Source organism: Manis javanica, chromosome 13 (genome assembly GCF_040802235.1).
Source record: "Manis javanica isolate MJ-LG chromosome 13, MJ_LKY, whole genome shotgun sequence".
Taxonomy (NCBI): domain Eukaryota; kingdom Metazoa; phylum Chordata; class Mammalia; order Pholidota; family Manidae; genus Manis; species Manis javanica.
In genome coordinates, this window is record NC_133168.1 from 93,466,783 (window position 1) to 93,527,730 (window position 60,948).

A 60,948-nucleotide genomic window follows, 5' to 3' on the forward strand; every position below is an offset into this window, starting at 1 on the left:
GCGGGGACTCATCACCTCCCCACCCCGGTGGCACAGGCCATGGTACCGTTCCTCGGACTGATCCTGTATGATGCCATTGACAAACGCCTGGAAAATGATGAGGACGTGAGTGAGCCCAGAGGGGCACAGGGGGGCAGGATGGTGAGCTTTAGGGAGGAGAGAGCCCTCAATGAGCCCGGACCTCTCAGCACCGGGCCACCCCCATTCCTGAGAGTCTCCCCTCCACCCCAGGACCTGGGCTTCTTGGAGAGGACTGCCAGAAGGACCCAACTAAGCCCCGGTCCTGGCCCCAGGGCAGGTGGGGCTGAGGGCTCCAGGGGGCAGCATCTGGGCAGGACTGGTCTCCCCCTCAGGCCCTGCCCACGGGGAGGGATGCTGCTAGGTCAGGGCACGAAGCACATCGGGGGGGCTGGCAGTACCTTCATGCCTGAGGCCTTGGCTCCCCGGTGCAGTCCCCGCTTCTCGGTAGCCCCGAGCCCGGGCCAGGTCTGGGTGCTGTTTCTGGGCAGGCCTGCCCCTTGGAGGGCCCTAGAGGTCCTCCACCTTGAGAAAGGCTGGGGACATTCCAGCCTCGTTCTGGGCTCAGGGGACTGTTTCTGATGCGCTTTGCTTGCCTTCCTGCCTTCCAGGGTGACAGGATGAGAGAGAGAGCGGTGAGTGCCCAGCCAGCAAAGGTGAGGGATGGAGTCTAGACCCCCTGGGCAGGACCCTGTCTGGCCCATCCCCTGCGTCAAACATGTCTTGACAGAGTTGAGACATGCGGAGCTGAGGACACTAAAGGCTTTGTCAGGTGGCAGGTGGGGGTGGCATCAAGGCCGCCTTCCTGGAGGAGGAGCTGGAGACCCAACAGTGGGAACACAGGCAGGGCTGGTTGGCATTGGAGGGAGGTGGGTTCCTATGTAAGCAAAGATCCAGGACAAGCCCAGTGCCCCACTCCTCACCCCCCTCCTTGTCTGCATCCTGTGCTTCCTCTGCCCCAGGTCTCGCGCATCCTACATCAGATCATGCTACACAGGAGCGTGGCGGCGCAGTATGACCTGGAGACCGATGAGTGCTTCAAGTCCTTTCTCCAGGCTGTGGAGCTCCTGGATGAGGAGCAGAGGTGAGGCCGGCCGGAGGTAGGCGTGGGCTGCAGCTGCCGGCAGGCTCTGGGAGAAGGGTCCGCTGGCATGTGGCCCCAGGGGCTCACAGGTGTCCCTCTGTCCTGCAGCTACACCCTCTCCTGTCAGCTGGAGCCCCCAGTGTTGCAGTTCTTCAGGTTCCACGTTTAAACTTCCTGGCCAGGGCCAGGTGAGTTTCTGGGCTGGGGCGATCGCCAGGGGGTGGGCTGCTCCTCAGCCTCAGGGAAGCTTCGGGCCATGCTGGTTGTTGGGGCGTCCTAAAGACCGGTGGGGCTGGGGTCCCAGCTCCATTGCTGACCAGTCCTGTCAGACTGAAGGGTGTTTCCCCTCCACCTCTGGGACCCAGCCTCCTCCTCTGTGAGTAGATGATGCTCAGGAGCCTTCCTGTGACAGGGACCCCCCCCTGGGTGCTGGTGATTGACAGGACCCTCCGCACAGGGCCCGGAGCCCAGAGGGCAGTGGGGACGGGGTGGAAGCAGGATAATGGGGGGAACCCGGGATAACCAGTCTCTTCTGCTCACCCGCGTGGCCCTGTAGCTGCTGTCATTGGGCCCTCGGCCCTGCTGGTGTCCTGGCTGCATGTGGAGGAGAGCTTCTTCCCCTTCGGGCAGGCGGCACCCGGCGCCCCAGGGCCCCAGTCTGCCTGCTGCTCCTCCTCCTCCGGCTGCTCATCCCGAGCCTCTGCCGGGGCAGCTGCTCTGGCACCTCCTCCTTTGGCAGACTCGGGCAGCTCCCCAGGCTGCCGCTGCATCCTCAAGGACCCGTGTGTAGCTGCGGCGCACCTGGCCACCTTCGTGCTGTGTCATCCCCTCTGCTCGTGGCCCGCTGGACAGAGAGGCGAGCTGCCTCACCACGTGGAGTGTGTCACCATTCGTGCATGAGGCCTCCCATGTTGTCAATGCCACCTGCTGCCTGGGTGCCATCAGCCTCTGAGTTGTAGCCACATGGTTCCAGGAAGAGGTGGGACTGTCCTCACCAGGCCCGGCCTTTCTGGGGATGGACATGGACACAGCACAGCGCTGCCTGGACCCACTGCCTCCTGGGTGCCCAGCGGAGGCATCTGAGGATTCTGGTGGCGGGCTACTGCAGGTTCCCAGGGCCTGCTCCCAGGGGAGCCCCCTGTGCACCTTCTACCCCTCAGCCCTGAGAAGTAGGCTCTCTAGGGATTAAAGATGGTGTGAGAGGTGAGACAGAGACCTCCTCCTGAATCCACATATAGTATGAAAATACAATTACTAGAACTCATCCTGAAAGAGTAACAGGAAAGAAGGCTGCACCAGACCGCATACACCTGGAGAAGAGAGCAGACCTCACAGAACAGGGTAAGGTACCAAAGGTCTGATGTGGTGGGACCCAAGACCTTCTTCAAGCACAGTGTGTTGGCAGCAGGAAGAGACACAGACCAGGCAGGGAGTGGAGGCCTAGGACGGCTGAACACCTAGCCCTGGAGATCTGTTCTGGGAGCACAAACCTACACTGCATGGTGCTCTGGTGATTATTGGGGGAGGAAAGCTAAGACAGGTGGAATACCTGGAGAGATGGAGATTCCAGCTGCTTGTGGAAAACAGAGATTCATATCCGGCTGATCTGCACGGGCAGTCTGAAAGACTTCCTAAAAGCACAAGAGTTTACTGCTCAGGACAAAGGACAGGTAGACAAAATTGTCTGGGTGCACTCTGCCCAGCAGGTTGGGAATTTAAATGATCTTCAGGTGCTCCATGCCCCTGGCTGGCTCCGCAGCTCCGCAGCCCCCCACTGTGATATGCAGCCGCTGTGTCTTCCTCCCAGCTAGCCCGCACCTGGCTCACAAATGGGCAGCACCTGTCCTGGTGGTCAGGCCAGCCAGAGGGAAGCCCTGCCTACAGCAGCAACAAACACGAAGCATAGAGGCTTACACCTGTGTGTTTGGCCACTGGTTCTGGCAGTTGAAACAGGCATAGCAGCCAGAAAACAGGAAACAGCCCTTTCCACCCCGCAGGCACCAGCACCACTGCCCTTTGATGCCCGACATCACTCCAGCAGCTGAGCAACTCCACAGAGGAGAGCTTCTGGGCACTAGAAGGCACCACATACAAATATGAAATGTCAAAGGAACCTGGTACAAAGCCCAATCTCAACACCAGAGAAAGGACTGAGTGAGACTGAATTAATAAATCTTCCTGAAAGAGATTTCAAAATAAAAATCATAAACACACTTATGGAGGTACAGAAAAATATTCAAGAACTCAGGAACGAATTTAGGACAGAGATCCAATTGTTGAAGAGCACAATAGAGGGTATTAAAAAACCACAAAAGACCCCAAAGAGCCAAAGCAATCCTGAGAAGGAAACATAAAGCAGCGGGGAATTACAGTCCCTGACTTCAAGCTCTACTACAAAGACATCCTAATCAAGACAATTTGGTACTGGCACAAGAACAGACCCATTGACCAATGGAACAGACTAGAGAGTCCAGATATAATTCCAAGCACATCTGGTGCATTAATATACGATAAAGGAGCCATGGACACACAATGGGGAAATGACAGCCTCTTCAACAGCTGGTGTTGGCAAAACTGAACAGCTACATGCAAGAGAATGAAACTGGATTATTGTCTATTCCCATACACAAAAGTAAACTCAAAATGGATCAAAGACCTGAATGTAAGTCATGAAACCATAAAACTCTTAGAAGATAACATAGGCAAAAATCTCCTGAATATAAACATGAGCAACTTGTTTCTGAATGCATCTCCGAGTAAGGGAAACAAAAGCAAAACTGAACACATGGGACTACATCAAACTTCAAAGCTTCTGTACAGCAAAGGACACCATCAACAGAAAAAAGGCATCCTACAATATGGGAGAATATACTTGTAAATGACATATCCGACAAGGGGTTAACATTTCATAATGTATAAAGAACTCACACTCCTCAACATCCAAAAAGCAAATAACTCAATTAAAAAACGGGCGGGGCATGTGAACAGATGATTCTCCAAAGAAGAAATTCAGATGGCCAACAGGCACATGAAAACATGCTCCACATCACTAATTATCATGGAAATGCAAATAAAAACCACGATGAGATATCACCTCACAACAGTTAGGATGGCCAGTATCGAAGAGACAAAGAACAACAAATGCTGGTGAGGATGCGGAGAAAGGGGAACCCTCCTACACTGCTGGGGGGAATGTAAATTAGTTCAACCACTGTGGAAAGCTATATGGAGGCTCCTCAAAAAACAAAAAAATAGAAATACCATTTGACCTGGGAATTCCACTCCTAGGAATTTACCCAAATCATATAACTTCTCAGATTCAAAAAGACATATGCACCCCTATGTTTATTGCAGCACTACTTGAGGTAGCTAAGATATGGAAGCAACCTAAGTGTCCATCAGTAGATGAGTGGATAAGGAAGAGGTGGTACATATACACAGTGGAATACTATTCAACCATAAGAAAGAAAGAAATTCTACAACACGGATGGAGGTGGAGGATATTAAGCCAGGCGGAAAAAGTCAAGTACCCAATGATTTCTCTCATTTGTGGAGTATAACAATGAAGCAAAACTGAAGGACCAAAACAGCAACAGACTCACAGACTCCAAGAAGGGACTAGTGGTTACCAGAGGGGAGGGGTGGGGGAGGGAGGAAGAAGGGGATTCGGGGGAATTATGATTGGCACACATGGGGTGGGGGGATCAGGGGGAAGACAGTGTAGCACAGAAAAGGCAACTGGTGACTGTGTGGCATCTTGCTACACTGATGCGTAGTGACTGCAATGGGGTATTGGGGGGACAAGATAATGGGTGAATGTAGTAAGCACCTTGTTTTTTCATGTAAAACCTTCATAAGAGTGTACATCAATAATGTCTTAATAAAAACAAAAGAAAAGAAATAGCCTCCCTGAGGGCAGTGTGATCTGGACATTGTCCCTGGGGTGGGGTCATCCTGTGTGGGTGGGATGCTGTCAGTGAGAGGAATGCCCCCACACTGCTCTTTCTTCTCAAAGCTCAGCTCTCTTGCAGACCTCATGTGCCTCCTGACCCACCCCGGCCCTCAAACTCTGACGCAGGGGTCCCTGACCTCCGCCAAGTTGCGCTCCATCCTCGGTCCTCCCCCATAGGGTGCTCAGGAAGAGCGGGGCGCTCTAAGGCCCACGCTGGCACACCTTGGCAGCACTGGGGAGGGCTGCTCAAAAAGAACCTGGGCCTTTCTTCCTGGCACCCATAAGTGATGATCAGACACCAAAATCTGTAAGCCCCAGGGTGTGTCTTCACGTCTGGAAGACCAATGCACACGTAACCCAAGTAGATCCCAGGGCTGCAGGACACCAGTCTAGCACTGTCCCATTTGATGAGACACAGCTGCCCCACACATTCCAGAAAATTCCTTTCCAAAACAAATTGAAGTTGGTCTCGCAAAGCACCTCCTTGAGTTGCATGCCTTCAATTGGGGGGCTTTGTCTGAGTCGACTTTCTCCACGCTTCACACCTCAGAGCACCCCCCAAAACATCCGAGTCCCCAGTCCCCCCCAATGGTGCCCCCTCAGCTGTCCAGCCCAAGGCCAGGCTGGTGTGAGGCCCCTGGTGATCCGCTCCTGGCTCCTGGCTGAGTGGCCTGACGTCTATGACAAAAGGTTGGGGAGGCTGAGCGGAGGCACTGGGCTCTGATTCTCCCCATATGCTCCCCCAGGGCTCTCAGGATGTGTCCAGCCTCCCAGGAGGGGAGTTCCAGGATCAGCACAAACACCCCCTTGGGGGCACCAGGCTGGAGACAGTCTCTAAGCCTTATGTGTAGACAACTGACACAGATTGGGGACTGGGGAAGCGGACGTGGGCCCTCCTGACAGCCTCAGGTGACCAGGTGACATGAGGTAAAATTGGGACACCCAGGCCACCCTCCTCCTCCTGGCCCTGCCCACAGCACCCTCAGAGCCATCTGCCTGCACGGTGGTCCCAGGGATGACCTCAGGCTCCCCGGCCACATAGGGAGGGAGGTTTGGGCAGAAGGAAGGCAGATGGGCCTCTGGCAGGGTGGTGGCCCAGGTCAGACCTGTCTTCCTGCACAGCCCACCAGCCTCAACCTTAGAGACATGAACTTCTGGGTCCAGAAACAAAGCAGCAGCCGTAGGCCTGCTGGGTGGTCACTGAGGTCAGCAGTCCGTCCTGCCCCGGTGTGTGCAGGTGCCCAGAGCATGCCAGGCCCTGGACTGCTGCTGCTGGGACCCCAGGCTCACACGGCTGCCTGGTCACCTTGACTGTGGTCTGCAATGCACCTGTCCCACCCGATGTGTGCTGGGGAGGTGGCAGGGCCCTCTGGCACCAGGTGCGCTGCTCTGGGGGGAGGCACGGGGCTCTGGGGACTCCCCGTCTTCGGGCTCCTCAGAGAAGCTAATGCTGGATTTCTTGTTCACGGAGTCGAATAACGAACTTAGGAAACACTAAAGGTAGGAGAGCAAGTGTGAGGCTTTTATTTAGAGATGAAGCAGGCAGGCAGAGTTCCTGGCTTGCACCTGCCCGGAGGGCTCAAGACAGCCCTGGGTTTCTGCGTCGTCTAGGGGATTTACAGGTGGTTGAGAGACAAAGGGTAGGGATGCAGACCGGCTAAATGGCCCCCAAATGCTTATTTTTGAAGAGACAGTTAATTTCTTATCAGACTTCCAGATTATTTTGCAGAGTTAACACAAGAAATTTACTGCTCTGATTCTTTCCCAGAACAGCAGCTTCTTGGTTTGCGAGCATATCAATCAAGACTGCCTGTCCTGCTCCCAAGGTAGCTGAGTCACTGCCGCCATGTTAAGAAACCCATTTTTTGACTTCTTGGGTTTTAATATGCAATTTTATCTTGAAGATGGAATCTTTCCTGATTTTACATTGTTGTTTGTGAGTGCGCTCACTTGCCAAGGATGTAAATCATTTGATTATGGCTAGAGGAAGAAAAGCAGCATCTGGGTAAAGTTAAAGAAAATAAGCCGGGCCTTTTAGCAGGCTAAAGCTATTTTTTACCAGCTCCTTAAGAATACTCCAGTTGCTCCACATCTTTCTCAACAGGTTTACATTCAGGTTTGTAATTTAGCCATTCTCATGTCCAGAATCTCATTATGTTTTCCACCTACATTTGTCTTTCACTTCCATTTCCCACATGACTCATGTTGCTCAGAAAAAGAAGTCTACTGTGACCTGCCCAGACCACACCTGATCGCAGGAAAGGCCAAGCGCACCAACAGGGACGGCCGTGGGGAGGGATGGAGGCCTCTCTCTACCACGACTCTGGCCTGCTCCTCCCCTGGAGTGTATTCAAATAAAACACTTGATGCCGGGCTTCTTGTTTGCAGAGTCGAAGAATGAACTTAGTAAACACCCAAGGTAGGGGAGCCACGGAGAGGCTTTCATTTAGAGATACGGTGAGAGGACAGAGCTCCTGGATCACGCAAGTAGGGGACAAGAGAGCCCATAGTGGTGGGTTGTCTAGGGGTTTTATAGGCAATTGAGAATTTCTAGCAACCTGAAAAAAGGCTTAGGGGTGTGGTCTTGTTAAGTGGCCCCTGAATATTTAGAATTAACTTAATACAAGGAACTTCCTGCTCTGATTTCTCCCAAAAATACTGGCTTCTTCATCTGGGAGGTTATCAAACAAGGCTGCCTGCACAGCCCCCAAGGTGGGCTGAGGGACTGTCTGTTTGCTAAAGAGTTAAGTAAAGAATCTTACTTCTTAACTTCCTGGGTATTAAAATGCAATCTTATGTTTAAGGTGGAATTCTTTCTGCCTTCTACTATGTTGTTTATGGCTGGGCTTACTTGCCATTGTTAACAAACTGCCCAGATTGCAAATCACCTCATCAGATCTGAAGGAGAAAAGACAGCCCATAGGCCTGGGCCTTTTAGCATGCTAAGGTGAATCTTACACATGATGACAGACGATTAGCATAACAAAAACACAGACTACTTTCCTTCACCCAGGGGCATATTAACTGATCTCACTGTGCATAATGCTTAACACAAGAGTTGTGATAGGGGCTTTCCTTGCAGGTAGTCACACTGCTCTGACTGTAATTACCCTGCCTTGCTTTTTCCAGAGGCCCCCACCCTATGGTGTCTAAGCCCAGGGTCCCTGTCTCAAGCTGAGCCTGGGCAGCGACACATCCATGGGAGGAGGAGACTTTGCTCGGAGATGGTGAAGATTCAGGCCTCTGCAGAGGCGGGGGTGGGGGGGTGAGGATCTGCGCCTCACCTCTGTTGGCCCCCAAGTTTTCTCCTGATGGCCCCTCTGCGACTGTGCCTGTCTTAGGTTGTTCCTCCCTTGAGGAATCTTACCCGTCTCTGGCTAGCCAGCCATCCTCCGGGGCCAATCAGGGCGAAGTGAGGCATGTGGGTGAGAGAGAGGCGGCGTCGGTTTTCTGTCTCCTTGGCTGCTTATGCCTCCGCGGCCTCCGTGCCCAGTACCTGCTTTAGGGATCCCTTGCCAGCCGGCACGGTCCCAGCTCAGGTAATATATTTCGAGGAACTCGGGCCATTTTTTATAACGTAAGATATTTGTTCCGAAACAGCACTGTAGAGAAGTTTCAGAAAAAATTTTGTTTGAGAAGGAAGGAGAAAGATCACAGAACCAGCAAACCGGAAGAAAGGTGAAAAGATTGGAAAATCCTTAGGGCAAAACACTGGGCATAGCTGGGAGCTCTCCCCTTTCTTTCATTAACTGAAGCTGTAGGTGATGTTGGGTGCTGAGGGAGGCAGACTTCTGAAGGGGGGTTTTCACCCTCATTTTGGGAGGTGACCGGTGTATGATGACGTTTGACCAGCTGTGTGGGGAGCCAGCGAGGACCTGTAACAGACACGACCTCGCCCCCAGATAAGCACCGCTGCTGGCATCTAGTTCTTTACCAGTTTAGGAGTAAATAATAAACTATGAATAACAAAAGACTTGCAATTTACAATGGTTAAAGAGCTGAGGAGAAGTGGATCCACAATAAGACAGTGGATATAAGGATATTTGGAAATATCTGTCATGTAAAATACTGAAAAAATTGTTTAGCATTATTCCTTTGACAGTGCTTTCCAGGTAATTACAGATGAGATAAATGTAAGCCAAATTAGCCAAATTTTCCCTAATGAGGAGAAAAAATTCCTCTGGCATGTTCCAGGGGGCCTCTGGAAAATAACAAGAGTTACTTAGAGGTAAGAGCTCCGTTCTGAATTTGGTGTTGGTGAGACAAGGGACCGTGGGTTTAGGCAGAGTAGGGTGAGGGCCTCCGGAGAAAAAGCAGAGCAAGATCATTACAGTCAGAACAATGTAACAATGTGCGAAGGAGTCCCTAGCGAAACTCTGTCATAAGCATTACGCAGTCAGTCACACTAACTCTCTAGGGTGAACATACCAGAGTAGGAATATAGACATTCTTCCGTGAAATCAGTTCAAGCTCAAAAGGCCAGGAGCGACTCGGCCTGGAATGTCTGCGTGTTCTGCAGATGAAGAGTCTCTCAGCATAACCTGGGACTTCTCTGTATCAGTTAGATCATGACACTGTAAAATTTACCTTAGCTTGCAAAAGGCCCAGCTTATTTGTAACTGTACCTATATGCTGTGTTTCCTTCTCTGATCCTAACCAAGTAATCCGCAACCTGAGCAAATGATTCATTTAGTAAACAAGCGCTATAAACATCTCAAAACGTTTAAGAAGTAAGATTCTTAACACTCTTTGGCAAACAGGCAACCACTCAGCCCACGTTGGGCGCAGGCCAGGTGGTCTTAATTGACATGCTCGCAGAGGGACCACTGCTATCCTTAGAAAGAATCACAGCAGCAAATTTCTTCTGTTACTCATCAAAAATGAGCATTCTGGGACCACTTAACAAGTCTGCACCCGTAGCCCTTTACCCCCAATTCCTGAAAATCCTCAACTGCGCGTACATCCCCTAGACAACGAGCCAACCACGACTCTCAGGTCCCCTGCTGGCGTGAGCTAGGAGCTCTGTCCTCTCACTTTGATTCTAAATTAAAGCCTCTAACCTTGCTCTCCTGCCTCGAGTGTCTGCAAAGTTCATTCTTTGGCTCGACGAACAAGAACCCCGGCACCAAAGGCACCACGAAAAGGCAGGGACTCATTCTCCCCACCCTGGTAGACTGGTCAAAAATTAGATACAGAGCAAAGAAAACTGAGTATGATCACAGCGCTTTCTCAGTATGCGGAACTAACGGCTGCAGGAGGCTCACACTTCCGCGAAAAGCCCGCCAACTGAATCACACCCAGTAAAATAATGAATACCCTCTGTGTGTTCCAGTTGTACTCTTCCTGTCTTCCTCCACCTCTAGTGGAAAGAGCCAAAGTGTGTATTCCCCTATCAGAGGAAGCAAAGCAGGGAATTCCACCTAAACTGAAGGATTCAAATCCCCAGGCACAGCCAAGCAGCATGTCAAAGGTCACACACCACATCTGGCCAAACAAAAATACTATTACTCTATTTGTAGCCCGAATGAGTAACTGTAAAATCCAACAGCTACCAGCTGATGGAAGGTGGAAGGGGCATAAAATCCCAGTGTTTAAGCCGACACAGGCACACGGTCCTAGTGCCATTCCAGTTCATCTGCACAATAAACATGCTCTAACACGTCACTACGCTCCTGTCAGTGGCCCGCAAGGCGATGTAACTGGGTCAGCTCAGCTGGCTGCAAACTCGCTTCAGGACAGAGTAACAGAATAGCAGCCCGTGGGAACAGGGACACCTCACCGGGAGAGGGGAGCCTCTGGGCAAAAGGCAGGTCGCAGATGGGAAAGTTTGCTTCATAAAATTCAATGTCATTTTTTAAAGTGAGTCCCTGAAAATCCCAGCAAGCCACCCAGAAACAAGCTTAGTCAGGGCCTGTGACCCAGGGGGTGGGCAGGGGGTGGTGGTGTCCCCATTTCCAATCCCAGGGTGCATTCACACAGTTAAGGGGCACAAAGAACTCAGAGAAGGAACCTGCAGGTGCACTTCCTTAGATTCTGAAATGCTGTCACACTTCATTTTCTCTCTCAGATTTCATTACTCCTCCTCCCACACCTCTCGGAATACTTACTTGAAACATAAATGGGGGCGGGCAGTGTGAACCAGGCCTAACTTGGGGCTCTGAGTGGCCGATTGCACAAGAATCCACCTCACCTATGGCTAGCCTAAGGACCAAAGCCATCAAGGGCTTGTCTTTGTGTAAAGTATCTCCATAATTTCATCACAAAAGATATAAGTAGGATTTTTGGATGAATACAGTCAGCATCTGACAGAACCCAAGAACTTGTCCACTATTCAGGGGAATCACATGGCACAATAACCATACGTCTCAGATTTTTTCCTTAGAACTACAACTTAGAAGGCACGCAAGCTAATGGCAATGAATTCTGAAGCTGACTGACTTCCAACAGGCACCCCTCCCGTGGTTTAAGCGGAAAAAAGCATTCAGCGTTAAGGCGGCGTCATCCGTATCAATGCAACATTCTCTCCATTTTACTTTCTATCTCCCTTATCCTCCACCGTTAGCTCAAAATAAACCAGTCACGCTAAGGAATGCACGGCACAAATTTTAATATTCATACTAATTAAGTAGCTTGAATCTCAACTAAGATGACCCGATGAAGACTATTTACTTCTGAGTTAGACGCCACTGTGAAAAATTCAGAACAGAAAGATCATGAGAGGGGGCAGTCTCTAAAATGGAGGTGACAGGTGGTGGGGGGACCAGAGCTCTAACAGGAGACACCCCCCAACAAACACTGCAGTGCGGGCACAGGAATTCTCACGGCTTGTGATAACCATGCTCTAAAGCTTTTGTTTTAATAATCCAAATTCTGCTTTCTTTTGATTTATTTTTTTAAACTATATTCTCAGTATAACTAATTATCAAAGGTATCAAAATGACATGCCCAGAAATACAAAGCACCTTAAAGGAACATCCCAGGAACACTGGAATGTCATCCACAAGACCACGACAAAGCAGTGTGGTCCCAGCTGGGGAGGGTCCACTCAGAGCCAAGGGAGGCTGTAAGTCACACCAAAACATGCCTAATTACTGGACTTTTTAACCCTAAAACATGTTCTCAGCATTAAGTTTTTTCATTGCCCCAAATACCTCACACAAGAACAAAAACAGCAATAAAAACCTTTGGTGACGTCTTCTACAACGTAAAGCCATGAAATACCGTATTTAAAATCAGCGCTATGCCATAACCTGAAAGCCTGCATGTCAACAAAAATACATATAATAAATATAAATTCAGGCCCCGCATCATTGATTGTTTCCTGAATTCTAAAGGATTCAAGAAACCATTTCAGGCACACAGATAACCCAGGAGAGGGAGAACACGGGACCCTTCACATTCAGATATGCAAATGTCACAATGGACACTGAAGAGAAACTTAGAATTCTAAAAGGTTGGAGGAGAGACCAACTCTGTCACACAGACTATATAAAACTCGCCCAGTAGGATGGCCCCCAGGAAGCTTTCACAGCCACTGCATGTGAGTGTCATGCCAGCAGGAACACCTACCCATCCAGAGAGCAGGTTTACATTCAGGTTGAGAGACAGGCAACTAGCTGGGTCCCAAACACAGAAACAGCCTCAGCTGATATTTACAAGTTCTGCAAGTTCCCCTCTGCTGCCTCCCCTCCCCGCTTCAGAGCTGGCCGTGCACAGGGAGGTCCACCGAGGCCGCCAGGTGAGGCAGCGCTTGCGCTCAGGTGCCTGGGCTTCTCCTACATTCAAACCGGTGTGGCGGGCTCAGACCTGACACTGAACCCTGACTGATGGGACAAACCGGTGATTCAGCAAGCGAGGCATCCAAGTCGGAAAGCGACGTCCTCTGATACGAAAGTACACTGTCCGAATGTGCCCATCTGGATGCAGCCCAACACTTAAGGGTATGGAAGAATAAGTGAAAAGGCTAGGGAGCGGAGCGAGCTAACATTACCAAGTCAGGGAGGCAAAATAGGGAGCTTCCCGGAGAGCAGGACTGGGTCTAAACACGGTGACCTTGAGGTGAAAGTGGGATCTTTATGGCTTTGAGATAAACGGAGACATAGGCCAATAGAGTCAGTTATCTAGGAAAGGGCCAGAGAAAAAGACCAACTAGTCCTGAGGTATCTTTACCACGGAGAAGGAGCTCAAATTACCTTAAACCAAAAGGGAATGGAAGCTAGAACGGGGTCATCAGGATAGTGCCACGTAACAGAGTCCGAGCTGAGAAAGGATTTCTGCCAAAGGAGAGGACAATGGAAATGGAGAAAGCGGAAGATTCAGACACCCCCTTGCCAGTGTCTGTGACTCAGTGACCACAAAGAGTGCCACTTCAGCAGCCATCAAACACCAGAAGTGGGGCTGCACCAGGCAGGCCCCATCTCATTTCATTTTTTTTCGGTAAAGAATACCGTAGCCTGAAAGAAGGGCACCTGGTGGATTTATGTCCTTATTTAAGTAATGCAATAAGGTTAAACTTCACTAAATAATAAACAGGAAAGTGGTTACATATATAGCTTTCTAATTTTATTGGCATTAATATCAAAACTAGTTTGCTTTTTTTAAGCTTATATCAACAAAGCTATATGAAGATAAATTGTTTCAAAAAAGAAAGAAACAAGGGGGTGGCCCAAATGTCCTCCAAGTGGCCCGAATGACTCCACCCCAGACCCAGTATGGGCAGCGCTCAGCCCACAGGTCAATGAAAAGGTAGACGGAGTGAAGTAACCTGGGATGCCAGTGGGAGAAAGGTCGAATCATACGAAATCACAGACGTACAAAAAGTCATTTTCATGTTTCACCTGTTCCTTAGACGATCACAAATAGCAAGCAGTCATTTTCTGCAAGACTTTCTGTGCCGCTCACTGACTTGAGCTCTGTTGGTCCACATCAGGAATCAGCAAACGGGGGGAATTCTCCCACATTCAGTACATATGCAATAGGCACACCCTCGGGGGTACAAGCCTTTGCCCCTTAAGACACCAAAACAAACACTTTTTAAAGTTCGTCTGGTCTACTGTTTCCCAGCCCAGGAACAACCACAGCAACTTTGGAATTTTTGTAGGAACCAAGAAAAACGTGGTTATCTGTCCCAAGGGAGGTCCCGGGGGGGCTGGGCAAGTCTCTGCAAGCCGTTACCATAAAGGCCAAGGAACTCTTCAGCTGCAGAGAGCTGAAACCTCTTCTGTGTTCACTCCGTGCTCCTCAGGACAACTACAAACTCCTGGCCTCTCTCCAATCACCCGAGGTTCATACTGCCTTTCCAAGAGGATTCCACAAAGACCCCAAATTACGACACACATAGGCAAAAAAACTGGCCGAGTAAATTCCCATTATGCCAGGGCACTCGGTAGTTTTCAAGGGCAGACCGTTCCCAGAAAAATGCAAATAATTCAGGCTCCCCAAAGAAATTCCAAGCAAATACTGACATTTGTTCTGTCAGAAAGCAATGCTGAATTGCACTTGAAGAACTTGGATGAAGACGTTAGAGCACAAAGACAGGAAGACGGCTTCTGGCCTATTAGGGATTCTAACTTACCATTCTGTGTTTTTCCCCTCATCCCTACTTTATATGTCCACTGAAAGATGCCCCGTACAGTGCATGATAGCTACCGATATTTGTGTCTACTGCCAACGAGATAGCCTTTCAGTAACTGAACTTTAATCTTTGTCAATATAAACATTTTAGATGTCTCCTTTCCAGTGTTCAGTTGTTTAGTTCTTTAAATGTCAGCTGTAAAATAAAAAGTATCATCCAAAAAACAGCATCCACCTGCATTGCTCCAGCTGACAAAGGCTTTGCCACAAAATCACACGTAAAAATAATGTTATGAGTTCCAATTAAGGCATCTATGTTGTAATTTCCAAACAAAACATCTCCTAAGACAGGGTCACATCAGTCCTACACGCCTTTCAGCCTTTACCAAGTAAGATACTACCCTTGGCTGCATAACCCCCTCACCCATCTTAATTCATTCCCTCTTCTCATGCTACCGCCCACAAACACAGACACTGAAATTTTCACTCAACTATGAAAAAGGTTTCAAGGTAACTTGAGTAACTAACCAGAAGTCAGGCTAACATTCTTTAAATCAAAAAGGACTGTGCAACAAGAGAGCAGTCACCATCCTTACCCTACCATGGAACGGATGGCGGGGTTCTTGTTGGAAGAGTCGAACAATGAACTTCGCAAACACCCAAGGTAGGAGAGCCAGGGAGAGGCTTTCACTGAGAGATACAGTGAGAGGACAGAGCTGCTGGCTCACGCCGGGAGGGGACAAGGGAGCCCAGAGTTGTGCGTTGTCTAGGGGTTTTATAGGCAATTGAGGGTTTTTTGGGAACCGGATACACGCTTCGGGGTGTGGACTTCTTAAGTGGTCCCTGAATATTTGAAATTAACTTCACAAAAGAAACTTACTGCTCTGATTTCTCCCTGATACACTGGCATCTTGGTCTGGGAGCATAACAAACAAGGCCGCCTGCCCAGAACTCAAGGTGGGCTGAGTTATTGTCCGTTGGCTAAAGGGTAAGTTAAGAATCTTACTTCTTAACTTCCTGGGGGTTAAAATGCAATCTTATCTTTAAGATGGGATCCTTCCTGCCTTTGACTATGTTCTCTGTGACTGGGATTACTTGCCATGTTCGTTGCCCAGGTTATACATTACTTGATTACGGGATGAAGGAGGAAAAGCAGCATCCGGGCAAAGTTAAAGATAAGCCGGGCCTTTTAGCTGCTAAAGTAAACTTTACAACAGCCTCATCTAATTGACACAATGAAGACAGGGGCTATGTGGAGGTATTTTCTGATCTGGGGGATATTCAAACATTCCAGGCCAAGTTACTCCTTGATTTTTAGTTTTAACTAATGTTCACTGAAGAATGCTTATATTCCTAGTTTGATATTTCAGAGAATTAATGTGACTCTGATGTTGCTTAATTGTTTAATACGGAGCTCTGGTACGGGGCTTTTTCCGGAGGCCCTCATCCTACTCTCACTACACCCATGGTCCCTGTCTCATTCCCCACCTCTACAGATAGAGACCCTAGCTGCTGCGAGGGAGGGGGGGCGATGACCGCTCTGCTGCTTCGTGCTGAGAAGGGGGTGCAGTAAAGGGTGCAGGTAGGTCTCCATCAGTGGTCAGTGAGAGGGCCTCAGAAGATGGGCACTTCTATTCCTGGGTGACAGTGGTCAATCACCTCCTCTGCCAGGCATACTGCATTTCACCACTCCTTACCACCACGGCCTGCACCTTGCCTTGATTTCCCTCTTGCCTTCCCACTAAGCAAGAGTCGCCTCAGAGCTCTGGATTTAGAGGGAGCTTGCCAGTGTGCCTCAACTTTATGCCTTTTGGGAGTTTCATGTAGATCCTAGTTGTCTCTGCACAAGCTTTAACATAGTACACTAGGGATCATTCTTTGAGAGGCCCCTGACCGTCCGATAGGTGTCGGAACTGTGTGACCTCTCGCTGCCAGAGCCTTGGTCAGAGTCACAAGCCTGTTTTGCTTCCCTGGGGCTACAGGTAGGGAAATGACAAAGCCCCGGGATGGCTGCCTCTAAGGAAGGGGGGTCAATACAATAGAACCATTTACATGTTGGACTCAGCTTTCAGCCTGACTACTGCACAGGACAAAACACCTGAAGCAGATGGATTCACCGCTGACTTTAATCAAACATTTAGTGAAGATCTAATACTCATCCTCCTTAAACTTTTCCAAACAGTAGAAGAGGAAGGAATACTTCCAAACACATTCTACGAGGCCAGCATCACCTTAATACCAAAACCAACAAAGACACCACAAAAAAGAAAATTACAGACCAATATCGCTGACAAACGTAGATGCAAAAATACTGAAACAAAATATTAGCACAAAAATTCAAAAATAAATCAAAAAGATCATTCATCATGATGAAGTAGGAGTTATTCCAGGGAAGCAAGGATGGTACAGTATAAGAAAATCTATCAACATCATCCACCACATCAGCAAACAGGAGGACAAAAACCACACGATCATCTCCACAGATGCCAAAAGACACATTCAACAAAATTCAATATCCACTCATGATAAAAACATTCAACAAAATGCGTATACAGAGCAAGTACCTCAACATAATAAAGGGCATATATGACAAGCCCACAGCCAACATCATACTTAGCAGCGAGAAGCTGAAAGCTTTTCCTCTCAGATCCGGAACAAGAGAGGGATGCCCACTCTCCCCACTGTGATTCAACACAGTACTGGAGGTCCTAGCCACGACAATCAGACAAAACAAAGAAATACAAGGAATCCAGATTGGTAAAGAACAAGTCAAACTGTCACTATTTGCAGATGACATGATATAGTACATAAAAAAACCTTAAGACTCCACTCCAAAACCATGACAAGTAATATCTGAATTCACCATAGTTGCAGGATACAAAATTAATACACAGAAACCTGTTGCTTTCCTATACACTAATGATGAACTAGCAGAAACAGAAATCAGGAAAACAATCCCATTCACAACTGCATCAACAAGAATAAAATACCTAGGAATAAACCTAACCAAGGAACTGAAAGACCTACCATACCCTGAAAACTGCAAGACACTCTTAACAGAAGTTAAGGAGGACTCTAGCAAATGGAAACTCATCCCATGCTCCAGGCTAGGAGGAATTAATATTATCAAAATGGCCATCCTGCCTAAACCAATCTACAGATTCAATGCAATCCCCATGAAAATACCAACAGCATTCTTCAAAGAACCAGACACATTTTTATGAGACAGAAAGTACAGCATTTCGTCAGGAATAGGAGTGAAGCATGGATCTCCTACCTTGCGGTGCTGAGCATCAGGGTCCGTGGCACTGACAAAGTTAGAGGCACACATCGAGCAAGTAAAGGAAGTAAACAGCACCCTTGCCTCACCCAGAGGCTGGGGCGGCCCGGAGAAGCAGGCTGGAAGTCACGCAGACAGAAAGAGAGACACTCCTCGTGGATACCCAGTCGGGCTGTCGGGGGCTGATTCCAGACACGCGGGCCTTTGAGAAGCCGCTGAAGAGCAGCCTCAGCCTAGACTCTCGCAGGTGCCCATGGCCTTCCTCAGTCCCTCGCATCCAGGGAGATGCCTCTGAAGGGAAATCCTGGCCTCCACTCAGGTGACTTTCCCGGCTCCCAAGGGAGACGGGGGATCCACTGAGGGAGACGCAGGGGAACCTGGCGCTCGAGACTTTGAGATCGGCAGCCGGGCTAGTCCCATTTAAGTGGCTGACGAGCGCCCGATGTTGTGCGCCATAGACGGCTTCCTCCTATAAGGACAGAACAGAAGGAAAAGGCAGGCTCGGATGCCTATACTCACCTCCGAAGTTATCCCGGACGAGCCCCCAAAATCGATGCACCTTCTCACACCACAAGGGTATGAAACTAGAAATGAATTACGCAAATAAAATGAAAAAGCCTACCACCGCATGGCGGATTCACCACATGCTCTTAAACAACCAACGGATCAATGACCAAATAGAAACAGAGATCAAGCAATATACGGAGACAAATGACAACAATAAAAATTGAACAACGCAAAATCTGTGGGACACAGACAAGGCGGTGCTAAGAGGGAAGTATATTGCAATACAGGCCTCCCTCAGGAGAGAAGATCAATCGCATATGAACAGTCTAAACTGAAAACTATCACAACAAGACAAAGAAGAAACAAATGGGGCCCATAGACAGCAGGTGGAGGAACACAATAAAGAGTGGAGCAGAAATAAATAAAACCGAGAAGAATGAAACAATACAAAGAATTGATGAAAGCAGGAGCTGATTCTTCGAGAAAATATACAAAATGGATAAACCCCTAGCCAGACTAATCAAGAAAAAAAGAGAGCCTGCACACACAAACAGAATCAGAAATGAGAAAGGAAAAATCACTACAGAAACACAAAGAATTAGGAGAGAATACCATGAAAAATTATATGCCAACACACTGGATAACCTACAAGAAATGGACAACTTTCTAGAAAAATGCAACCGTCCAAGGCTCACCCAGAAAGAACAGGAAATCTGAACAGACCAATGACTAGGAACAAAACTGAACTGGTTATCAAAAAACTACCTAAGAACAAAACACCTGAACCAGATGGCTGCACTGCTGACTTTAAACAAACATGTACCGAAGATCTAATAGTCATCGTCCTTAAACTTTTCCAAAAAGTAGAAGAACCAGCAATACTTCCAAACTCATTCTACGAGGCCAGCATCGCCTTAATACCAAAACCAGGCAAAGACACCACAAAAAAAGAAAGTTACAGACCAATATCGCTGACAAACATACATGCATAAATACTCAACAATCCACTTCTAGGATTTACCCAAAGAATGCAGCAGCCCAGTTTGAAAAAGACAGATGCACCATTAGGTTTATCACAGCACTATTTACAATAGCCAAGAAATGGAAGTAACCTAAGTGTCCATCAGTACATGAATGGCTAAACAACATGCGGTACATATACACAATGGAATATTATCCAGCCATAAGAAGAAAACAAATCCTGCCATTTGCAACAACATGGATGGAGCTAGAGGGTATTACGCTCAGTGAAATAAGCCAGTCAGAGAGAGACAAGCACCAAATTATTTCACTCATATGTGGAGTATAAGAACAAAAGAAAAACTGAGGGAACAAAACAGCAGCAGAATCAGAGAGACAAAGAATGGACCTAACAGTTACCAAAGGGAAAGGGACTGGGGAGGATGGTTGTGGGAAGGGAGGGATAAGCAGAAAAAAATGGGCATTGCTATTAGCAGACATAATGTGGGGGAGGGGGGGACTAGGTGGGCTGTACAACACAGACAAGACAAGTAGTGATTCTATAGCATGTTACTACACTGATGGACACTGATTATAAGCGGTATGTGGGCGTGACTTGTCGATCGAGGGAGTCTAGTAAACATAATGTTGCTCATGTAATTGTAGATTAATCATACAAAAAACTTATAACAACTGAATAAAAAATTAAAATAGAAACTATTATCATTTAAATTTTAAGGAGAGATTAAACAATTTCCAGATAAGCAAAAGCTGAGAGAATTTAGCTCGCACCACCCATCTCTACAGTGTATTTTGGAGGGACTGCTATAGATGGAAGTGTTCCTAAGGTTAAATAGCTGTCACCAGAGGTAATAAAAAGGGACAGACAAAGACTACAGAATACCATACCTAATACATAAAGAATGAGGAGGGAAAAAGAAAAACAACCTTCAGATTGTGTTTGTAATAGCATACTTAAGTGAGTTAAATTAGATGCTTAGGTAGTAAGGAAGGTACCCCTTTACCTTTTGGTAACCACGATCCTAAAGCCTGCAATGGCAATAAGTACATACCTATCGATAATCACCCTAAATGTAAATGGTCTGAATGTACCAATCAAAACACACAGAGTCACTGAATGGATAAAAAAACAAGACCCACGCATATACTCTCTACAAGAGACTCGCTTCAAACCCAAAGACAAACACCGACAAAGAGTGAAGGGATGGAAAAGGTACTTCATGCAACTAACAGGGAGAAAAAAGCACGTGTTGCAGTACTTGTATTTAACAAAATAGACTTTAAAAGAAAGAAAGTCACAAGCGACAAAGACGGACATTACATAATGATAAAGGGGTCAATCCAACAAGAGGATATAAGCATTATAAACATCTATGCAGCCAACACAGGAGCACCTGCATATGTGAAACAAATACTAACAGAATTGAAAGGGGAAATAGAATGCAATGCATTCATTTTAGGAGAGTTCAATACTCCACTCACTCCAAAGAACAGATCAACCAGACAGAAAGGACACAGAGGCAGTGAAGAACACATTACAGCAGATGGACCTTACACATCTACAGAACTCTCCACTCAAAAGCAGCAGGATACACATTCTTCTCAAGTGCACATGGAAGATTTTCAAGAATAGATCATATACTAGGCCACAAAAAGAGCCTCAGAAAATTCGAAAAGATTGAAATTGTACCAACCAGCTTCTCAGACCATAAGGGTATGAAACTAGAAATTAATTACACAAATACGACGAAATGGCCTACAATCACATGGAGGCTTAAAAACATGCTCCTAAATAACCAGTAGATCAATGACCAAATAAAAACAGAGATCAAGCAATATATGGAATCAAATAACAGCAATAATTCAAAAACGCAAAATCTGTGGGACTCAATGAAGGCGGTGGTAAGAAGGAAGCGTATTACACCAAAGGCCTACCTCAGGGAAGAACAACAATCCCATATGAACAGTCTAAACTCACATTTAACTAAATTAGAAAAAGAAGAACAAATTAGGCCCAAAGTCAGGAGAAGGAGGGACATAATAATGATTAGAGCAAAAATAAATAAAATTGAGAAGAAAAAAACAACAGAATCAATGAAAGCAGGAGCTGGTTCTTCGAGAAAATAAACAAAATAGATAAACTCCTAGCCATATTTATCAAGAAAAAAAGAGTCTACGGACATGAACAGAATCAGAAATGAGAAAGGAAAAATCACTACTGACACCACGGAAATATGAAGATTAGAGAATACTATGAAAAATTATTTGGTAACAAAAAGGACAACCTAGAAGAAATGCTGAACTTTCTAGGAAAATGCAACCTTCCCAGGGTGACCCAGGAAGAACCAGAAAACCTGAACAGACCAAATGACAGGGACGACAGGAGCCTCAGGACACAGCTGTTACTCCTGGAGGCGCTGCGTCCGGCGGCCTCTCCCCCGCCGCCCCGCCGCGGGTCCCACCCACCCTCGGCTCGCCCGGCCCTCGCCCCCGAGGCCGCCGACGGAAAACGGCGCACAGGGCAAGACGCCCGCCGGCCTCCCCGTCTGCGCGGACCGGCCCGGCACCTCCGCCTGCCGACCTGGACCGGGAGGTAGTGGCACGTCGGCGTCGCGGCTCCAGGCTGGGCCCCGGGAGTCCCCCACCCGCGTCGGCCGCCCCCGGCCCCGCTCGACCCGCCGAGCCCCTCGCACGGCCGCCCCCTCATCGGTCCGCCGCGCCGCAGGCGGAGGCAGGGGTCCACGCGCCCCGTCTGGGCCCCGCCGCCACGTACCTTGCGGCCCACAGAGCCGTCGCTGTCGCCTTCACCCCTGAAGCGGGGCCCGCTCTGGACGCTCCGCAGCAGGTCCGACGGTGCAAGGCTGGAGGAGGCAGCGCTGGACGAGCACAGGTGCGGCCGGGCGGCGTCTCAAACTCCGAGCCGATCGCCGGTGCCGCCGGTGCCTGCGCGCCGGGAGGAAGGCGCAGCCGAGCACAGCGCCGGTCCACCATCAGGGCTCCGCCGGGCTCGCTGCGCGGGCGGGACGCGGCACGGAGGCGCCCGGACATGGACAGCGGACCGGAGCACGGACTGAGCCGTGGGAGCCGCTCCTCCTGGCGGCGCTCGCGAACCTAATGACTCTTCAAAACGGCGGCTGCGTCGCCTGCAGCTGTTCCCCAGCCGCCGAAGATACAGGTTTCTGCGCGCGCGCCCAATGGGTACCTGCCCCGCGGAACCGCTCCCTCATTGGCCTGCAGTGCCGTCAGTCGGGGCCGGGACTATCATTTTGTTCCATGTACTTTCTAATTTTTCATGACATGTCCCACGTGTTATTTTAATTAATTAATTTATTTATTTATTGTGGTGTCGTTAAAACACAGTCACATGAGCAACAATGTGGTTACTAGATTCCCCCCATTATCAAGTCTCCCCACACACCCCATTACAGTCACTGTCCATCAGCGTAGTAAGATGCTAGAGTCATTACTTGTCTTCTCTGTATTTACTGCCTTTCTCGTGTCCCCCCGCTACCTTATGTGTGCTAATCGTAATGCCCCTTTTCCCCCTTATCCCTCCCTTCCCACCCACCTCCCCAGTCTCTCTCTCCGTTTGGTAACTGTCAGTCCATGCTTGGGTTCTTTGAGTCTGCTGCTGTTTTGTTCCTTTAGAAAGATATCTAGGAAATCTCCAGTCACTTGAAAATTAAGTAACTTAATAACACGTGAGTTATTTAAAATAGCCAAGAAATGGAAGCTACCTAAGTGTCCATCAGTAGATGAATGGATACGGAAGGAACAAAACACAACGGATTCACAGAACCCAAGAATGGACTGACAGTTACCAAAGGGAAAGGGATGGGGCAGTGTGGGTGGGGAGAGAGAAGGGGAATGAGCGGCATCGGGACCAGCACACATAATGAAGGGGCGCGGGGAGGGCGGTACAACACGGAGACGACCTGGAGTGACTCTACAAGTACCAAATGATTTCACTCATATATGGAGTATAAGAACAAAGAAAAACTGAAGGAACAAGAAAGCAGCAGAATCACAGAACCCAAAAATGGACTAACAGTTACGAAAGGAAAATGGACTGGGGAGGATGGGTGGGAATGGAGGGAAAAGGGGGAAAAAGAAGGGGGCATAATCATTAGCATGTATAGTGGGGGAGGTTTGGGGAGGGCTGTGCAGCACAGAGAAGACAAGTAGTGATTCTACAACATCTTACAACGCTGATGGACAGTGACTGTAATGGGGTTTGTCTGGCGGGGGGGGACTTGGTGAAGGGGGAGCCTAGTAAATATAATGTTCTTCATGTAATTGTAGAGGGAGGGAGGGAGGAACGAAAGGAAGGAAGAAGGGCATCAGAGTTAATACCATTACCTTTGTGGTAAGATACAGCTAAATTGAACATAGTGCTCCACTTACTGTTATAAGGCCACAGATTAACTGTTGAATAGCCTTAGTTTCTTCACTTCTAAAATAGGGAAGGATAACAGAGCCCACCTCATAGTATATAATTTAACATGACTAACAAAATTCCCATTGCACAGGAAATACACAATAAGTATTAGCATGTATCTATTATAAGTGCTTCCTATAAAGCATGAACTCATGAAGGTAAGTTTTCCATGGAGATTATAGGACCAACCTTAGATAGGCTGGTGAAGACCAGACTCTATTCAATACCCTGGAGATGTTACTTTTACAAAGGCAATGTGCTATAAACAATGTTTTCCCTTCTATTTATTTTTCCAGTCGGCTCACACAATACACTTCCTGTTACTGAGAGCACCAGTAGGGAAGCTCACTGTAATTAAAAGATTGATCTTCTGGAAACAATGCTTAATAACAGGCATAAAAATGTGTGAGTAATTCTGCATTTTAAAACACTGTCCTCAAGTTAATTTAACCTGAGCTGTTGGTGCACCACGTGGAAAATCTAGAATCAGTACGTACAGGCTGAAATCAGTGGACCACAGAGAAGAGGAGACAAAATCCAACTGGCCACTTCATTGAGATCAGGGGAGCCTTGTGAAAAAAAAAGCAGGGGAACAAACACACATCTTATATGCAACAGATGATAACAGTTCAGATTTGCAATGGCATTTTTTTTGTATTTTGCGTGTTCTCTAAAGGAAAAATCTATCTTTATGCATATATGTACATATATTAATGTGTGTGCAACAGGTATAGTGGGAAAAACAATTGGTACATTGAAAAGACAAAAATGAAAATGGTTGGGAGCAAAAAAAAAAAAAATACTCAACAAACTATTAGCACACCAAATTCAAAAATACATCAAGAGGATCATACACCATGACCACGTGGGATTCATCTCAGTGATGCAAGGATGGTAAAACATTCGATAATCCATCAACATCATCCAGCACATGAACAAAAAGGAGGACAAAAACCACATGATCATGTCCACAGATGCTGAAAAAACATTTGACAAAATTCAACATCCATTCATGGATAAAAACTCTCAGCAAAATGGGTATAGAGGGCAAGTACCTCAACATAATAAAGGCCATATATGACAAGCCCACAGCCAACATCATACTTAACAGCAAGAAGCTGAAAGCTTTTCCTCTGAGATCGGGAACAAGACAGGGATGCCCACTCTCCCCACTGTGATTCAACATAGTACTGGAGGTCCTAGCCACGGCAATCAGACAAAACAAAGAAATACAAGGCATCCAGATAGGTAAAAAACAAATCAAACTGTCACTATTTGCAGATGACATGAGATTTTACATAAAAAACCCTGAAGACCGCACACCAAATCCACTACAACTAATATCTGAATTCAGCATAGTTGCAGGATACAAAATTAATACACAGAAATCTGTTGTTTTCCTAGACACTAATGATGAACTAGCAGAAAGAGAAATCAGGAAAATAATTCCATCACAATTGTGTCAACAAGAATAAAATACCTAGGAATAAACCTAACTAAGGAAGTGAAAGACCTACTATACCCTGAAAACTACAAGACACTCAAGAGAAATTAAAGAGGGCACTGACAAATGGAAACTCATCATATGCTCTTGTCTAGGAAGAATTAATATTGTCAAAATGGCCATCATGCCTGAAGCAATCTATAGATTCAATGCAATCCCTATCAAAATACCAACAGCATTCTTCGGCGAACTGGAACAAATAGTTTAAAATTCATATGGAACCACAAGAGACCCCGAATAGCCAAAGCAATCCTGAGAAGGAAGAATAAAGCAGGAAGGATCTGGCTTCCCAACTTCAAGATCTACTACAAAGCCACCGTAATCAAGACAATTTGGTACTGGCAGAAAAACAGACCCACAGAGCAGTGGAACCCAATAGGTCCAGATATTAACCCAAACATACGTGGTCAACTAATATACCATAAAGGAGCTATGGACACACAACGGGGAAATGACAGCCTCTTCAACAGCTGGTGTTGGCAAAACTGGACAGCTACATGTAAGAGAATGAAATTGGATCATTGTCTAAACCCATACACAAAAGTAAATTTGAAATGGATAAAAGACCTGAATGTAAGCCATTAAACCATACAACTCTTAGAAAAAAACACTGGCAAAAAATTGGACATAAACATGAGTGACTTCTTCATGAACGTATCTCCCTGGGCAAGGGAAACAAAAGCAAAAATGAACAAGTGGGACTACATCAAACTGGAAAGCTTCTGTACAGCAAAGGACACCACCAATAGAACAAAAAGGCATCCTACAGTATGGGAGAATATACTCATAAATGACAGATCTGATAAAGGGTTGACATCCAAAATATATAAAGAACTCATGCACCTCACCAAAAAGCAAATAATCCAATCAAAAAATGGTCACAGGAACTGAACAGACAGTTCTCCAAAGAAGAAATTCAGATGGCTAACAGACACATGAAAAGATGCTCCACATTGCTAGTCATCAGAGAAATGCAAATTAAAACCACAATGAGATATCACCTCACACCAGTTAGGATGGCCACCATCCAAAAGACAAACAACAACAAATGTTGACGAGGGTGTGGAGAAAGGGGAACCCTCCTACACTGTTGGTGGGTAGGTAAATTAGTTCAACCATTGTGGAAAGCAGTATGGAGATTCCTCAAAAAACTTAAAATAGAAATACCTTTTGATCCAGGAATTCCACTCCTAGGAATTTACCCTAAGAATGCAGCAGCCCAGTTTGGAAAAGACATATGCACCCCTACGTTTATCGCAGCACTACTTATAATAGCCAAGAAATGGGAGCAACCTAAGTGTCCATAAGTAGATGAATGGATAAAGAAGATGTGGAACATATACACAATGGAATATTGTTCAGCCATAAGAAGAAAACAAATCCTACCATTTGCAACAACATGGATGGAGCTAGAGGGTACTATGCTCAGTGAAATAAGCCAGGTGGAGAAAGACAAGTATCAAATGATTTCACTCTTCTGTGCAGCATAAGAACAAAGAAATAACTGAAGGAGCAAAACAGCAGCAAACTCACAGAACCCAAGAATGGACTGACAGTTACCAAAGGGAAAGGGACTGGGGAAGATGGGTGGGAAGGGAAGGATAAGGAGAGGGGAAAAGAAAGGGGGCATTACGATTAGCATGCATCATGTGTGTGGGGGGGCACAGGGAGGGCTGTGCAACACAGAGAAGACAAGTAGTGATTCTACAGCATCTTACTATGCTGATAGACAGTGACTGCAATGGGGTATGTGTGAGGGGAACTTGGTGATGGCGGGAGTCTCGTAACCATAATGCTCCTCATGTAATTGTAGATTAATGATACCAAAAGAAAAAGTCTCAGGTGGGTAACGGTGGTCTTCGTAAGTTTCCACCATGGCGGACCGTGGCCATAGTCAAGAAGTGCAGAAGGTGATGGAGGAGCCCATCATCCTCAGATATTTGCAGAAGAGGCCTCAGTTTCAGACATGGCTTTTTGAGCAAGCGTATATGCAGATGGAGCGTTGTTTCATTGGCTTTGCTGAGCACAGGAACCTCAGATTAGATGGTGTTGAAGACGTTTGTTTTCAACAAAGTTTTAAGACAGCACCTGGCTTGGATCGCGCCAACAGAAATGTTACTACCCTGCTCCAAAGTGTCTCCAGGCAGAAATGATCAATGACATGAGAAACTGATGGAAGGCAACCCATTTGCTTTTTAAAAGGTGTACTTTGTTGGGAGTATAGTCCTAAAACATTTGTTCATACTGTTTTGATTACCCTTGTGTTATGATCAGATGGCATTATGTGTTGTGGGATTATTTTTATTAAAAAAATCTCAGATAGCTTCTTGGGCCTCATCCTAACACAGGCTTGAGGTACTAGCTGTGTTTTCTTTTGACACACATTTATGTAAGATATGTATATTCACTTAACATCTGAAGGCATCTTGCTTGCTAGTCATGCATGCGCCACATTATCTCACTTAACCCTTCTAACGTCCCTTTGCTCTTACTACCATTATTTTACATATGAGAAAATGGAAGCTCAGGGGTGAAATGATTTGTCCAAGTCTACATGGGAAGACAAAGCTTGCTTTGGAGAATGCTCTTCTGCAGCAGACAGAATTGTGACCTTGAAGCTATGCTATGTTTTCTAACTTCCTTTACAGTTCAGCCCTGTTGGTAGGTAAATTCTCACCGATGGGATGTGAATGCAAGTTATATGTGTGTCCCCTCTGGGCTGAAGCCTCTAAGACAGAAGACCCATCTCCCTCGTGCTCATTTTCCCCTCTCTGTTTGCAAGCTGGAATTTGGATGTGCCTGTGACCCAGTGTGCAAACAGCCCGAATGTCTGAGGGATTGATGGAAACCAGACCTAAAATGTCTGCACTGGAGCAGAGCTGCCTGCTGACCTGGAACCAGAGAGATAAGTAAATGTCTATCTTGTTTGAAATATTGCATTTTGGGATTCTCTCTTTTTTATTGGCACTTCAGACCTCTGTCCTAACAAATACAGTAATTGCTTCTAGAGGCGAGGTGCTACGCTAATGACAAGGTGGCATTAGCTTCGCGGCTGGGTGGTGAGGACACAGGTAGTTCAAGCTGGAAAGCTGGGTATCCTCCTTAGGTGAAGGCCAAGGTCAAACTATAATCATTGAGAACTTGAAAGATAGTCCAAGTGGCTTTTGAGCTTGCATGAAGTGATTCAAAGGAGCAAGAGTATCACTTATGGACTGGCTGCTTCTTGCACTATTTTTGCAAAGTATTAGAAGAAAAATATGGAGGCGGGGAACAAGAACTGGCCAGTAGAGAGAGAAATGTCTACAGCAGAGAGTCCTCAGAGCTGGAGAAGCCATATGATCCTGAGCTGTAAAACAGTGGTCAGTAAGGCCATTGCTTTCTGTAGCATAAGTGGCTGATTAGCTTTTGATTGCTGAGGCACCCGTTTCAAAACAGGGCCATTTTTTTTTCTGAATCCCAATAAAACTTTATTTACAAAATCAAGTGGTGGGCCAGATTTGGCCCACAGGCTGTTTGCTGACTCCTGGCCTAAATGATAGCTCAGATTGTTCTTCTCATTTTTTTTTTCTTAGAGTCAGGTGTAAAACATAACGATTCGATATCGGTCTGTATTGCCATATGACATAATAAGTCTAGTTAACATCCATCACCAGACAGTGTCACAGTTTTTCTCCTCTGAGGAGACCTTTTAAGATCTATTCTCTTAGCAACATTCAACAATACAGTATTGTTAACTATAGTCACTGTGCTGTATACATGATATCCCAGGACTTTTGTTTCATAACTGGAAGTTTGAACCTTTTGACCAGCTTCACCCATTTTCCCCACAACATGCCCTCTACCTCTGGTAACCATCAATCTGTTTTCTGTATCTATGAGTAATAATTCATCCATCTTGAGTACACATATCGCCAGCTATGTGACACAGCTACAAGCAATACAACCAGATAAGGAATTAGGCCACCCCCACCCGTGAAGTTCCACTTTTAGAAAGCCCTGGGGAACCACGATAACTGACCACATGAATGACCCCACTTTTCCCTTCCCGAAACATAATTCCCACTCTTATGCTTTAGATTCATCAATAAAGAGTGAACCACCGAAACCCAAACCTCACCCACAGACCCTACTAAAGGCAGAACCCGAGTTCTGTGCTGTCTCTCTCCTTCCCCTGCTGCGGGAACCGCGGGAACTATGGACAAGGAGTCGGGACACCGAGATGTTTGGGGAAAAGCGGCGTTTATCAGTGCCAGCACTGGCTTGGCGGATTCCTATCCACAGGGTGAACCCCCAGTGCAGCAGGGCCGTGCCTTTTATACACTCACTGCAAGGTTAGGGGGGAGTCAGCACCCAGAAACTGCTGCAGTGGGAGCTATGGGGTCACTATAGGTGTATTCAGGATGCTAGTTATATTTTAATCTATTTCAGTAAAGGTTACTTGGATACCCTATTATAAACTAATGGGATTCCATGACTATGATCAACAAGCTGTTCAGTCCCACTGAGTCCCACTGAGAGTGCGGGAATACACTGTTCCGTTGTTTCCGTCCCAAGCACCCAGCCAACCTGTGATTCCTCCACATTCCCGAAGCCTCAACAGAAGCTGTCTCCTTGGCTTCCTAACACACCCTCTCTCCCTCCTTCTCTCCCCCACCCTGCAACCTTGTCCTGTGGTCCCCGGGTGTGCCACGTACTCTCCAGGACTCCTGAGTAATAAACCTTCATTCGCAAAGTCTCCTGATGGTGGCTGCTGAGGTGCGTCCTGAAGTCATAGTAAGAACCAAAGGGCCGGTCCAGCCCCAGCATTGGCTGTGGTTGGGGAAATGTCTGCGGGGCTCCCACAGGTGGTACAGGCCCACATGAGCACCCCAGGTGTCCCTAGGCAGAGCATCACTATGGACAGGCCAAGACCAAAACACCTTCCCACCCAAGACCTTTGTGTCAAATGACCTCAGGTACCCACTGTGAGATGAGAGAGACCTGAATACAAGAAAGTGAAAAGTCTAGGAAAGAACTTCCGGTGTGGTTACTGACTCAAAGCAAATAGTGTTCTAGAGAATTATCTGGAAACAAAGAGCTGAGCCTGTGCCTGCTTGAGCCCTGAATACCCAGGCTCCCTCTCGATGCCAGCGACTCCATCAGTGATGGCTGCAGAGTTCCCAGAAGGGTGTCTTTCTCCATGTTCACTTCAAATGTAGCCACAGAGGATACACAGGCCGGAAGAACATCTCAGATGGCAAAACCAGAGACCACACAGACGAGCGAGTCTCCCACAGAACACCAAGGAACTTATTCCACTTCATGAGCAGGGAATGCTTAAATAAATCCTGCCCGTGAGATGGATCGTTATTGTGGAGTTGTGGCTGGCCTTGTATTGGACATTGGGTGAGGGGAGGGCCAGATCAATGGGCTTTTAATTTACAAACTACTGGACCAAGGGAGAAGCGTTCCACCCTGATGAAGAAGATTGTGTATCAGCCAGAGATTCAGGAATCTGAGCTTAATGGGACTCGATGGGACTTTGGGTTGGGGCAGGAAACAAGTGGATTCTATGGGCAGAAAGAAACATACATTCATGTCTTTGGTGGCCAGAGGAAGGAATGTGGACTGCCGGCTCTCCACAAAAATTTATCCTCTCTTGTGTGATAACAGAATCACAGCCTATCAACGTGGCAGACCACTACCACATTTCACTGCCTCTCTTGCAACTACATGTAACCAAATGTGTAATGTGAAAACCACATGGTACTTTAAGATATTGGGCTTGCTTCCCCTGTGTTCTCTGATCATTTATTTGTAATCTCGAGTTCACAGCTTCACTCTTATAGACAATAATAATGTCCTGGGCAAGAAATAAACCATACTGTACCTGAATCTCTGAATGTTTTAAAGCATCAGAGTCAGCCACCGACCTAGAACTCTGTTATATGAAGGAGATACAAACTTTTGTCTTATTTGAACCATATTCCTCTAGAGTCTTATTTTCTAAGCAAACGTTATGGGTCGAATTGTGTGCTCTCCCAAAATTCATATCTTGACGTCCTAACCCCCAGTATTTTGGCACATGAGCTTATTTGAGAATAGGATTGTTGCAGATGTAATAGTTAAAATAAGGTCATGCTGGAGTAGGGTGGGGCCATAATCCCAGATAACTGGTGTCTTTATAAAAGGGGAGATTTTGGAGATATACATTTAGGAACAGAAATGTATATAGTGTGTACACAGGGAGGATGCCATGTAAAGATAGGTCAGCAGCATACAAGGGACACTAACGATGGCGAGCAAACAAACAGAAGCTAGGGGAGAGGCATGGCACAGGTTCTCCCTCAGAACCTCCAGAAGGGACCCACCTGCCAACACCTGATTTTGGACTTCTGGTCTCCAGACTGAAAAATACTAAATTTCTATTATTTAAGCCACCTAGTTCGTGGTAATTTGTTGCAGAATCCCCAGAAAGCTAATACAGCAAGTAAGCTATTCTTCCTAATATGGAAATTAGTATTAGAAGTGGGGTGCTACTATCATAAAAACGAAAAGTTGGTCGCATTAGCTTAGTGGGCTGGCGGTAAGGGCACAAACATTGCAGGCTGGAAAGCTGGTCACCCTCGCCATGCCAAAGAATAACATTCAGTAATATCATCACCTGTGATAACCCAAAAGGGATATCGCATGTCCACTGAGCCTGTGTTTCTAGAAGTAACTGGAAGCATTAGCCTGTCCCTGCGGGTCAGCGGCCTCTGGCTGCAATAGCAAGGAATTGCAAGAAAGAGATGATCTTAGACAAGAACTGGCCATTTTTCAGTCAGAGATGTCACAAGATTGGAGCTAACAGCTTCCTGTCCCCAAAACTGTATAGATAGGGGTCTTGCCTCCTGCCCAAGTCAATTGTTTCAGAAGACCCGTAACAGAGAGTAACAAAGATGTAGGCAGTTCAAGGAAGCCAATACCTCAAATTAAATAGACACAAGAACTCTGGCTAGAAAAGAACAATGGGCGTGACACGTTCCTAGCAGTGGAACAAACTAGAAGTAAGTAGACTAGATGTTTCAAAGGAACTATGTTGTTACAGTCTCCAAAATCTTATGGAACTGTGCAGGGAAGTTCAGTTCAGATGGGCACTGTATTGGGTCCCTCAGGCATCCCATGCGGTGGTTGCAGAATAAAAACTGGCTTCCTGCTGATGAGGGCCCCCAGGGCACCCTTCATGTCCTTGTTGCTTAGGCTGTAGATGAAAGGGTTCAGCATTGGCGGGGGGCTGACATAAACCCCAATGAGACACCACAGAGATGAGAGCCACAGGTGGAGAAGGCCTTCCTCTGGCCTCTCGTGGATGGGATCCTCAGCACAGCAACAAAGATGTGCGCGTAGGAGACCAAGGCGGCCACAGAGCGGTGATGATGGGCAGGGCGCCCACAGCGTACACCATCATGTTGTTGAGAAAGGTGTCGGAGCAGGCCAGCTGCAAGAGGGGGCTGAGGTCACAGAAGAAATGGGGGACCTGGTTGTGGGCGCAGAATGACAGGCAGGTCTGTAACATGGTGTGTGGGTCGGGGCATTTCTGAAGGCTGTGGTCCAGGATGCCAGCACCACGAGGCCACAGAACTCCGGAGTAGACATGGCAGAATGCAGACGTTGACAGATGGCCACGGACTGGTCGTAGGCCACGGTGGTTAGCAGGAAGCTGTCGAGGCCTGCGAACCAGATAAAGAAGAGCATCTGGGTCAGCCATCCATCACAAGGGGTCCCTGTCCTGACACGTGGTGGGCCAACATCTTGGGGATGGTGGTAGAGGTGAAGCAAATGCCCACAGAGGCCAGGTTGGCCAAGAAGAAGCACATGGGCTTACGGAGCCGGGCATCAGTGGCGACGGCCAGGTTGAGAAGGTTCCCCAAGTCCTGTGACCGAGTACATACTCAGCAAGAGTATGGACAGCAGGTGCTGTTGTTCAGGCTCCTCTGAGAGGCCCAGGAGCAGGAGCTCAGAGACCCCAGTGCAATCTGCCCCCTCCACAGTCATCCCGGATCAATCAGAGGGGAAAACAGGGTTGCTGCCAGGGGCCCTCGCTAAACCATTGGCTGCCTCACTTCCATCAGTGAGCACACCACCGCCTCCCTACAGCCCACCTGCGGGGTGTCACCTGCAGCTTGGTGGACAGCTCCCAAGGGGACTACTTCTTACCTCCATCCCCCATATCCCTATGCCCCCAGGGCTTCCTCTGGCTGTAGGGGCAGGCTCGGCCTGCACCCTGGGTAACAGGAACTTGCTGGGAATTGTCACCCCCAGGATGACTTGTGGCCAGCGAGAGGCAGGGCTAGTTGGGTGAATCTCCCGGCCTCACGGCTGCTGAGTTGAGGCAGTTCTGGAGTGTGTTGTCTCAGGGATCCCTTGAAGGACCAAGCTCCCTCCTCAGCTGCCCAGAGCAGGAACCCGCTTATCCACACGACCCTTCCCCAAACGCTCACTGGGACTCTTTGGAAGCTCCCACATAAACTACGTGCATTCAAGTCCTTGACCCAGAACCTGCTTTGGGGAGAATCCAGAATAAGACTCAAGGATTTCAAAATTTCTTCCATCTTGGAAAGAATCCCTTCTTCATCCCAAATAATCCTGTCCCCCTTCTCTGCTCCTTGAACCTCAAACCTCCTCAGAAACGTTGCCTGTCCTTGCATGTTAAGAGCAACCAGCACCTTCTATTGTTAAATCAAGGCCATAATACAGCCAGTATGCACCAGCGGAGTTGTCTCATTGCTGAAATCTGGGAACATCTGGCACAGACTGGAAAATATCCTCACAGTACCTCCAAGGGGTAGGAAAATCAACTAACAATACAAATTATAATATCAACTCAACATTCGAAGTTAACTGTTGTTGAATGTCGCCACGAGCTGCGTGATAGATACATGGGCGACATCTGAGAAACACCTGCAAACGTTTTTGCCAGTTCCGCCTTTGCCACTGTGAGCAGCGTGGCTGTGTGCTTATGAAATGCTGTGTGTTACCAGAGAGGTGGCGACTTGTCATAGCCCTCAAGTTTTGAGGTTGGTTCCGTTTTTGAGTAGGTAAGATTTACTTTGGCTTTTGACTTTGTACGGTACTTTTTGCGTACGTCGTACGTGTGCAATACTTTGATAATTACAACACCAAGTTTATAATAAAACATTAAGAGAAAGTATCCAGGAGGAAAAGAGAGCAAAGCTTGGCTAAGATTTTCAGTGTTTCGAATAATTATCGCAAACACCTCCCTGCTGTATTTGTGGGAGAACAGGGCAGAAAGGGCGTTCAAAGTGAATGGTGGCCCTACCACAGTTGATAGTATTTGTAGAACTCAGAGTAGCCCGTGTAAGATTTACCATAAGATACAACAACCAATTTATATTTTTGGAATTGAAAAGCATTAAAAAAAATTAAACCACGGGTAGTTTATGGTGACAGGTGATAGAAATACTGGGAACAAATGCAGCTCAAAAGCTGTTTGCTGAAACCGGAAGTGCTAATACTTACTTATTTCATCTGAATGGCAGTCATGTTTTGTTCATTTTTTGGCTTCAGTCAAGAAAATGTGTACCCATCAATGCGGAAAAATTAAAAGAACATTATTATTCAGTGTCACACTAAGAAGCATTTGAATAATAGAAAGTTTCAAAGAAAAAAAATTGTTTTATGTTGAAGAATGATGGTAAAGCAGACAGAAAGCATTTAGAAAGTAATATAAGACTTTTAAAACACTCTAATGTATGGTTGAAAGTAACTGAGACTTTTCAAATATGAAGTTAGTAATATTTCAAAAAACATCATAATATTGAGTGGTCGTGATACTGCCATTTGAACTCATGGATCTGCAAAACCCATTTACTGAGAAGAGAAAATTGCTTTGCAGAAAATGACAAGTCAATAAAATTTCAACCATCATCCATGAAACGTCAATGGTGTCACTAGAACTGTTTCTTTAAATTGTTTAAAAAGTGAAATTCGAGGCTCTGAAGGTAGTTTAAGGTTGGTCACATGAGGTTGTGTGATTTACTTCAGAATGGCATTTGAAATAAAGTCTGAAAGAAGTAAAAAGTAGAGTTAAATGTATCGATTGGCATTCAGATTGTAAAACATGGTCCGATGATGTTTGAGATCCATTGGTGGTGTTTTAGAAATGTCATCTCAATGAAAAATATTTATGTGAAGACCCTTGTGGATTTTGCACAAATACAACATTACTCTGGAGTTTCTGGCAAAATTATTCAAGTTTTTTTCTTTGGTTATCTGGATGACTCAGAAAAGGTGTAACTCAAAACGAAACACTCTGAACATTTTTTATTGAGACCTTACATATGCCATCATCCATCCAATAAACATGGAGAGAATAAATCGTGTACCTAAAGAGCTGGGGATGAAATTGCTTTTATTAAAGGCATTCTGTCAGCTCAGCGTGAGAAAGATGGTGGGGCTAGTGAGTCAGAAAAAATGCTGGTGCTGGGCTCAAGGGAAGCTTGAAGAAGTCAAAAGACGGACACGAGTTTGCTGTATTCCAAGGCTCTGGGCAGCCAGAGAAGCCGGAACGAGGCCCTCGATCTGCGTGCTTTTTCTTCTCCCAGTGTACCTCTCCTCATCTAGAACCTTTCTTTCTCTTTGCCCTCCCTTCAGGGCAGCTCTGCGCCAGGGGGTGGAACAGAGTCTCTGGGTCTGGGTCTGTGAGTTCACTCTGACCTCTCTTTCGGACATCCCATTCAAGTCATACCTGTTGTTACAGAGCTGTAGCTGAAACATCACCGTACAAGAACACGAGTGCCACTATTCTTGAGTCTAGGTAGCCCCACAGACTAAAAATGGTATGGTCACCAGAGAGGATCCAGATGTAAATACTTTTTAAAACCAGAGTTTTGGAGATGTGATCAGAATGCAAATATCAAAAAGAGATAGGCTAATTAACCCAGAAAAAGAGAATAAACATTATGACTTGAAGTCATCAAAAAGAACAGTAAGACATTTAAAAGCAATTCAAAACTTTTTTCTACTCAGCCAAAACTTTTAACTTTTAACACTGAGACAAGGTACTAAGTGGTGTCAAACATCTCAATCCTTAGAAATTAGACATAAATATATATTTTTGATGGTTGAAGTACAGATTTGGAGGAATACACCAAATAGGTATGCAAAGTTCCTTTGAGCTCTAATTAAAATCTTGGACGCTTTCAAGGCTGTGCCTGATGAAACTTTACGATCAGTCAATTGTTTTTTCTGAAACATTTCTAATCTGAAGTTTATTTCCTACAGTCACCTGCAGACCAACTTCAAGTTCACCGTATAAAGTAGGGCAGTATTAGGACAGGAGAGCGGTTTACTCTGCATACGGCAAAAAAGTCTGCAAGAATATTCCAAACTTTTAAATAGCTCATTCCAGAAGCTCTGGATTAATGTCAAGCCAAACCTTTACCTCAAGTGCCTTTCTTTGCCAGCCTGATCCCTGGGGTAGGTAATGTCGGCTCAGAGATGCGTACGGTACGTACTTACTGAGCTTGCAGACGCAAACCACCTGGTGCACAAGCTCCTCTCTGGCAAGAGGACTAGCGACCTGACTGTACTGCACCGTATCGGGGTCGGGTACTAACAGGGGCTTCCACATTCGGCTCAAAACCCCTTGCCCAGAACTTTTCAGACCTTTTCACTTAATATGCACGATTTCATACAGGTGCTTTCTCCAGGCTGCACCCGCCAAACCTGAGGCCGAGAGACTCCCCAGAGCGCAGAGAGGTCCCTCTCGGGTGGCCGCGCTAAGGGCGTGTGCGCCAAGGGCAGAGCAGCGGCCGCCGAGCAGAGAGCGGGAGCGCACGGGGGTCCGGGGCACACGGCGGGCGGGGGGCCGGGGAGCACTGGTTTGAATGCGCCCCCAGACACATGCCAGCCGCCCGCCCAAATTTCTCGGGCCACTCTCCGCCTCCCTAGCCCATCCCGATTTAATGTAGAGATTTTATTTTTCTCTTCCCTTGCTGTCTCTGCGATTGTCCCTGCCGCAAGCTGTGACTGCCACGGCCAACACCGACTCACACTCCTCACCCTGCAAGCCTTCCCTTCCTGCAGGGTCTGCCTAGGCCGCTCCTCGCGATTCTGTTCACTCCTTGGAGATAAAACCCCTAATAGCATTTAAAAAGGAGAAGGCAGAGGACAGCCGTACCTGAAAACAAGACGACTGTTTTCAAGTCTCTTCAAACAGGAAACTCGTCATTTTTTAAAAATGTGAATACAGAATCCAAAACAAGAATTCCCTAACGTTGGGCCTGGCAAGCCTTGTTACAGAGAGCGATCCCCGCCCATGCCTAGACAAGGTGGTGGCTCGGAGGAGAGCTGGAAGCTACAGGGAGACTCAGAATAAACTGCCAGTGCAGCAGTTGTTTAAAGTGCTGTTTCTGTCCCTGGCAGGTTTGCAGGGATACAAGGAATGAGACCTCCTTGTCTTTTGTATGTTGACTCTATATTCTGAAAAGTCCCAAACATACACAGAAGTCTGGAGAGCACGAGGGTACCCCCCTCACGTGCTCACGGCCCTGCTTCAGCAGCCATCTGTGTACTGCTGTCACATCACCACCTCCTTTTTACGTCAGAGTATTTTCTAAAGTGGATCCCAGAGACTGCTACCTCATTTCCCGCTGCTCAAATACCTGGGTTTATGAAAGGAGGAGAAATTTCCTTACAAACCCTCAATGCCGTCATCACAGCTAACCAAACGAGCAGTACTGATAAGCAGTCCATACTGGCTCCGACATGCCTGAGACTCTGACAATGGCTCTGATATTTTAGCCCAAGGCCACACTGTTAATGAATGACAAGGACAAACCCGGGCAGTGCAACCTGCAAAGCCTACCCTCTTAACCAAGGCACCAAGAGAGGCAGTGAGGATGCCAGGCGGGTCAGAGATGTCTGGAAACCAGCCTTCTCTAAAAGTCCAGATGAGCTAGAACTTGAACTTCTGTCCTTCATTCTAAGTTCCTTCTGCAATTGTTTCCAGACCTTTAGGGAAGAGGTGAACCGGAGTGTGTACAGCCTGCTGAAGGGGTTAGGTGACAAAGGTGAACACAGGCCCCTATTGCCTCCTCTCCTCCCAAGGGTCAGTAGGGAGCAGCCAAGACCTGACTGTGGGCTGGCTGCCACCTGGAGCTGTAGGCTGTGGCAGTGGCACAGCACACCAGGCGCAGCAGGAAAGATCCCAGACGCTAGTGGAGCACCCCGGAGGGGACAGAGGCAAGATGGAGGGTAAGCTTAAACATGCCTAGAGGACCTTGTCCAGGTTCCCACTCAGAGCCGATACCCGGGCTCCTGGGCTGCGGAGGGAGCCCAAGGCCTGCCTGCAGGGTGGGGGACCTGCCGGCCTGCCCGCGGGTTGGCCCTGCCTCTGGGCGGGGCTGCCAGGCTGAAGGCCGGTGTGCCCAATCCCACCCCCAGCCCCAGCCCCAGCCCCTGGACGCGTGTCGGGGTGGGAGACGAGGCCCCGGCAGCCACAGGTGGTCTCGGTGGGGCCGGGAAGGGGCTGGGCGAGGGGGAGGCACCCGCGGTGAGCGGGCGGGGCAGGGGGCAGCGGACTCTCTTGTCCCTCCCCTCCTGCAAGCCCCAGGAGCTCTTTCCTACCACTTTCTCTCTAAATAAAAGCTTCCCTGGCTTTCTTTCCTACTTGGAGTGTTTGCGAAGTTCATTCTTTGACTCCGGGGAACAAGGACCCTGGTATCATTTTAGTCTGTCAAAATTCCCCATTCTGCCCCCTCATGGTTTCTGTGTGTCCCATCAAGTATTTTGTTTATCAGACGTTTTCTGTTTTATATTCCTGTGAATTACTTCCCTTTTCCTTTGAGGTCGCAGACCCTCACCCCTTCTCCTTGGTTCAGGATGACACACAGACCTCATTCTCCCTGCATAACTCCAGGGAGGGGAGATCCCAGGGCAAAACACCTTTGAAAGCGAAATCAGGCAAAGGGAGAAATAATGTTTAGAAGTCATTTATTGCCTACAAGGAGTCGCCCTGCGTCTCTCTCTCCTGCTGCAGTCGAAGAGAGCGAATACTCCCAGCAAGCTCCCTGGTCCAGATAAGCCCTCGCTCGCCCACGTAATGACCCACTGACGTGGAGACGGACTACTTCTCTCCAGCCCTTGGAAACACCTGTTGATAGGGAGAAGCACTCAAGTCAGGCCAAGAGATTCTGGAAATATTGCAATTTTACCCGCACCCTGTCTGTGGAACACATGTCTATGGCTTCCCTGTATGTACTTAATTAAATTTTGTTCCTTTTTCTCCTGTTAATCTGTCTCATGTCAATTTGTTTCTTAGACCAGCTAAGGGAACCTCGAGGGACGGAAGAAATTCTTCCTCCCACCACCAGTCAAGTAGCTATGTTTACTAAGGGCTGACCCAGGACCTCTCTCTTTTGGTTAAAAGGACCAGGATGGGGTGTGGAGAAAATGGAAGTTATAGCCAGGATCCTTGCCTGGGTGTCACCCATTGTAGACCTGAAGTGCCTGTTTGCATGTCTATGGGATGTTTACCGAGAGGCTGGTCAGTCTTGGGAGTGTTAGGCAGAAAAATAGATAGGAGCGGGATGAGAGAGAATTAAGGCCAGTAAAGTTCACTAAAATGGGGACTCAAAAAGCATCCTGTCCCAGGGGACTGAGGAGGAGCAGAAAAGAAAAACTAAAAGCTAGTGAATCAGCACAGGAATGTCTGCTTGGATCCTTGCAAGCTGCCGCTTCATGGGTCTGCACCCCAGCCCCTCTCCCACGATTTCCCCTCGAAAAGCCCTGACCGCTTGTGTGTCAGGAGGACGGTGGTTCTCTAAGGCAGGAGCCTGCCACTCCCTCATTTGCTATGAAATCAATAAACTATTCTTTCCTTTCCTCAAAACCTTGTCACTGTGTTTTGTGCTTTGACCTCAGGGACAAGGACTGGGTTCTGGTACCAGGAGCGGCCCCCCAGACCAAGTGCCCGCAGTGCCGCTCCCTCGGTGTCAGGGCGCAAGGCTGAGCTGTCCTGGAGGAAGGCAGAGCTCCTGCCTTCCTCCTCGCTAGCCACAGGGGACTGTGCCGGCAAGGAATTCGTGCTGTGCGGTAGCTCCAGCACAAGCCTCTAGGATTCCCTCTAAAGTACACATTGAAAGCAGTAACGCCTTCCAGGAGAGAGTACAGAAACCGGTGTCACCACCAAGGATTTGCAAGATGTCGGGGTGGTGATTTCCACATACCCTTGTGGAAGTCACTCACTTGGCCTACTCCGAAAAGAGATGAATCTTGGAGATGCCAGTGCATGATTGTCAACGTAATCACAGTGGCTCAGGTTGCCGTTACTGCTGCACATGGGGCTTCATCACTTGATCCCCAAGCTGCCAGTGTGTAAGTATTGGTCAGGAAAATGCTCTTTGTTCTCCTCCTGTGAGTAGAGACCAGCAGGGCAGTTAGCTTTCAGCCGGCAAGGAGAGAAAACTATCTCAGAGGTATATCAGACCTCCAGACTTAGGTTGTCATTTAGTCAGAAGGAACCTTCGTCTCCTTTTCCTTCCAGAAGACATCACGCTGGCCCATCACATTGATGGTACTATGCTGATTGGACGCAGTGATCAGGAAGTACAACTCCCGTGTCACCCGAGGACCCCCGAGGTAACACAGGGCAGCCCAGAGCGGGCCACTCCAGGGCCAGGCCACAAGTGTGATCCACCTGCACTGACCTATCAAGCATATTGATAAAACAGTCATGTGTCAGAAGGTGGGAAATAAATCCAACAAAAATTCAGGGGCCTTTCTTTTGTCTTAGAGAAGTTTCTACAAGTCTATCATGTGGGCATGCTAAGCTCTCCCTTGTAAGGTGATGAATAAGGTGCTGTATCTGGCCCCTCTTCCCGCCCACATACACATAATGCACAGCAGCCTGGTGGACCACCTCGGATTTCAGAGGCAGCATAGACCTCATTTCCAGTGGGCTACTCTGACCCATTTACTGATTGGTCTGAAAAGCACCTAGTTTGAGAGCAGCCTGGACCTTTGGAAGGTGGAAGGCAGTAGATGACAACACCCGGATCCCCTCTCATTGCCGCCCCTTCCAGGTGCACACCTGGAAACGGCCTAGCGTGAGACGGACTTGCCCAAGATCACAAGGCCCAGACCCCAGCCTCACTTGCATGGTGGTCCACGCTCCATGCCAAGCCTGCTTGGCATTCTTCCATCTCTGAGTCTGTGCATCAGACACAGGTGACACCAGCCCCCAGGAGCTGGAGGTGTCATCCATGTATCCCTGGGGATGTCCCTAGGGAGGAATGTCTGGCATGACCCTCCCTGTGCAGGTTGGGATGTTGGGCAGGTCCTGGGAGGTGCCGTGGCCTCAGCAGGACAGGGAACTGGTGAGAAAAAGAGGCCTGAGCTCAGCTCTTGTCTCCTCAAAGCTGGGACCCCGGTGACATTGCCAGAGAGCGTGGGGAAGACTCTGGTGTGTACTCAGGCATGGCAAGGGCCAGGAGGGTGGGCAGTCAGCAGCCCAGAGGGGCATGTGGGCGTGTCTGAATGCAGGGAGGGGCCCTTGAAGAAGTGATGTCTCTGATGACACGCCCAGTAGAACCTCAATTGTGACCCGGACGGAACCCAGCTCCTGGTCGCAGACCCCAGTCCTGCTCACTTGACCGGAGGCGCTCGACAGAGCAACATGCGGTCTTGTTGTGCGGAGCCTTCTGAAGGCGTGGGAGTCACGGAAGCCGAGAGGGAGAGTCCTCCTGCTCGCTGTGGGCGCTGGCTCAGTGACCTCCTCCACCGCCTCTGTCCGTGTCTCCTGGGGGAGTCCGAGGTAACACAGGGCAGCCCAGAGCGGGCCCCTCCAGGGCCAGGCCACTGTGTGACCCATCCCCGGCTGCCCTTCCCCCTCGCCCCTAATGTGTCTGCGGTGGGCGTGGGGCAGGGGTGGGACCTCAGGCTGGGGAGGAGGGGGGATGTTCTAGGGTGGGAGCTTGTTGTGAGGTGGTGGCCCCCTGGTGGGGCAGTCAGTGTCACAGCTCTGGTCTCATCATTCAGGACACGGAGGTGAGTGTTGGGACCAGGTACTTCCACCCACATGTTAGTCCTGAGCCCGGGGGGTGTCCTCTTCTTCCCTGAGGGACTGGATGTCTATGCAGATGGCCCTGTGCGCCTGATCTCCGTCAAGTTTGGGGCCCACATTGCCCCCTGTGGGGAGGTCCAGGCATCCCCGGGTGCCTCCTCCCCAGCTACCAGGTGCCGGCTTTGCAGAGCTCCACCCTGGGGAGCGTGGAGGAGCTGGGGGATGGATTCACCTACTCCATCTCCCTGGACCTGGGGCAGGCTGCCTACACCCCAGGACCCCGTTCCACACCCGGCAACCGGCCAAGGCCCTCCCAGGGCCCTCCCTCGAGAGTGGCCAACAGGACCACTCCAGAGGGCCTGGAACCTTGTTCCCGGGGGCACCCCGTGCCTCTCCTTGCTCGCACCCCAGGGGGCTGGGAGACCTCAGGTGAGCCACAAACCTCCCTCGTCCTGGTGGTTCCTGGATTTCCCACTGACTATATCCCTGCTGCCCCTCTCAGCGAGATGGTGAGCTAACTCTCTATCGGAGTGAGCTCAACATGAGCAGGGTTCCCCAGACGGGCGTGAGGAGGAGGCAGACAAGGCGCACAGCATGGGAGGAACGAGCTCCAAACACCAGCCGGAGCACTCCCGAGGACGCTGACCAGCCGACCACGGACCAGCGGCTCCCCCGGTGAGCACCCACCCCATCCTCGGCACAGTCGGGCCTCTGCCCACAGCCCGCAGTGTGTCTTGCGTGTCCCCACATGTGTCTGAGCCGCAGCGTGCTCCTCTGATGGGCAGGGTGGCTGGCGATCAGCCTGTTAGGGTGCCCATGGTAACACGGGAGGAGCCTTAGAGGGGCTCCCCTGGCGCCTGGCACTGTAAAGGACTGCCGGCCAAGCTGGGCCACTTCGGGGCTTACTTCTCTGTACCTGATGAAAAGCCTTAGGCCTCACCCATCAGTGGCCTGGAGCCTGGCTCATTTGGAAAAGCACATGGAAAGCAGCCTTTGGAACTGAGGCTCGCGATTCCCTGTGGCTGGGCCCGGTCCTTGTCCTCACCGTGGCCACATGAGGGACCTCTGGGGGCAGCAGAGGGGTACCTGGGAAGGTTCGGGAAGAACTTCCTTCAGCAACAATAGGTATTTGTGCACACCCTTTGGGGACACTTTGCATAATTGAGTGAAGGAAGCAGACACAATACTGGAACCCTGTCCTGGGCCGAGTCGGGTAGTCACTTCAGGCGTCATCCGCAGGTCACGGCCGGGGAGAGTCACGGGCAATGTCCTCAGGGCCTCCTTGAGTTACAAGGGGCCTTACAAGTGGCCAGAGGAACTGCAAATGTGAGCATTCACTGGGTCCAGTGGGGGCGCTGCCCGTCTCACAGAATGGGGGGAGGAGGAGTTTGGGGCTTGGGGCAGGAGGAGCCCAGCAGAGCCCAGCGGTCACCCATCGTCAGATTCCCATGGGCGAACTGATGACTAGGGACTTCCTATTCGGGAGGATGGGAGAGGATGGGGTCCCAGGACAGACACGCAGGGTCAGGAGGGGGAGGGGCAGGTGCCTGGATAGGCAGGGGAGTGCACAGCGGCCAGGCCCACACAAGGGTGGACCCGGAGGGCAGTGTGGCTGGAAAGACCAGGCTTCTCACTCTGCCACCCACCGGCCTTCCCGCAGCCCCAGGATGGGACGGGCTAGGCGCGTTGCCTGGGAGCCCGAGAGTGCGCCCAGGGTCCACCATGACAGCCAGCCTTCATCCACCCTGGAGGGCCAAGTCCTCCACCACTTGGTCCAGGAGGAGCACCTGGGACCCACGGTGGCAGAGCTGGAAGGTGAGGGGCTGCGGCCAGGGGACCGTCTAGGGTGAGCTTCCCAGACTGGGGTTCCCTTCAAGGCAGTGAGGGCTCTTCTCTCATTGTAAGTCAAGGGGAATCAGGCCCGGGGTGACCCTTTCTCTGTGTCCTGCTCCAGACCCATGGCAGAGGCAGCTGGCCCCAGTCCAGGAGCTCCCTGAGACTCCTGTGCTGGAGCGACGGGACGTGTCACCTGCCTCAGCCCCTGCAGAGCTGGAGGATGTCCCAGCAGTGGCCTCAGCCTCAGAGCCAGCCCACGAGCTGGAGCCCCATGAGCCCACAGCAGGGCCCAGAAGGTCACTCATCTTCAGATTCCCATTGGCAGGATAATGACTGGGGACTTCCTATTCGGGAGGATGGGAGTGGATGGGGTCCCAGGACAGACACGCAGGGTCAGGAGGGGGAGGGGCAGGTGCCTGGACAGGCAGGGGAGTGCACAGCGGCCAGGCCCACAAAGGGGTGGACCCGGAGGGCAGTGTGGCTGGAAAGACCAGGCTTCTCACTCTGCCACCCCCCGGCCTTCCCCCAGGCCCAGGATGGGACGGGATAGGCGCCCTGCCTGGGAGCCCGAGCATGTGCCCTGCACCATCAATGCCAGCCAGCCTTCATCCACCCTGGAGGGCCAAGTCCTCCACCACTTGGTCCAGGAGGAGCACCTGGGGCCCACGGTGGTAGAGCTGGAAGGTGAGGGGCTGTGGCCAGGGGACCGTCTAGGGTGGGCTTCCCGGACTGGGGTTCCCTTCAAGGCAGTGAGGGCTCTTCTGTCATTGTAAGGTGCGGGGAATCAGCCCCGGGGTGACCCTTTCTCTGTGTCCTGCTCCAGACCCACGGCAGATGCAGGTGGCTCCAGAGACACGGGGAGGGCCGGCTTCGTGCCTAGAGCCCGTCCAGGAGCTCCCTGAGACCCCTGTGCTGGAGCGACGGGAGGTGTCACCTGCCTCAGCCTCAGCAGAGCTGGAGGATGTCCCAGCAGTGGCCTCGGCCATGGAGCTTGTCCCGGAGCTGGAGCCCCATGAGCCGTCGGGCTTGGGGCCCATGGCACCTGCAGCAATGGCACCGGGCCTAGTAGAGCCAGACCCGGGCCTGGAGCCTGCCCACCCCTGTGCTGCGAGCACCCGGGATGTGACGAGAAAGGAGGAGCGGAACATCCTGGTGTTTCCCTTCTGCCTGGTGGCCGAGCAGCTGACCCTGGCCTTTGCGGTGAGCGGAGCGGGGTCTCGGGTTTGGGGGTGGGCCTGCCCTGTGTCACGGGCTGCCCCTGACCTGCCGCCCCTGACGTGGACTCCTGTGATCTCGGCCCACGTTCCAACTTCCCCCTGGACTCACCATGTGCCGCGAGAGACTCTCCTCATCCCCAAGCCCTCACTGTCTACAGGGGGACAGTAGGGCTGGCACTTAGGGGTCCTTGCAGACCAATGATTTGGAGCAGAGGGAAAGGGGGCAGGGCCTGGTGGGCTGGGAGGGGCAAGGCAGGGGAGGGGTGCTCAGGGAGGTGCTGCCAGGGCCTTAGGTCCTCGGGCCATTGGCCTGGCAGGCTTCCATGGCCTCTGCACTTCAGAGCCCACTGCCATGGATCTGACTGCATGCGAGACAGACACCAACAAAGGCCCTGGGTGGAGTTGTTTAGGGTGAAACTGCACCTGAGTGGGCAGCGGGATCCATGGGGTGGCAGAATGGGAGGCAGATGCCCTAGGATGGGCAAGCGTGAGCTGCCTTGTGTGGCAGGGAGGAGGTGAGTGAGGGTGCCTGCGAGCAGAGCCCCTCCGCTCCCCACCACTATGGGGTCCTGTGCATCCAGTCCTCGGCGCCTCCTTGGACGGTGTCCGAGGCCTGCACGGCCATGAGGCTCACAGCACGTCCCCAGCTGCCTGGGCTCCAGGTCTGACAGGTGACCCTGCCTGGGAACAGGGGCACCAGGGGCACAGCTGGATGACCCTCCCTCCCTTCTGATCCACAGACGCTGTACAGCAGGATAAACTATTTTGAATGCAAGGCCTACCTACGGAAGCAGTCACAGACGGGAGACATTGAGCGCCTGGCCCCCACCATGCATAGGGTCCTGAGGGAATTTGACACCTTGGTAGAGCTGGTCACCACTACCTGCCTCAGGACCCCAAGCATGACAGCCCAGGACAGGGCCCAAGTGGTGGAGTTCTGGATCCGGGTGGCCAAGGTGAGTCATGGGACGGCCCCCTGGGTCCATCTTGGCATCCTGGTACCTGCTCCCCTCCTTGGCCAGCTCTCAGGATGGGTTCCTACGGTCTGCCCTGCACCGTCCCTGGGCCCCTCCTGCCAGGGGCATGCGGACATGGACTTGCAGGCCCCGGGGGTGGGACAGCCATCCCTGGCCCCTTCCTTGGGTTGAGCTACAGTCCTCCACTCAGGAGGGCTGCACAGCAGGTACCAGGTGGGCTGGGCTCCCTGAGTGTCTGTCTCCTTAAGGTCAGGAGTTCATGGGGGGACAGAAGCAGAGAAGCAGGCCACGCTCTCAGCTCTGTCTTCCCTCCCAGGAGTGTCACGTGCTCAGGAATTTCGCGGCCCTTCGTGCCATTCTCTTGGCCCTGCAGAGTCGTGCCTTAGGTCGCCTGGAAAGGACCTGGGGATATGTTTCCTGGTGGGTAGTCCTGTCCCTGGGACCGGGGCACCTGAGTGGACAGGGACACCCCCACATCTTGCAGTGTCGCTCAGTGGGCTGGGACTTCCTGGGAGGTGGCAGAGCCTAGGGGCAGGGATGGCGGGCTCTTGGGGACCCCTGTGGGTTAGGCCACGGGTACCTCTGCAGGAATCAGTTTCCTCCAATGTCAGGTGTGGGGTGAAGCCCATTGGAGATCTGGAGCTTGTGCTCTGCAGCAGGAGATCTCTGCCCCAAGGACAGCGACCTCGCCCAAAGCAGATTCACCCCCGGGAGAACTGGGAATGGAGGCCCTGGGTGGAAACATGGAGCCCCTCCACAGGCCACAGATTCCCCAGGGCTCAGGGCCGTGGTGGAAAGCCTCCTGCAGGCTAGTGGACCTTCTAGGATCTCCAGGAAAACGGGTCGGCCCCGAGGCTCTCCACCTGCTGGCCATGTATCTCCCTACTCCTCTCCCCTCCCCTTAGGAGGAGCACCAGGATGTATAAAAACCTGACAAGGAAGGTCAAGTGGGTTACCAGGAAGCGTCTCCTCAAGGTAAATGGGGGCTGGAGGTCTGGAAGGGAGGGGTCCTCGGGGCAAGTCCTCTGCCTTGCTGTGGCACAACTTGGGGGAGGACTCCAGGTGTGCGGGGTGAGAGGGGGAAGCTGATGGTGAAAGTAGGGTCTCCCAGGCCCCAAGGGTCTTGTCTGTCTCCCTCCCTGGCTCCACTTGACTGGGGGCCTGGCATCCAGTGAGGACCCAGAGGACAGGCCCCCGTCAGGGCTGGAGCTGGCCTGGGGTCGGCAGCAGGGGTGGGGCCTGTGACTGAGCAAGGTCGGCTTCTCCCCTGGGATCCCTGAGCTTGTCACTGCCCCTCTGTGACCTCGTGCTCCTCTTGTGCACATGGAGGGTTGCCGTCACCCTGGGGCGTGGGCCTCCCTGGTGAGCAGGGTCCAGGGAGCCCAAGACGCGCTTCAGCTGTGTGCCCCACCCCCCACCTGGTCATGTGAGGGGAGCCGTGATGATAGCCGGGTGACAGTGAGTGCTCAGGGCACCCTGGGAGGCAGAGGGACCTCCCCTGACCCTCTCAGGGTGGCGGCCGTGGCCCAAAGACCCCCATGAGTTTGTGTGTGTTGGAGCTGGGGTCGCTCTATGCTGAGAGCCTGCGGAGGTGGGGACAGCATAGGTGCCAGGGGGCTCGGGCAGGGCATCCATCCACCACGGTCTGGCTGTGGGAGGCACGTGGGAGGGGAGCAGGAGCACCTGAGTGTCCTGGGCCTTGCAGGAGCTGGAGTCCATATTGAGGGCAAGGCAGCGGGACCGCATGGGACCCGAGGAGAGGAAGAGGAAGGTGAGAGAGGCGTGCCGGGGGTCACGGGCGGTGGGGGCGACCCTGCACCTGCTCCTGGTGCCACCAGTCCTGAGCTGCCGACACTGGGGTGACCAGAAGGAGGGTGAGAGCAGCTGGGTACAGGGGGAAGTTGGAGGACAGGTGCAGGGCCCACAGGGCCTGGGAATGGCCAAAAGCCAGCCCTGGGAGGGACCAGGAGGGGAGAGCTGGGCGAAAGGAGGTGGGGAGTCAGCACAGGGTGGTCCAAGGGAGCTGGGGGCTGCGGTGTGGGGTTCAGGGGAGGCTCTGTGGGTGCCCCTGGGGCAGGTGGGGACTCATCACCTCCTCACCCCGGTGGCACAGGGCATGGTCCCCTACCTTGGATTGTTTCTGGCTGACCTGCCTAAAGAGAAACTCCTGGAGCATAATGAGGACGTGAGTGAGCCCAGAGGGAACCGAGGGGGGGGGAGGGAGGCAGGATGGTGAGCTTCAGAGAGGAGAGAGCCCCCAGTGAGGAGCCCGGACCTCTCAGCACCGGGCCACCCCTCTGTCCCCCACCTTTCCTGAGAGTGGGTTCCCGTGTGAGCAAAGATCCAGCACCATCCCGTGCCCCACTCCTCACCCCCCCAGTCTGCATCCTGTCCTTCCTCTGCCCCAGGTCGCTACCCTCCAGGACGAGATCATGGTGCACAAGCACATGGCCGGGGTGTATGACCTGGAGAGGGACGAGCACTTCATGTCCTTTGCCCAGGCCATGGAGCCCCTGGACGAGGAGCAGAGGTGAGGCCGGCCGGAGTCAGGCGTGGGCTGCAGCTGCCGGCAGGCTCTGGGAGAAGGGCCCCCTGACATGTGGCTCCAGAGGCTCACAGGTGTCCCTCTGTCCTGCAGCTACAGCCTGTCCTGCCAGCTGGAGCCCCAAGGCCAGGGGGCCGGCAGAAAGGGACTGTTGCAGTTCTTCAGGTCCCACAAGATGTAAACTTACAGGCCGGCCAGGGCCAGGTGAGCTTCTGGGCTGGGGCGATCGGCAGGGGGTGGGCTGCTCCTCAGCCTCAGGGATGCTTTGGGCCATGTTGGGTGTGGGGGCGTCCTAAAGACTGATGGGGCTGGGGTCCCAGCTCCACGGCCGACCGGTCCTGTCAGACTGAAGGGTGGTCCCCTCCCTCTCTGGGACCCAGCCTTCTCCTCTGTAAGTAGGTGACGCTCAGGAGCCTTCCTGTGACAGGGACCCCGCGGGTGCTGGTGATTGACAGGACCCTCCGCACAGGGCCCGGAGCCCCGAGGGCAGTGGGGACGGGGTGGAAGCAGGATAATGGGGGGAACCCGGGATAACCTGCCTCTTCTGCTCACCCGCGTGGCCCTGTAGCTGCTGTCATCGGGCCCTCGGCCCTGCTGGTGTCCTGGCTGCATGTGGAGGAGAGCTTCTTCCCCTTCGGGCAGGCGGCACCCGGCGCCCCAGGGCCCCAGTCTGCCTGCTGCTCCTCCTTCTCGCACTGCTCATCCTGAGCCTCTGCTGGGGCAGGTGCTCTGGCACCTCCTCCATCGGCCGACTTCGGCATCTCCCCAGGATGCCGCTGCATCCTCAAGGGCCTGTACGTAGCCACTGCCAACCTGGCCGCCTTCGTGCTGTGTCCTACCCTCTGCTCGTGGCCCGCTGGACAAAGGCGAGCCACCCCACCGTGTGGAGGGATTTCCCCTTCGAGTAGGTGGCCTCCCGCCGTGACACCAACTGCTGCCTGGGTGCCATCAGTCACCGAGTCATAGCCACAACGGTCCAGGAAGAGCTGGGGCCCGTCCTCACCATGGCCAGCCTTTCCCAGGATGGACACAGAGATGATGCAGTGCTGCATGGGACCACCGCCCCCTGGGTGCCCAGCGGAGGCATCCGAGGCTGCAGGGGTGACCGGCCGTCGCAGGGTCCCGGGACATGCTCCCAGCGGAGCCCCTGTGCAACTCGCTCCCCTCATCCCTGAGAAATAGCCTCCCCAGGCGCAGTGTGCTCTGGGTGTTGTGTCTGAGGTTTATGGGGACTGGGGGTTGGGGTCATCCCTGTGCCGAATGTAATAAATGCTGAACGGATTGCCACCACACGGCTCTTTCTTCTCAAAGCTCTGCCCCTCCTGCAGACATCGTGTGCCCCAGCCCACCCCACCCCCAGCCCTCAAACTCTATGACGAAGGGGTCCCTGACCTACGCAGGTTTTCCTCCGTCCTCTGTCCTCCCCCTGTAAGGTGCTCAGGAAGAGCGGGGCGCTCCAAGCCCCAGGGCGGCACACCTTGGCAGGACTGGGGAGGGCTGTTCAAACAGAAACTGGACCTTCCTTCCTGACCCCTATAGGTTATGATCAGACACCAAAATCTACTCAATAGATGCCCCGGGGTGTCTCTTCACGTCTTGAACACCACTGCAGATGTCGTAACCCAAGTAGGTCAGGTCCCAGGGCTGCAGGGCGCCAGTCTAGCACTGTCCCATTTAATGACACACAGCTGCCCCACACATTCCAAGAAATTCCTTTCCAAAAAATGTTGAACTTGGTCTCAAAGCACCTCCAAGATGTGCACTCCTTCCATTGGGGGCCTTTCTCTGAGCCCAATTTCTCCATGCTTCACACCTCAGAGCACCCACCAAAGCTCCCAGGTCCCCAGTCCTCCTCCATGGTGCCCCTCAGCCATCCATCCCCAGGCCAGGCTGGTGTGAGGCCCCTGGTATCCCGCTCCTGGCTCCTGGCTGAGCGGCCTGACGTCTGTGACAAAAGGCTGGGGAGGCTGAGCGGAGGCACTGGGCTCTGATTCCCCCCATAACGCTCCCCCAGGGCTCTCAGGATGTGTTCTCCCTCCCAGGATGGGAGGCCTGGCCTGCAGGGGAGCTGCAGGATCAGCACAAACACCCCCTTGGGGGGCTCCAGACTGGAGACAGTCTCCAGGTCTTATGCTGCAGGTGGAGACCCAGACTGGGGACTGGGGAAGCGGAAGTGGGCCCTACTGACAGCCTCAGGTGACCAGGAGACAGGAGGTAAAATTGGGACACCCAGGCCACCCTCCTCCTCCTGGCCCTGCCCACAGCACCCTCAGAGCCATCTGCCTGCACGGTGGTCCCAGGGATGACCTCAGGCTCCCCAGCCACATAGGGAGGGAGGTTTGGGCAGAAGGAGGGCAGATGGGCCTCTGGCAGGGCGGTGGCCCAGGTCAGACCTGTCTTCCTGCACGGCCCACCAGCTTCAACCCTAGAGAGATGAACTTCTGGGCCCAGAAACAAAGCAGTAGGCCTGGGACTGCTGGGTGGTCACTGCAGCCAGCAGTCCGTCCTGCCCCGGTGTGTGCAGGTGCCCAGAGCATGCCACGCCCTGGACTGCTGCTGCTGGAACACCAGGCTCACATGGCTGTGTGGCCACCCTGACTGTGGGCTGCAATGCACCTGCCCCACCCGATGTGTGCTGTGGAGACGGCACGGCCCTCTGGCACCAGGTGCGCGACTCTGTGCCCAGGCACGGGGCTCTGGGGACTCCCCGTCTTCGGGCTCCTCAGAGAAGCTAATGCTGGATTTCTTGTTCACGGAGTCGAATAACGAACTTAGGAAACACTAAAGGTAGGAGAGCAAGTGCGAGGCTTTTATTTAGAGATGAAGCAGGCAGGCAGAGCTCCTGGCTTGCACCTGCCCGGAGGGCTCAAGACAGCCCTGGGTTTCTGCGTCTTCTAGGGGATTTACAGGTGGTTGAGAGACAAAGGGTAGGGATGCAGACTGGCTAAATGGCCCCCAAATGCTTATTTTTGAAGAGACAGTTAATTTCTTATCAGTCTTCCAGATTATTTTGCAGAGTTAACACAAGAAATTTACTGCTCTGATTCTTTCCCAGAACAGCAGCTTCTTGGTTTGCGAGCATATAAATCAAGACTGCCTGTCCTGCTCCCAAGGTAGCTGAGTCATTGTCCGCTATGTTAAGATACCCATTTTTTGACTTCTTGGGTTTTAAAATGCAATCTTATCTTGAAGATGGAATCTTTTCTGTTTTTACTATGTTGTTTGTGACTGGGCTCACTTGCCATTATTACTTGCCTAGGATGCAAATTGTTTGATTAGGGCTAGAGGAAGAAAAGCAGCATCTGGGTAAAGTTAAAGAAAATAAGCTGGGCCTTTTAGCAGGCTAAAGTAATTTTACAATAGTGTCATTTAACTGACACAATGAAGACAAGGGCTATGCTGAGGTATTTTCCTATCTGGGGGATATTCAAACATTTCAGGCCAAGTTACACCTGGGCTTTTAGTTTTCATCAATCTCACAGAAGAATGCTTATATCACTTTAGAGAATTAATGTGACTGACTTTGCTTAATTGTTTCATATGGAGTTTCAGTAGGGGTTTTATTCCGGAGGCCCCCCCTACTCGGTCTGCACCCACAGTCCCTGTGTCACTACCACTGAGGCTCCGTGGCTTCCCTCCCCAGCTGCTGCCATTCTCTCCTTGTTCTTCCTCCAGGCTTCCCTTCTGCACTCTCTAAGCTCTGTGTTCCCATGCTTGGGGCACCCCTCTCCCCCTGCCCTCCCAGCCGTCTCCTTTCCCCATCCCTCCCCTGGCCGGGGACTCCTGTTAGGAGGGCGTTGTGTCTTTTCCTCGGTTCTTGTCCCTGCCGCAACCAAGAATTGAAGGGCAGGAACACAGTAGTGTGGGCTACCTCAGAGAGAGAGGCACACTGAAAGGTTGCTGGTTCCCCCTTTTAAGGATTTTTCAGGAATGTGACAAAGGGCTAGGGGTGTGGACTTGTTAAGTGGTCTCAAGATGTTTTTCTTTGATGAGCCATGAAGTTTCTTATCAGTCCTCTGGGTAATTCTGCAAAATTAGCTTAACACAAGAAATGCACTGCTCGGATGCATGTGGGATGCATGTGGGAGCATATCAATTAAGACTGCCTTCCTTACCTCTAAGGTGGGCTGAGTTATTGTATGTTCGCTAAAGAGTATGTTAAGTGTGGATAAAATGGAAGTTCCTGTGGCCAGGATTCTCACCTGGGCCTCGTCAGCTAGCTCACTACACGTGTTTGGGCAATATGTTGCTATTGACTCTATAGAAAGAGCTTCCACCCAGTGCTCTGGGTGACACGGTGACACAGCTGCGAGGCTGCAGGAGAGCAGAGCAGAGGCTGGAGTGGTGGCAGCACTGAGGTCAGAGCCCCAGAGGATGTCTGTGTGGGATGGCTGTGTAGGCAGAGTCCCAGAGGACTTGCTGCATGCAGACTCGCTCTGAATGGATGGGATGTTAGTGATTGAAAGTTGGGTATAACCCCTTCACCCCAAGAACATTTTACTGTCATTTCTTTGGTCACATTGAATCCATAGTGAACTTTGCCCAGGGTTGAAACCCACTGGCAGGACATTAAAAATCTTACTTCTTAACTTCCTGGGTTTTAAAATGCAATCTTAGCTTTAAGATAGAATCTTTCTTGTCTTTACTATGCTGTTGTTTATGGCTGGGCTAGCTTGCTAAGTGAACTGTCCAGTTCGCAAATTACTTGATTACGGGATGAAGGAGGAAAAACAGCATATAGGTTTAAAGTTAGAAAAACAACCTGGGCCTTTTAGCATGCTAAAGTAAATCTTACACACGATTACAAACAATTAGCACAATAAAAACACAGACTACTTTCCTTCACCTGGGGAATATTACTGATCTCACTGTGCATAATGCTTAACACAGAGTTCTGATAGGGGCTTTCCTTGCACGTAGTCACACTGCTCTGACTGTAATTACCCTGCCTTGCTTTTTCCAGAGGCCCCCACCCTCACCCTATTGTGTCTAAGCCCAGGGTCCCTGTCTCAAGCTGAGCCTGGGCAGCGACGCAGCCATGGGAGGAGGAGACTTTGCTCGGAGATGGTGAAGATTCAGGCCTCTGCAGAGTCGGGGGGGGGTGAGGATCTGCGCCTCACCTCTGTTGGCCCCCAAGTTTTCTCCTGATGGCCCCTCTGCGACTGTGCCTGTCTTAGGTTGTTCCTCCCTTGAGGAGTCTTACCTGTCTCTGGCTAGCCAGCCATCCTCCCGGGCCAATCAGGGCGAAGTGAGGCATGTGGGTGAGAGAGAGGCGGTGTCGGTTTTCTGCCTCCTTGGCTGTTTATGCCTCCGTGCCCAGTACCTGCTTTAGGGATCCCTTGCCAGCCGGCACGGTCCCAGCTCAGGTAATGGCTCAGGTAATGTTGAGGCCATTTTTTATAACGTAAGATATTTCTTCCAAAACAACACAGTAGTGAAGTTTCAGAAAAAATTTGGTTTGAGAAGGAAGGAGAAAGATCACAGAACCAGCAAACAGGAAGAAAGATGAAAAGATTGGAAAAACCTCAGCGCAAAACGCTGGGCATAGCTGGGAACTCTCCCCCTTCTCTCTTTTACTGAAGTTGTAGGCGATGTTGGGTGCCGAGGGAGGCAGACTTCTGCGGGGTGGTTTTCACCCTCATTTTGGGAGCTGACCGCTGTATGATGACGTTTGACCAGCTGTGTGGGGAGCCAGCGAGGACCTGTAACAGACACGCCCTCGCTCCCAGATAAGCACCACTGCTGGCATCTAGTTTTTTACCAGTTTAAGAATAAGAAACCATAAATGACAAAAGACTTGCAATTTACAATGGTTAAAGAGCTGAGGAAAACTTACAATAAGACAGTGGATATAAGGATATTTGGAAAAGCTGTAATGTCAAACACTGAATAAAGTTTAGCATTATTCCTTTGACAGTGCTTTCCAGGTAATTACAGATGAGATAAATGTAAGCCAAATTAGCCAAATTTTCCCTAATGAGGAGAAAAAATTCCTCTGGCATGTTCCAGGGGGCCTCTGGAAAATAACAAGAGTTACTTAGAGGTAAGAGCACCTTTTTGAATTTGGTGTTGGTGAGACAAGGGACCGTGGTTTCGGCAGAGTAGGGTGAGGGCCTGCAGAGAAAAAGCAGAGCAAGATCATTACAGTCAGAACAATGTAACAATGTGCGAAGAAGTCCCTAGCGAAACTCTGTCATAAGCATTACGCAGTCAGTCACACTAACTTTCTAGGGTGAAGATACCAGAGTAGGAATATAGACATTCTTCCGTGAAATCAGTTCAAGCTCAAAAGGCCAGGAGCGACTCGGCCTGGAATGTCTGCGTGTTCTGCAGACGAAGAAGAGTCTCTCAGCATAACCTGGGACTTCTCTGTATCAGTTAGATCATGACACTAAAATTTACCTTAGCTTGCAAAAAGGCCCAGCTTATTTGTAACTAAACCTGTATATTGTGTTTATTTCTCTGATCCTAACCAAGTAATCCACAACCTGAGCAAATGATTCATTTAGTAAACAAGCGCTATAAACATCTCAAAAAGTTAAGAAGTAAGATTCTTAACACACTTTAGCAAACAGGGAACAACCCAGCCCACCTTGAGGTCAGGGCAGGTGGTCTTAATTGACATGCTCCGAGAGGGACAATGCTATCCTGAGAAAGAATCACAGCAGCAAATTTCTTCTGTTACTCAGCAAAAATGAGCATTCTGAGAACACTCAACAAGTCTGCACCCCTAGCCCATTACCCCCATTCTTGAAGATCCTCAACTGTGCATATATCCCCTAGACAATGAGCCTACCACGGACTCTCGTATCCGCCCCCTGGCGTGAGCTGGGAGCTTAGATAGGCTGGTGAAGACCAGACTCTATTCAATACCCTGGAGATGTTACTTTTACAAAGGCAATGTGCTATAAACAATGTTTTCTCTTCTATTTATTTTTCCAGTCAGCTCACACAATACACTTCTTGTTACTGAGAGCCACCAGTAGGGAAGCTCACTGTAATTAAAAGATTGATCTTCTGGAAACAATGCTTAATAACAGGCATAAAAAACTGTGAGTAATTCTGCATTTTAAAACACTGTCCTCAAGTTAATTTAACCTGAGCTGTTTGTGCACCACATGGAGAGTCTAGAATCAGTATGTACAGGCTGAAATCAGTGGACCACAGAGAAGAGGAGATAAACTCCAATTGCCCACTTCATTGAGATCAGGGGAGCCTTGTGAAAAAAAAAGCAGGGAACACACATTTTATATGAACAGATGATAACAGCTCAGATTTGCAATGGCAACTTTTTTGTATTTTGCGTGTTCTCTAAAGGAAAAATCTATCTTTATGCACATATGCACATATATTAATGTGTGTGCTGCAGGTATAGTGGGAAATACACTTGGTATCTTCAAAAGACAAAAATAAAAGTGGTTCTCAGCAAAAAAAACTCAAAAAAACTCAACAAACTATTAGCACACCAAATTCAAAAATACATCAAGAGGATCATATACCATGACCAAGTGGGATTCATCTCAGTGATGCAAGGATGGTAAAACATTCGATAATCGATCAACATCATCCAGCACATGAACAAAAAGGAGGACAAAAACCACATGATCACGTCCACAGATGCTGAAAAAACATTTGACAAAATTCAACATCCATTCATAATAAAAACTCTCAACAAAATGGGTATACAGGGCAAGTACCTCAACATAATAATAAAGGCCATATATGACAAGCCCACAGCCAACACCATACTTAACAGCAAGCAGCTGAAAGCTTTTCCTCTGAGATTGGGAACAAGACAGGGATGCCCACTCTCCCCACTGTGATTCAACACAGTAGTGGACGTCCTAGCCACGGCAGTCAGACAAAACAAAGAAATATGAGGCACCCAGATTGATAAAGAACAAGTCAAACCGTCACTATTTGCAGATGACATGATATTGTATATAAAAAAACCCTAAAGACTCCACTCCAAAACTACTAGAACTGATATCTGAATTCAGCAGAGTTGCAGGATACACAATTAATACACAGAAACCTGTTGCTTTCCTAGACACTAACGATGAAGTAGCAGAGAAATCAGGAAAACAATTCCATTCACAATTGCATCAACAAGAATAAAAATACCTAGGAATAAACCTAACCAAGTAACTGAAAGACCTACCATACGCTGAGAACTACAAGACACTCTTAACAGAAATGAAAGAGGACACTAACAAATGCAAACTCATCCCATGCTCCTGGCTAGGAGGAATTAATATTATCAAAATGCCCATCCTGCCTAAAACAATGTACAGATTCAATGCAATCCCCATCAAAATACCAACAGCATTCTTCAACGAACAGGACACATTTTTATGAGATAAAAGGTACAGCATTTCATCAGGAGAAAGCGTGAAGTGTAATCTTCTACCTTGCGGTGCTGAGCATCGGGGTCCGTGGCACTGACGACGTTGGAGGCACACATCGAGCGAGTAAAGGAAGTAAAGAGCACCCTTGCCTCACCCAGAGGCTGGGGCGGCCCGGAGAAGCAGGCTGGAAGTCAGGCAGACAGAAAGAGAGACACTCCTCGTGGATACCCAGTCGGGCTGTCGGGGTCTGATTCCAGACATGCAGGCCTTTGAGAAGCCGCTGAAGAGCAGCCTCAGCCGAGACTCTCAGAGATGTCCACGGCCTTCCTCAGTCCCTCGCATCCAGGGAGATGCCTCTGAAGGGGAATCCTGGCCTCCACTCAGGTGACTTTCCCGGCTCCCAAGGGAGACGGGGAATCCACTGAGGGAGACGCAGAGGAACCTGGCGCTCGAGACTTTGAGATCGGCAGCCGGGCTAGTCCCATTTAAGTGGCTGACGAGCGCCCGATGTTGTGCGCCATAGACGGCTTCCTCCTATAAGGACAGAACAGAAGGAAAAGGCAGGCTCGGATGCCTATACTCACCTCCGAAGTTATCCCGGATGAGCCCCCAAAAATGATGCAGCTTTTCACACCACGAGGGTATGAAACCAGAAATAAATAACGCAAATAAAATGAAAAAGCCTTCCACCGCATGGAGGCTTAACAACATGCTCCTAAATAAACAACGGATCAATGACCAAATAAAAAGAGAGATCAAGCAATATATGGAGACAAATGACAGCAATAGCTGAACAACGCAAAATCCGTGGGACACAGACAAGGCGGTGCTAAGAGGCAAGTACACTGCAATACAGGACTCCCTCAGGAGAGAAGGACAATCCCATATGAACAGTCTAAACTCACAACTACCACAACTAGAAAAAGAAGAATAAATGAGGCCCAAAGTCAGCAGGAGGAGGAACATAAAAAAGATTGGAGCAGAAATAAATAAAACCGAGAAGAATGAAACAATACAAAGAATCAATGAAAGCAGGAGACGATTCTTTGAGAAAATAAACAAAATGGATAAACCCCTAGCCAGACTAACCAAGAAAAAAAGAGAGCTGCACACATAAACAGAATCAGATATGAGGAAGGAAAAATCACTTCAGAAAGCACAGAAATACAAAGAATATGAGAGAATACTATGAAAAATTATATGCTAACACACTGGATAACCTACAGGAAATGGACAACTTTCTAGAAAAATGCAACCCTCCAAGGCTAACCCAGAAAGAACAGAAAATCTGAACAGACCAATTACTGGCAACAAAATTAAACTGGTCATCAAAAAACTACCTACGAACACAACACCTGAACCAGATGGCTGTACTGCTGACTTTAATCAAACATGTAGTGAAGATTTAATAGTCATCCTCCTTAAACTTTTCCAAAAAGAAGAAGAAGGAATACTTCGAAACTCATTCTACGAGGCTAGCATCACCTTAATACGAAAACCAGGCAAAGACACCACAAAAAATGAAAATTACAGACCAATATCGCTGACAAACATACATGCAAAAATACTCAACAATCCACTTCTAGGAATTTATCCTAAGAATGCAGCAGCCCAGTTTGAAAAGGACAGTTGCACCCCTATGTCTATCGCAGCACTATTTACAATAGCCAAGAAATGGAAGCAACCTAAGTGTCCATCAGTAGATGAATGGATAAAGATGTGGTACGTATACACAATGGAATATTATTCAGCCACAAGAAGAAAACAAATCCTGCCATTTGTAACAACATGGATGGAGCTAGAGGGTATTATGCTCCGTGAAATAAGCCAGGCAGAGAAATACAATTACCAAATGATTTCACTCATATATGGAGTATAAGAACAAAGAAAAACTGAAGGAACAAGAAAGCAGCAGAATCACAGAACCCAAAAATGGACTAACAGTTACCAAAGGAAAATGGACTGGGGAGGATGGGTGGGAAGGGAGGGATAAGGGTGAAAAAGAAAGGGGGCATTACGATTAGCATGTATAATGGGAGGGGCTTCGGGAGGGCTGTGCAACACAGAGAAGACAAGTGGTGATTCTTCAACATCTTACAACGCTGATGGACAGTGACTGTAATGGAGTTTGTCGGGGGGACTTGGTGAAGGGGGAGCCTAGGAAACATAATGTTCGTCATGTAATTGTACAGGGAGGGAGGGAGGAAGGAAGGGAGGAAGGTAGGAAGGAAGGAAGGAAGGAAGGAAGGAAGGAAGGAAGGAAGGAAGGAAGGAAGGAAGGAAGAGCATCAGAGTTAATAACATTACCTTTGTTGTAAGACAGAGCTAAATTTAACATAGTGCTCCACTTACTGTTATAAGGCCACAGATTAACTGTTGAATAGCCTTAGTTTCTTCACTTCTAAAATAAGGAAGAATAACAGAGCCAACGTCATGGTATATAATTTAACATGATTAGCACAATTCCCATTGCACAGCAAATACACAATAAGTATTAGCATGTATCTATTATAAGTTCTTCCTATCAAGCATGAACTCACGAAGGTAAATTTTCCATGGAGATTATAGGACCAACCTTAGATAGGCTGGTGAAGACCAGACTCTATTCAATACCCTGGAGCTGTTACTTTTACAAAGAAAACGTGCTATAAAGAATTTCTTTCCTTCTATTTATTTTTCCAGTAGGCTCACACAATATACTTCCTGTTACTGAGAGCCACCAGTAGGGAAGCTCACTGTAATTAAAAGATTGATCTTCTGGAAACAATGCTTAATAAGAGGCATAAAAATGTGTGAGTAATTCTGCATTTTAAAACACTGTCCTCAAGTTAATTTAACCTGAGCTGTTGGTGCACCACATGGAGAGTCTAGAATCAGTACGTACAGGCTGAAATCAGTGCACCACAGAGAAGAGGAGACAAACTCCAACTGGCCACTTCCTTGAGATCAGGGGAGCCTTGTGAAAAAAAAAGCAGGGGAACAAACACACATTTTATATGCAGGAAATGATAACAGATCAGACTTGCAATGGCAACTTTTTTGTATTTTGCGTGTTCTCTAAAGGAAAAATCTATCTTTATGCATATATGTACATATATTAATGTGTGTGCAACAGGTATAGTGGAAAAAACACTTGGTATCTTGAAAAGACAAAAGTAAAAGTGGTTCTGAGCAAAAAAAAAAAAATACTCAACAAACTATTAGCACACGAAATTCAAAAATACATCAAGAGGATCATACACCATGACCACGTGGGATTCATCTCAGTGATGCAAGGATGGTAAAACATTCGATAATCCATCAACATCATTCAGCACATGAACAAAAAGGAGGACAAAAACCACATGATCATGTCCACAGATGCTGAAAAAACATTTGACAAAATTCAACATCCATTCATGATAAAAACTCTCAACAAAATGGGTATAGAGGGCAAGTACCTCAACATAATAAAGGCCATATATGACAAGCCCACAGCCGACATCATACTTAACAGCAAGAAGCTGAAAGCTTTTCCTCTGAGATCGGGAACAAGACAGGGATGCCCACTTTCCGCACTGTGATTCAACACAGTACTGGAGGTCCTAGCCACGGCAATCAGACAAAACAAAGAAATACGAGGCACCCAGACTGGTAAAGAA

The 60,948-nt window shown here is 49.5% G+C and overlaps 1 protein-coding gene, 2 long non-coding RNA genes and 1 pseudogene across 3 annotated transcripts; 2 read left to right on the forward strand and 2 right to left on the reverse strand.

Moving 5' to 3' along the window:
• Positions 1–28,271: 28,271 nt before the first annotated feature.
• Positions 28,272–35,095, reverse strand: LOC140845648 (olfactory receptor 1F1-like; annotated as a pseudogene).
• Positions 35,096–39,272: 4,177 nt separating this feature from the next.
• On the reverse strand, positions 39,273–41,894 carry LOC140845649 (uncharacterized). Its single transcript, XR_012124492.1, has 3 exons — positions 41,476–41,894; positions 40,569–40,734; positions 39,273–39,474 (listed from the first exon to the last, which is right to left on the reverse strand). It is a non-coding gene; the product is annotated as an uncharacterized lncRNA (long non-coding RNA).
• A 1,038-nt stretch (positions 41,895–42,932) lies between these two features.
• LOC140845650 (uncharacterized) lies at positions 42,933–44,178 on the forward strand. The gene is made up of 3 exons (XR_012124493.1): positions 42,933–43,059; positions 43,624–43,710; positions 44,045–44,178. It is a non-coding gene; the product is annotated as an uncharacterized lncRNA (long non-coding RNA).
• A 351-nt stretch (positions 44,179–44,529) lies between these two features.
• On the forward strand, positions 44,530–49,634 carry LOC140845647 (ral-GDS-related protein-like). Its single transcript, XM_073220320.1, has 10 exons — positions 44,530–44,904; positions 45,044–45,420; positions 46,178–46,393; positions 46,731–46,834; positions 47,320–47,389; positions 48,120–48,185; positions 48,528–48,599; positions 48,823–48,944; positions 49,053–49,163; positions 49,528–49,634. The coding sequence occupies exons 1-9, from the start codon at positions 44,550–44,552 to the stop codon at positions 49,138–49,140; spliced, it is 1,470 nt and encodes a 489-aa protein (XP_073076421.1). The 5' UTR covers positions 44,530–44,549; the 3' UTR covers positions 49,141–49,163; positions 49,528–49,634.
• The last annotated feature ends 11,314 nt before the right edge of the window (positions 49,635–60,948 follow it).

Excerpts from the sequence above, each read along its gene's own strand:
- LOC140845647 (XM_073220320.1), top strand. The coding sequence starts at position 44,550 with ATGACTGGGGACTTCCTATTCGGGAGGATGGGAGTGGATGGGGTCCCA. Across the intron at positions 46,835-47,319 it reads ACCTGGGGATATGTTTCCTG|GAGGAGCACCAGGATGTATA; the intron begins GTGGGTAGTCCT and ends CCCTCCCCTTAG. Across the intron at positions 48,945-49,052 it reads CCCCTGGACGAGGAGCAGAG|CTACAGCCTGTCCTGCCAGC; the intron begins GTGAGGCCGGCC and ends TCTGTCCTGCAG.